The sequence below is a fragment of the Phragmites australis genome, chromosome 21 (assembly GCF_958298935.1).
Source record: "Phragmites australis chromosome 21, lpPhrAust1.1, whole genome shotgun sequence".
In the NCBI taxonomy this organism is placed as follows: Eukaryota; Viridiplantae; Streptophyta; class Magnoliopsida; order Poales; family Poaceae; genus Phragmites; species Phragmites australis.
This window is the reverse complement of record NC_084941.1, coordinates 12,751,232-12,823,320: the sequence shown is the minus strand read 5'-3', so window position 1 is coordinate 12,823,320 and position 72,089 is coordinate 12,751,232. Positions and strand designations below refer to the sequence as shown.

Here is a 72,089-nt window from a genome sequence, read left to right as displayed (position 1 = left end):
GCGGCGGCCTAGTCGGTCCGGAACAAGAGCGAAAATCTCACAATCTGTGTGTAGATCAATATCTAAGCAAAATCCAACCTAATTAGGGTGGCGGCTACTGTATATAAAAGACTAGGGTCGGCCAAGGACCCCTGGACACGTCCCTAATGGACTCCGACACGTTACACGGCCCAACGGCCCAAAAGATGGTGGCGCAACACCTTAACAGATTCTGGACGTCTACTTGTTTCGATGATTCCTGTTGACTCAGAAAGAATTTGGACATGGGACCAGTCCTGTTGGAAAGCTTATCTCCTTAGCTTTCCAACCATGTGTAGAACGTCAAAAACGAAGTCCGTATGCGTCCTGGGCGATGATTTTAGTGCATGCTGGTTCTGGACTCCGAAACGGACTCGAACTTGATTGGACCTCCACCTTGGCTTGGGCGCTCTTGCTGTTCTTCTCCCGTGTTTCTAAGTAACAATACATCACAATTATTCAGTAGCATCCCATCCTTATCAAAATATAAAGGAACACTAAGGAACGAGCTCACCTCATGATTTAGTTGACGTGCACGAGCTCGTGTCAATGGACCTATTGTTGGAGGAATACTCGGTGTGTGTATCCGAAAGAGTGATGTCCTCATCAATCATAGTAGTTGAGCTTTGACTTGTATGTCTATTTTTGTTGCATTTACATTGTACCTCATCTTGTAAGATAATCATAGTAGTTGAGCTTTGACTTGTATGTATTTTACCATTTTCAGTTGTTAGATTTGAATTTAGACTAAGTTGAGTAGTTGTGCGAAGCCATTCTTTAAACTTAGGCTCCTCTTGATGTATTGACATGAATCATTCTAAGCAAGTTAGCTTTCCTAAAGATGAAACTTGAAAATTTTATAAATCATGTAGACTATGAAATGCCACTGTTGGTAACTAGGGTAACCGAACATAGGGATGGGCCTTCGGCTTCTCAGTGGGAATCGAAGGCTTTTTCATGTGACACACGATTACGGGAAATTGTACAATATTGTTAATGTCATATGTGCTTTCAGTTATAGTGCAGGCCTATTTATAACCTGTACTTAACCACTCCCAGTTATAATTTACAGCATTACCCCTCTAATTGTCACATTCACAGCATATTCGAGGGTATTTTGGTACAATCCTAAGTATATTAGCATATTTACAACTGTACCCATCACCATGACACAGATTCCAGCGAACGTCGCGCCTTCGCTCGAGCCCCCGAAGGTCTATCGCAAACGTGGCCTTTGGTGTACTTTCGGTTGGCTTCATCATGGTGTCGTGAGTTGGCCTTCGATTCACCTCCGAAGGGCCACCAGAGGCTTTGACTGCGATGATACTAGGCGTCGTGAGTTGGCCTTCGATTGATCTCCGAAGGCCTGCTAGAGGCTTCACATGCAATGGTACTGGGCGTCGCGAGTTGGCCTTCGGTTGACCTCTGAAGAATTGAGTCGCTTGTACGAAGGGTCCATTTGTCATCCAGCATTTCCTGAAATAACACAACTATATTTTTTGTTAGTAAATAAAGTTCACCAGAGGTTTTCAACTCACCATCCGAAGGACATGTGTGAGACCATTCCCCAACAGTAGCGCCCCATAGGTAAGGTTCATCTTTGATGGGCCGAACCTGTGAATCAAATGGTATGACTGAATGCCATCCCCTTTGGCCCGTCAAAGACTCCTGGTGACTCATTTTATCTTTTAGCACATAGCCCCCTCTGGTCATTTGACTATTTTTATTTTACCGTGTGACGATTTTGTCCCCGTGCAATGTTTAGGATTCAAAAATGCTAGTTGCTATCGGTTCGTACCTAACCGTCTTTTACTGCAACTATTCAATTTCCAATGCGCATAGTTTCAACTATCGTTAACCTTGTTTGTTACCGCTATATATATACTACACCCGATGACTCACTTTTCACTACGTGCCCTCGTATGAACACTCCCACACCTCATTCCAAAGCGGCTCCGAGAAGCAAATTCTGCCGCCCGAAGACTTACTGGATCAGGCGATCAAAGGTTGATGAAGAAGTCCTGGTTGGACTAATCAAAGAGGGCCTGATTAGCAACGTTTTGAAGGTCAGACTCTCGAAGGACCAGGAGACTCCGGCGCCTGGAGAAGACGAAGCCATCATTTTCGTGGACTATTTTCGAGCAGGGCTTCGCCTTCACCTCCACCAGCTGACGCCAAATGCCATCTCTCGGACACTCTTTGGCCTTTTGCGTGTAAGCTTCCCTGCCAAAAGTCCTCCTCTAACGCTCGGGATAGCAGCATCAACGATATTATCTTTGCTCAAATGCTTCGCCTGGCAGCGAATGTGCACAAAGCGACACATATAGTTTTGTAGCGTCTTTGCCAGCTATTGATTGACTGCGAAGAGGTCACCGGCGGTGACCTTCTCTGCCTGGTTGCCCTGGAAATTACTATGAAGGGCATTACACAATTTCTCCGATGAGTATACGGATCCTGAAGGCAAAGCGGAGTACCACAACCTTGCTATTCCCTTGACCGCCAACACAAAAGCCTTCACCAGCATTGTGTCATCTCCCCCAGCGGAGTCAACTACTGCCTCGAAACTCATAACGAATTCCTTTGGATCTAACTCCCTGTCACATCACCACCCTCGGGCATCTTGAAGCCCGAAGGCCATGGCTGGTTTTGTAAAGCAATAAAGAGTGGTGATTCTTTATCGCCAACACTTGACCTATGTTGAAGGTCTCGCACTGGCCGTATTGTAAATGTTGACCAAGGAGTGATCATGTGGGTCTGCTCGCCCCCCCCCCCCCTCCCCCCCACCCCGCGGCAACATTTTGATTTCTTATTATATTTTTTTCTAGAGTTCTTCTGCCTTCATCAGATCGACAGCGATACTCAGTGGCCTTCTAACTCACTGCTAAGGTATCCTGTGTACGCTTTTTAGCCTCAAAACCGTGGAAGGATGGAGTGGACATGGCATCAGGGGTAGTTTTGTCTGAATTTTTCTATATCCATCAGGGGTAGTTGTATATATACAATAATATTGAGGTGAAGTTAAGTCATGAAGGCGCCATGGTAGGTGGGAGTGCATTGTTAGGGAATGACAATTTAGAGATAGGATTGCTTAAGAGTTAAGTAAGCCCCATTGACCTATAAATAGAGAGGTAAGGCTGGTGGTTGGTAGTGAGCCGAGAACTTTTCACTTGTGTTGTGTGTAGAGAGATGAGTGCTTAGCCTATGTTTAGGTGAGAGTTTTTTTGAGAAAAACACTTTCTAATTTGCCAAAAGATGGCATTCCTCTAAGCTTAGTATAGAGAGTGTTTTTCATATGCTTAAGTTCAACTTTTTCTAACCTCCTGATTTGGACTCCCATGTTTTGGTATAATTTTTTGGTGTTTTCTTGTTGATTTTCTTTTGGGTTACTCCTTTTAGGTTATGTAAGAGGTGTTCTTCGTGTTACTAAAAGGTTAATTTTCTCATATGAATTAGTCTTGAACCAATCTAACCCTCTAGATCCATCTACTTGAAGAATCTCTTTTTTCTGGTGACTAAGTTCTGTTGAGTTTAGAAGCTTTTCTTCTAGTTGATTATTTTCTTACGCTATGAATCTTGATACGGTCTTAAATGGAATTTAGAGTTCTCATTCATTAGAGAGGAGTGTTAGTTTTGAAAGTCTTGAAATCTGTTCTGATCTTTCTTGCTTCCGTATGTGATTTTGAGGTACGTTGGTGTGGGAACCGAGGTCCTGAACAAGGAAAGCCTTCGCTTCGAGGGAAAACCGAAGGCTCCTGGGTGTGATACGTATTTAAAGGTGAATAATCTTAATTCCTCTATCATCTTAGGTACATTATGGCCCTATTTATAGCTCGTACTCAACCACTCCACGCTAGGATTTACAGTTTCACCCCCTCAATTACCACATTCTTAGCATATTCGGGGGCATTATGGTACAATCAAATATATTGGTATAATTACAACTGTACCCTGAGCGGTTATGTGGGCTTCGACGTCCATTGAGCGCCTTCGGCCAGTCTCATGACTGCGCCGCGAGTCTCTCTCCAGCCTCCAACAGAAGATTTGCCACGACCTTCGCTCCTGCTCTCCGAAGGCACGCCCACAGGCGAACGCCCAGAGCCTTCGTCTGTATTTCCTGAAAAACAATTGCAACATCCATTAGTGCTCAGCCACAGGTAGACTTTAACTTGCCATCCGAAGGGGTGCGGGAGATCATCCCTAACAGTTGGATTAAAGAATAGGAGAAGATCATTAATTTCGTAAAAAATTTATTTAGCCGCATATTCACTCTGATCACCGTTCACGATCCTACGTTATCAAACAATTTAAATCAGTGCCAACTTTATGCAGACATCGCCTATGTTTTGTACGTACGCATGTCGTGATTTTGCGACCTGCTTGCATTTTTCATGTACGTCGTGATTATGTATATATTTCGTATGTATACTTGTGCTGGAGAAATCAATGGAGGAGGCAAACAATCCAAAATGGTAGATCCAAAGAGGTTAAGAAATTGAATTGGAGCTGAATTCCAACAAGCAAATTTAGGTTCCAACCAAACAACAGAATTAAAATCATAGTTTAATTCTAATTTTACAAGAAATAGAAATGATTCTCTAATTTCATAAAACCAATTCAATTCCATGTACGAAACAAAGCCAGAATACCAAATTTTCATTCACCAGAAAAATGTGCGCGAAGTTTCGAATCCCAAGGAGCTCTGTTGCGAAAAAATGATTCACGAGAAAATGTGTACAAAGATTTGAATCCCAATAAGCTCTGCACATATTTTAGAGTTTGGTTTATTTTGTTTCGTCTCAACCGCAAAGAAAGTGTACCGGCACAAATCACGAGGAACAAATGGAAGAAGCAGAGAACTACACCTCAGCTGCTCCGGCGTTACCGGAAAGAGGACGTCTTCTCCGTTTCCACGGCGCTGACGGCATCTTCCTTCCCCGTCCGCCCAAATTCCATCCCGTTGCTTCATTTTTCTGCGTTTAGTCATCCCTGTCGCCATCCATACAAGCATCCATCCATCCCAGACAAGAGCAACACTGCAGAGAACACTCCCACGGTCCCACGCCACTCACCCCGCCGCTCGCCCTGCTGCTGCATAACTCGGTACTCCACCGGTGCGGCGGCTCGCCCGGCTCGGTTCTCTCTCTCTCTCTCTCTCTCTCTCTCTCTCTCTCTCTCTCTCTCTCTCTCTCTCTTCCCGTGCCCAAGCGAAGCTTGCGGGTTATCTATTTATCTCTTCTTTATTCCTGTCCTGCGTGCGGTTGCCTTGCTATCGATCGGCAACTGATTAAGTTTGGAGAGAGAGAGAGAGAGAGTGAGAGTTCAAGGTCACGTTTTCTTCAGGAGAGAGAGGGAGAGTTCAAGGTCACGTTTTCTTCAGGAGACGACCACCTCTGGTTCTTCTTGTGACTCATTGCGTCATGGCGTGTTTGGTTCTGTGATGAGCCAAATTTTGGCTGTTAGATGGAAATTTAGCCTCCATTTTGGTTTTAGTTTAAAATTTGGCTGTTCTCGGAAAAGATTGGTGTCACAAATTCTTATGTTGCAGACTTGAACAAAATTTGGGCGGCCCCAAATTTGGCTGGCCATAATTTTGGCTTTGATCACAACCTTGCCCCAGTTTTGATACTGCCTTAATAACATTAGTTACGGTCAATATAATAGCCTTACACAAACTAGCCAGATTTCTCATTCACTTCCATCCCCACTGCCCGCTGACTGACAAATTAGTGGTAGGTCACAGAAATGACTGGCACTGAAACTCATATTTGATAGCCATCCAGCATGCATATTCATTGCACAGCGGTCATCATCAGTCAGTATACTGGGTGCCAGCAGGCTGTAAAAAGACTGCCTCTTGCTTGAAGGAACATATATAATGCTCTAAATTGTTGTACAACTCTGAACTGAATTGCGTACCGCCACATTATAAGTGTAGGTTCATTGCTGTATGCTCCATCTTCAACCTGCTGAGACATGCTTCAGGGGCTATTTTGAACTTTCAATTCTTGATATACATGTCATATTTCTTACGGTTGCGGATATTGCATATAAATACTACTGTGAGGTGGAAACCTGGAACTAAGTCGACCCGATCGATCAAATTGTTACTAATTACTCGACAGAATTGAAGTCTATGATACGGGATTTTCTATATCACACATGCCTTTCACTTTGCTAAACCGGCAGGTGCTACTGATTGCCATGGAAACATACACCACGGATGATGCACTGACAGCCATGGGGTTTGGGAGGTTCCAAGCGCTTGTTCTTGTGTACGCGGGGACGGGTTGGCTCACGGATGCCATGGAGCTCATGCTGTTGTCGTTCCTTGGACCATTGGTGCGGCAACAGTGGAATGTTTCTCCTCAGCATGAGAGCCTGCTCTCAAGTGTTGTCTTTGCTGGCATGCTGATAGGAGCCTGTGCCTGGGGCTTCCTCTCCGACAAATATGGAAGAAGGTAAGGAGGATCTGCTCCTGCAATCACTTTCTTGTTTCTGTTTTCAACTACAAGCCTTTAGGAATTAGGATTAACAAGATATTAGTTTATTTTTTCCAACAATCCGAAGGGCCCCATGATTACATTGTGACCTCAAATCGTAATAGTTCTGTTGTTAAACATTTGACTGCCATATTTTTCTTGATGTCCGGTTGTCAAGTTTGATTTGAAGGTTAAGTGCTATAAGCTTTATATGCAAATTATTAGCAGCTGTATGTGTAACTTACTTGAGATATATGCGTCTCTAAATTAAACAATATGTGTCTCATTTTGCTAAGCTCGTCATATAGAACATAGTATGCAAACAAAACTGAAAACGCACATCTGATGAAAAATTTGTGATCATCAAAAGTGCCTAGACTTAACTACAAATGTTAAGAAAATCAAACAGGCCAACTGTTGTTGATGTCATAGAGCGATATGTTTTGTCTCCTTATGAGTTAGGGTTTCCTCTCATAGTGGATCTCTTTGTACGTCCTATAATTTCACAATGTTCAGATTGGACCCTCTGCTACAAAATTGGTTAGTTAACCCCCCCCCCCCCCCACAATGTATTAAATTGATGCAATTTTGATCCTGGCGGTGGAACATGTAGTGGATTTGCTTATGTGGCAATGTGGCATCCGATTGGGCTCTGTTCTCTGAGTCAACAAACCATTGATAAGGAGTTATTTGCCGGTATTCAAGTTTTGTAGTACAAGATCTAATTTGGACTAGCTTGAAAGTATAAAGGTGTATATATTGACCTAGGGAACTTTTTCAATACCATTATTTACTATGTTTTGGCTTCCTATATGTCAAGCATAAGTGAGATAAACCTTGCATTTTTTTTATTGCAGGACTGCTTTATTGTTTTCAATTCTTCTTACTACAGGAGCAGGACTTTTAAGTGCTTTATCTCCTAACTACATATCCCTGCTGGCTCTTCGGTTTCTCGTCGGCGTAGGAGTGGGTGGCGCACATGTGTTTTCATCTTGGTTTTTGGAGTTTGTTCCTGCAAAAAATCGTGGAGCTTGGATGATTGTTTTTTCCTTCTTTTGGACTATCGGCACAATCTTGGAGGCTTCACTTGCATGGGTATGACATTTTTTCTTCCTTTATTGCAACTCATAGCTTGCCCTTTTCATGCTAAATTTGTTTCCCTATTGCACTCATCGTATGTAGAAAATTTGAAACATAACGAGGAGTAAATTTCAGAGATATTGCATTTACATATCCATGGGGATGCTTGTGTTCTTTAATTCTGTAGAGGAATATGTTGGAGCAGGCTTCTGAAACAACAAATTTTTTAAATACTCCATGTCACTGTCATGCAGGGCATTAATGTTTCTTGGGGCGTTGTGCTGCGACTTCTTTCACACAATCATAGTTATCATTTGCATGCTAAGTGTGATATATTATTATTTCTGTACCAATTCTTACGATATCCTAATGTGTGCCATCTGAAAATAAAATCTTCTTTGTTTCGGGCGCCTTTTGGGATATCGCTATCAGCAACGTCATCCTTGACAATCAGGAGCCAGGAGGTGTAGCCATAGTGCTTGGCACATGGCCAAACCGCACCTTAGTGCATAAGTAGGTCAGATAGCTTCCTTTTGGCCTAAGTTAGCTAATTTACGTAGTTATGGATTTGATAACATTTTATTGGATTTGGTTGTTTCTTTTCTTATCTTTAGTATCCTTTGTTAAAGAGGCTCTATAAAAGGGAGACCTTCGTCATTACTTAAGGAGTCGATCAAGAGAGACTGAAAAATGGTTGCAATATACTATATACGTACCATATCCATGCCTTCTAGGCACGTGGCAAGGGATAATCCTGGCCAGCATCCTGGAGGGTGAGTCAAGTTCATCTAGAGCTCGCTACCCCATCCGATCACATCACATTGAAGTATCAATTTATTGCTCACTTTCCTAATCAGATTAAGTTTTTGGGTGAATTGGTTGGTGAATAAAACAAAATACAGTATCAAATCCAAGAAGTACTAAGTTCTTAAACTAAATATTGCTCACATTTACTTGGCCTAAGCTTTTAGGTGAACCAATTGGCGCATTAAGCTCAATACATCCAACGCCCCATTATCTCCTATGCAGTTGGCTGCAATTCCACAAAGCCCATAACGTCTTTTCTTTCCGATCCAGGCCTTACCCCATTTCCAATAGCGAAACAGAAACAAACCTTCCTACATCAACTCAAAATAACTGAATTCAGTTAAACTTTGATCTAATATGCTTTTGTTTCTGATATATATTTTATACTGGCATGTTTTCTTATAACTTTGTTCATTTGTATTTTTAATGCAGGTTGTCATAGAGAAGTTGAGTTGGAGATGGTTGCTGGCATTCACCGCCCTTCCATGCTTTCTTTTGCTTCTTTTCTTTGCCATTACACCTGAGTCACCACGCTATCTTTGTGTACAAAATAGAATGTCCAAGGCGACGCTTGTTCTGGAAAGAATGGCCAAAGCAAATAAAGTAGCTCTTCCTCCGGGAGTTCTCACATACCATAGAGATACACAAACTGACCACATCATGCTTACTTCTGAGGATGACCACCTTCATGTCAGAGAGAATGAATGTACAGTTGGCAATGCCATGAGCTCCAAACCTGGTGGTATTCCTGCACTGCGAATGCTATTATCGCGTAAATTGGTCAGATCAACTCTTCTTATTTGGTTTGTTTGGTTCGCAAATTCCTTCGCTTATTACGGGCTAGTATTGTTAACATCGCAGCTGAGTGATGCAAACAGAAGATGCGCATCTGGTAAAAAAATTGAGGCTCACCAAAAAGATGTCAATCTTTACAAAGATGTTTTTATCACTAGTTTAGCAGGTATAATACAGTAGGTTCCACAAATTTGTTCTCCCATTATGGCTCGCTGTGGAATATCCCATAACTCATGGCATCCCTATCTTTGTACCAGAGTTTCCAGGCTTAATTATTTCTGCTGTTATTGTTGATTGGTTTGGCCGGAAAGCTACAATGTGGATCATGATGTTTGCATGCTGTTCTTTCCTTGGACCACTCGTGGTTCATCAGAATGAGTCGTTGACAACGGCTCTTCTATTCGGTGCTCGCGCCTGTGGCATGGGTAGCTCTACAGTTTTATGTTTATATGCTCCAGAGGTTCGTATCAGCTTCTTATTACATAGAGTAGTTTTGCTTTCAGGGTGATTTGGTTGTTAAACGATGCATAATTAGTCTGCCAAAATACCATCTATCAAGTATTGAATTTGAATATTATATCCACACAACTAATTAATCTGCCAAAACACCATCTATTAAGTATTGAATTTGGCACACAGCTAGTGTGTTCAACTTATAGTTTTGAATGTACATTGCTCAAGGTTCCACAATTTTTGGCAAGGTTGAAAACGAACAAGTTCTAGGAGTAGTTAGATCTTCATTATGTCAAAAGAAAATGAAGAACCTACCAATAAGACATACCATTGGATATCTTTTATGAAATTGATAGTAGTTTTATTTCTTGTTGCTTCATCGACTATATATGCATGATTAAGCTTTTTTGAGGAAACTACGGTAGGCTTACGCCGACCTGAATGATCTTTATTACTCAAAAGCTTAGGAGTACAAAGATACAACAGCACGCCCAAGCACAACGGGCTAAAAAAGTTATATGAGAAAAGGAGAAACAGACACATGCATGATTAATCTACAGCTAATGGATTGGATTCATGCACAAATACGAAGAAAACCAACACATTAACATAAGCATATGGTCAAGAATATTTTCCTAGCTACATCATCTACTCTTCAAAATAATGGAATCATGAGTTGTTTGAGCTTTCTCGTGTCGGATTCAAGGCTTAGCACAGAGTTAATTCTGATCTTGTAAATTTCCTGAGAGCACTAGCATAGTTGCAAATGGCCGGAGAGGATTGTTGAATTCACACGGTTCAGTGTCCTAACTCTTGCTGCGACAATAATCCGAATCCCTGAAGGAAGAAGTATTCCAAATCCATTCACTCCTCCTAAACATTCTCATCTTTTTCATCAGCATATTCGCTAACCATCTCAGTTGTGTTTGCCTGTGCGTATACAGGTCTTTAAACTCTGAACATGTTTAACAGTCCTATATAAAAGTTCCGGATACTTTTTCATTGCAGCAGAGTATTATTGATTTATCGCAAGCTAATCCCTATATAAACACCTCCTCTTTGCAGGTGTACCCAACATCAGCGCGTTCAACGGGTGTTGGAATTGCTACCGCCATTGGTAAAATTGGTGGGATCGTTTGCCCTCTTATCGCAGTCGGCATGCTGCGGAGCTGCCACCAGATGGAAGCCGTTGTGGTCTTTGAGCTGGTGCTAGGCCTCGCCGGAGTTGCCTGCATTCTCTTCCCTGTGGAGACCAAGGGCCGCGAAATGAAGTGATAGTGTCAAATCAAAACACGTTTGGTTGCCTGTGTAAGGAAAAAACTGCATTGTTGTGTGCATTGGTTGCTTATGTTTGGCTGGCCAAACCCATGGTGCTGTGTTGTCACCTTAGGGTGCCCAGGCAACCAATCACACTCTATGTACATAGAATTTAATTGGATATCTATCGGGACAGAACTACCAAATCCACACCGTTTGTGTATTGTACGTTAGTGATTGTATATAATCACTAGTTGGTGTGCATGTGTAACTAGGGATGCAAGTTCATCTTTTTTCCGATCCCAAACCCATTGCATTGAACTAAAATGCAATTCCATCTAATTGCCATTTTATTTTATATTTCTTGGATTTAGAGGCTATAAGTTTGTGGACGGGCTGGTAGCTCAGTGGCAAAACTCTATGGATGGAGGGGACTGGCGAGAGTTTGATTCTCATTTCGCACCTCAAAAGGTTTTCAAAGTAGATCGTGCAGTGAGAAGACGTCTATAAAAAAAAAGTAGTGACCCAACCACCATTGATTGACCCACTCGCATCCCTGTGCGTAACAAAGTCTATCAAATTTGTGTCTTGGAAATTCAGTTGTGAAATTCCCTTCAGTCATAAATCATCTATAACACAAGTGAAATTAAAATTAATAATATCTCTACAAAATATTCATGAAGAAATGTGTTGGCATCACCCCAAAATCCTGGTGGCATCAAACAATAAAGATAGTTGCCATCCCTAACATCAAACAAACAAGACTTGGAAGATCTCTAATGCGTAAGGCCGTTATGATGGATTGATGGGTCATGGGCACGGCCACAGCAAACAAGAATTTTCGGACGAAGGGTAGCTGTCGCCTTTTCAACGGGATATAAGCTTATAGAGTTGCAAATTTTGAAAATAGATGTAAAGATTTATAATTTTCGGATTAAAGAATATAAAATAAAAAACCAACAAACTATGGGTGAGAAAGCTGTGAAGCCCATTGGGCCATACATTTGCGCACAATAGTAATATATAGGATATTGACGGTCCAGATCTTGAGGCTTGGATTTGCCGTTCAACTTGTTTCCCAAGAATGCACCAGAATAGAAAAAGAGATGTCGCTTTCTGCATGGAATTGTCCACGGGCGACGTGTAGCTCCCGGGTTCTATTATTTCTGCGTGACTAGTGCAATAATGCTACGGCCACATGATACTGGACCAAAGCTAGCGTCACACGGCGTTTGGGTCCTAGGGGTTCTATTTTGGCTCGGTTTTTGTGCGAAGGAGTTGGAGCTGCAGCCTATCCCTAAGTTTGGGATGCGATTTTGGGCCAGCGACAATGTTCCCGGCAGTGAAATGGTCTTCTGAGCAGTTTTGTGCTGTCGCAAAGCTTCTTTCTGTCCGACGAGGTGACGGCCGATGCGTAGTCAAAGTTTTAGATGTGTCCTAATGGAGCTAGAGAGTTGGATATTCCAAAACTGTCTCCAGTACCAGTAGTCATCTCCAGTGACGGGGATCGAAGTTTCAAAGCTCGTTGTTGAAGAAGACCCACATGGACTTCAATGTTTTTTTAATTTCTCTTGATCTTTGTTTCAATATGAGGATGTATTTTACTTCTTTATTAATATAAAGCGATCCCTTCTCAGAAAAACAAGCTAGCCTCACACGCAAAGTGTCCAATGGATAACGTCCCTATGTCCTTTTGTAAAATGCACTGAGATCTATAACAGCTCACCTGTGTAGGTTATCGTAGTTAATATTAGGATTTGTTTGGTAGAGTTTTTGAAGCTAGATATTTTTAACTTCAAGAATCCGTGGAGCTAGAGTTGAGGGACAATAGGACTGTTTAGGTGAGACATCTTATTCACATTTCAAAGTAAAAAGGATATTTAAATCACTTTAATTTAGTCTACAAACTTCAAATCCTTAAAGATGAAGCTGAGATCTTGAGCTCTAACAAATAGGACCTTAGTACATGTCTGTTTTCATGTAAACAAGGTGTTTGTGCTTTATAAACCCATTTTATGTTATAAGTGAAACATTAAGCTAGTTATTCTACGAAAATTGTTGTCTTTTATCTATTCTACAAAAACTACTGTTGTTTATCCTTTTTAAAAATACCAATGCAACTCGTAACCCCACTCACACAAACGCAGTACACACTCACACTACTACACTCACGCAACCACGACATTTACTGAAAACCAGAGATGTAGAGTTTGAAAATTGACGAAGTCATGACAATCATTTCGCTACTGACAGGTACGTCATCAACCATTGAAAGAAAATTCTGCTTTGAAGAAACAACACCAAAAGCAAACCTGAAGTTTGATCTCTGATGGTCAAATGGTACAACTAACTCTACTAACCATCCAAGCCAAAGATTGGATCTCAAGCTGGTGTTTATCACGGTGGGCCTTCCCAAGGCTTAGCAGCAAGGACTAAAGAGACCAAATTAATAAATTAGACAAATCACAAGAATAAACACCCTAAAAGTGAATTTGGAGAATAGGAATATACAGTTACAAGTGAGCTACTGTAATACTGCACGATTTTTGGTGTTCATCTTGGTGGGCCTTCCCAAGGCTTAGCAACAAGGACTAAAGAGACCAAATTAATAAATTAGACAAATCACAAGAATAAACACCCTAAAAGTGAATTTGGAGAATTGGAATATACAGTTACAAGTGATCTACTGTAATACTGCACGATTTTTCAACACGCACTTCACTCCATTTGGATTTTTGGACTTTCTCCATCTGATGTGACCAAAGCAATTTGCAGCTCTTCTCAGCCTCTCAAAAAGCAAAAGAAGAAATTGGAAGAGAACCTGACAAAGAAAAAAGAAGGCAAAATTGGTATCCACCTCCTGTGAATAGTTCACGTTCTCACATGCTACTCTATGGTCAGGGGCGGATCTAAGCCTCCCGCCGGCTGAAACTTTGGACTTTTTTTTATATTATTTTTTATGGATATTACAGAAATAATATCAAAAATAAGGAAATTCTAAAATTAATACCTATTCCTCTAACGGTTTAGCGAAATAAGTTTCCACCTACCGTTTGGCGAAAACATTATTTTCCTCAAATCGAATGGCGAAAACTGGTGACGTGGCACCAGCGGAAGGTTTGGGGTGGCTGGCGGCAGTTTCAAGGCAATTTTTACCAAACGGTTTGACAAAAATTAGTTGTCGCCAAACCGTACGGCGACCGAAAAATCCGGACCCTGTATCCCCTCACCCCTACGCTCGCATGGTTGCACCCACCTGTCTCGCATTTCAGTCGCGAGCAGAGAGGGAACGCGCTAACAGAAGAGAGGAGAAGAGAGAAGAGAAAAAAAGAAAGGGAGGAGGAGGAAGGGAGGAGGGGAGGAGGAAGGGGAAGGGGACGAGAAATAAGAATATTAAGGTAAATTTTTTAGCTTTATATTTGTGTTTTTGATGGATGTTTATCGCTCTATATGTTTTTAGATGAAATTAGGGATTAAAAAATCATTTTTGCTTTGTAAATATTAATTTTAGTATAAATCTTTGTATTAGATTATTTTTAGTATTATATTAAGAAAATAAAATATATATGCGTGCAAATATTAGATCTCGATACTCTAGTTATTTTGGACTTAGGACTAGTGATTTGCAACAGAAAACAATAAAGCAAAGAGATGATTAGAAAACAATGCAGCACCAAAGTATTTATGTTAAAATTTTAATATCAAATGGTATTAATTAATAAGTTCTTGAGAATTAAATGTATTTAATTTGTTGGTGCTAGTAATATGTTTATTTAATAATGATATCCCCGATGTAGATTTTAGGTAACAAAAACTATAGTACTTTTTATTGTAGGACCAGAAACGATGGGTCGGCATGGCTATTGCGTTAGTCAATTTTAAGTTAGTTGTATTGTATGAATGTAATTTAATTTTATTTCTCATTGATATATTTTTAGTGACAGTTATGTCAAACTCTATAAATGTTAGAGTATTCTATGAAAATGATCAAATCTGTAATGGTCCATCAGGTGTTGATTTGAGCAATTTTCTATTTACCATCCTTGAGCATCAAAACCCTTAGGGTACAAGGATGAAGGAGATGAAAATGTGGTTCACCCAATACTTTCAGCTTGACCCTCATATTTATTTTGTTATGATGCAATTCATGTGGACTCGTACGTTAAATTCAGTTTGTCAGGAGTTAAAGTCAGTGTATCGAACGGACAAGTGGTTGAAATGTTGGAGTGGTGCAGGCGGCGTCGAGTTGAGTTCAATATCCTGGTGCAACCATATCCAAGAGAAGCGGATGATAGCAGCAGTGCAGTAACACCAGTAGAAGAAGAGGACACACACGGGCATGCAGTGTCGACAGGAGAAATTGAACAAAGGCAGATGACCAAGACAGAGGTTGTTGTGCATAGGCGGGCGGTAGAGGTTGAGGAGGGTCAGGCTGATACAGTGGAGGAAATTGAAGAAATCATTGTTGAGCTCGAGAACATAGACCGTAACGCATTTCATGAGGAAGAAGCTTTATTGAAATCTGTAAATGTAGATGAAGATAATGGTGATGATGAGGATGATGCAGACGAGGACTGCTCTAATACTGTCATCCCAGAAGAATGGAACTTGCCTGACAAAACGAGGATGCAAGTTATAGAGAACCATGACTCCCCTTGGGAATATGGTTCTAGTATGGTTCACCTAAATCAGGTATTCCCCAATCGATCTAAAATAAAGGATGTAGTGGTCGGTGGGCAGTGACATCACACAGAGAGGTATTTATTGCTGTCTCAAGCACAGGAAAGTACAGTGTCAAGTGCAGAACTTCTGGATGTAGCTTTTATGTACATGCATACAAGCCGAAGCATTCGACCCACTGGGTAGCCTCAAGAGTGGTTCAGCACAATTGTATGCCGATGGACCGATGGAGGCCAGAGACACACACGTTCCACATGCCGTTTGGAGAGATGACAGTCACATTGCAAGACTTCTCCACGCTGACTGGGTTACTGATTTCTGGTTAACCAATCGGTCCCTCGATCACTCCAGCTGGTTGGCAGCTGGACTTGTTTGAGAGGTTTCAGGGAGTTCTACCTGAGCTACTAAATGTGTGGCCCATTGAGAGCATCAGAAGCATTGGCCTAAGAAGCAGTGGTTGAAGTAGTTCATAATTTTCTTTATTGCTTCTCTAATTTCATATTGCGCGTGCTTTGTCCATTTAGTATCGGTAATAACAATCAATCGAATTATGTAGGTGGATAGGATGGCCGAGGATCCCACGGAGTACTAGGTTACTCGACACCTGGAGGCTTACCTGCTTTGGTTGTTTGGTTGGGTGATGTTCAACTTCAACCACGGAAACATTGTGGACACACGTTGGATAGCCTATGCACGAGCTATTGCTAAAGAAGCAGTCGGCGACATGGCTCAGGTGTCTTGGGGTTCAGTGGTTCTTTGTGCCTCCTACCACACCCCGTGTGACGCCTGCGTGAGGACACGCAACGCGTCCAACTTGACGAGTATGCCTCTTATTCTTCAGCTCTGGTCCTTTGAGCGCTTTCAGGTTGGACGACCCCCTCGTGGTGCCTATGTATTACACCTCAGAGATGTGCGCTGGCGACAACATCAACAAGCCTACGATGGGATCACTTTGGACACACTGACGGGTATGCCCATCATAGTACTATTCAAATTTTACTGTTGTAACATTGATAACCTAACTTAGATGAACTATAATTTTGCAGCCGCAATGGGCAAGAGTTCAGGTTCATTCAGCGTATGAGGCTTTCACTGAGCAGTTCGACCACCTGAGGGCTGAATGGTCGTTTGGGAGACGTACACCACCGACTTTGTGCTGCGATGATCTGCTGGCCGTGGAATCTCTGAATTGTGCTTCAGGGACTCAACATTTTGGATGACGAGGAAAAAACTATTGTTCGACGTATTTGTCAAAGACTATGTCGTCCACCGCGTGATTCGCTAGTTTGGATGGTGCCAGGAGGTCCCGGTCCCGCTGGGAGACCGTGTTCCTGCTTTCGTACACACGTGAGTTCTAATATCACATACCTCATTTTATTATCTGTATTACTTTCTCTAATTGACACTCCATTGTAGGTTGTCGACAAAGGGGCTACCAAGGAGCATGGCTGACATGACCATCAGGATGCAACCCTGGGTGCAACAGTGGGGCGATGCTCTTGCAGACTTGATCGAGTTTGGTGCGTCTTACTACGACTACAGTTACCAGCAATACCTGCAGTGGTACAGTACATGGACTCGCACATGTCTCGTTTGTGTCGTGGACCCCTATGTCGTTTCTCTGCTAGCACTGCTGCCCTGTACCAGGACACGCAAGAGTGGCGCTACACGTTACGGTACGTGAAATGTTCAAAGTCTTAAGGATTTCAACATTCACATTACTACTATTGCTAATGATTAGTCATGTACCGCAGTTCGACGTAGCGAGAGAGATTCACAAGAAGGCGATGAGTTCAGCTACGAGACTGCGCGAGTAAGGCACATGTGGTATGGTGATCGACGATATCATTGAAGTGTTCTCTCACTTTTCCGCCAAGGCCCGACGTATCGTGAAGTGCACATTGTACCGGCATCCCGACGTTGTTGTATGGGAGCCTTCGGCTGCGCATTCCACTCAGAAGCCCCCACGACCTTCCTCCGCCTTCTGCCACTAGCAATACGCTAGTCCTCAGCCTCCGCTCCCTGATCAGGTAATTTTATTACTATAAGATTTTTTATTTAGTCTAAGAATTTTTATTTTGTTGATAAATAAATATTTTGTACGTAATTATTTCTTTGTAATATTGTTGTACATTTACATACTCTTAGCAATCTGTTGTTTTAGTTGTATGTAAGGTTAATTAACTTGTTATTTTGTTTGATACATTTATTTTCTACCGCAATTATGTCAAACGCTAGAAATCTTATAGTTTTCTATGCAAATGGTCAAATGCATAACTGCCCATATAGTATCAATTTGACCAATTGTGCAGGCAGGAGATTCTAAATGGGCCACCCACAGTTCCCAAGAGGCTCTGAATGGGCCACCCCCCGGTTCATAGGAGGATCTGGATGGGCCGGCCCCCACTTCACAGGAGGCTCTTGATGGGCCGCCCCCTAGTTCACAGGAGGCCCTAGATGGATCGAGCATGGCTACGAAACTCCTCAGTCTCTGCATCATGTGCATGCAGGAGGCTTTGGTTTTGCCACGCATGTGTGTCTTCCTACGCCAGGTATGTCACGACTCTTTATTTCGCAATGTTTGTGTTATTACACATTAGTTGCCAATACTCAGTTGTTTATACACGATATAAATATAGGTTTGATCCGCATCGATACAACCACATAGGTTTCCGGGGATACATCGCACTCTAGCGGGAACCCATTCTTTGACTATGTAGGGGCATTAGAAGTGATGTGGTCATCATAGTTGTATGGTGCACCACCGCCCACTCAAACTACGCAGCAGGAGCTAGAAGGCATCTATGGTCCCCAGTTGCTAAGACGTGAGCGCCACACATCTGATTAGTACACACCTTCCGCCTATGAGCATCCTCAGGAGGAGGAGGAGATGGACATTCCAACGTCAGCATGTAGGCGCAAGCGTGCCAAAGGCAGGGCACAGGGAAGGGGTCGGGGTAGGGGTCAGGAGTAGTCTGTTTTACTTTTATGATTAATAAATGTCATTTGTTCAGCTTTCCATTTTATTAGTTCAGACTGCTGGTTTACGGAGTAGTTTAGTTACTCTGGTGATACTATCTTATGATGCTAGTACCTTATTATGTATCGTATTCTACTATGTTAGTATGGTGGAAAAAGCCGGCGGCAACGGAGAAGAATCACTAGGTGGATCCAATGCATCCAATGCATTCACTATACGCATTACTGCATACACACTAATTACTTCATCTCCCTTCATATCCCCTTTCAAATCGTTCACTTCAAACTTTCGAAATAAAAAAAAATGTCGCATAAAAAAACCTACAACTATAACACTTTCAACTACAATAACTAATTGCTGAACTTTTACAGAATGAAATGACCACACCAAGCAATAGCTACCACAGGGAATCTCTGCCAAATATTAATGCCACAACTTTTTCAGCTTTCACAGGGCATCCAATGCTTCAGCCCCCAGCCAAGCCCGTGCACTCAGTCTCTGCACCAGCCCCCCATCTATTATAAATAATACCATCATCATCCATAGATAGACCACTCCTTCCTCAGTTCCCTCAACTAAAATATCTTCCTCAGCTCCTGTAAGAAATATTGGGGGATTTTTATCTCCTAGGGGGTCGAACCACCGATGTACTTATGTGGTGACCATTGTAAGTTTCGTGAGTCCTAGGATATATCCTATATCTATGGTATACGTTTCTTCATGTGTGCCAACTACCAGTATGATAAGCCTCGATATGGGCCATACGAGTAACCGCCGGTATAGCGACATAGATCACTCATACAAACCTTTTCATACGATTTTATGCACTCTCTTACTAATCTCTCCTCTTGTTTCTTTTGTCGAGTCTCCTCACCTATTTGCGATTTTAGGCAATGGCTCGACATGGAGCAAAATGAGGACTAGAAGCAGTGGGTGGATATTGAGATACGATGGAGGAGGAAAGCTTACCAACGCCGCGAGTACGAGCGACACCAGGAGGAACTACGGATGAAGTGACAGGAGGAGGAGCGTATTAGGAACACCGGGAAGGAGCGCGCCGCGGCTCAAGCACACGAAGCAGAGAGGGAAAGGAAGTGGAAGAGGGTCCCTTGCGCTAAGACGGGGGACCTGATGCCTAAAGAAAGGGCAAATATACTAGGTGCACTCAGTAGATAGCATCTATTGTACCCTGATCTATTTCTATTCTCTAAGACATGTTTGGTTTAGTAACGATATGCTATTAGGTTACTCTTTAGGCGTATCGTACATGCCAATGTTTATTGTCGGTAGCTCTTTATGGTTAGGGTCTACTCGCGCTATGACAAAAATCCCCATGTCACATGTAATGTTCATCAGCGTATGTAACCTCTGTACCTATTTCTATGCTATTTATGCTTTACAACTACTATTGTAGCCTCCCATGCCAATTCTATGCTCCGTCCCATTGTTAGACAAGCGATTTTACGATTTATTTTATATCTTTCTATTCCATATCAGAAATAAGTTCAATTGCAAAATAAAAAAGTGATATAATATTTTTTTCGATGAAAGAAATAATTTCAGCCATTCGGACGCGGGAGATATAGTTCACAATGAGCTCCTGGGCCAGGAGATATGGCCCACTGACCTCACGCGTTTTTTTTTCAACGGTTTGGCGAGATTTAATTTTTGCCGAACGGTTTGGCGACAATTAATTTTCGCTGAACGGTTTGGTAAAAATTACCTCGATGCTGCATCCGGGCACACCTAACGTGCCACCGGTGCCACGTCATCTATTTTCGCCATACGGTTTGGTGAAATTAGGGCGAAAAATGTTTTCGCCCTACCGTTGGGCGAATATATATTATTTTTACAGTTTTCTCATTTTGGATATTATTTCTGTAATATCCGTAAAAATTGTAATATTAAAAAAAAATCTGAAACTTTTACTGAAGATTAGATCTGTGGAGGAGGAATAAAAAGGAAAAGAAAAAGATAAGTAGAGGAGGAAAAAAAGGTCTTCTACCTATCGGATACAGAATAAAAAGAAAAAGAGAAATATAAGATAGAGGAGGAAAAAAAAAGTCTTCTACCTATCGGATCTGTATCCGCCACTGTCTACGGTGATATACCTAAAGCTTTTGAAACACAATCTAATGGCATCTTTCGTCATAGTTAATGGTAAGACTCTAATACAACATGCCAACCCAGAGAGTATCGTTGGGTTTACAAAAAAGTCAACAGAGTCTCACCTTCAGGCTTCTACTCCATCAACATTTCACGCCTTGTCAGCATGATGCTCCGCGTCAGCATAGACAGAAACAAACGGAGAACTAGCAACTTGCACCTCAAGATTTTGGACTCTCTCCCCATTTGAGCCAAGCAATAATTAAAACCATTTCCAAGAAGCAAATATAACTTTTGATATATATATATATATATACACTATAGTACTATTCTACACCTGCCTCATGCCCCGCCCCGCCACATGTCCCTCGTGCACCCTAGCCCCTCTCGCCCTACCACACGCCCCGCGCACCCATCTCCGTGCTCACCTCCGCGCACCCGCCATGCGTCCCTAACCCTGCATGCCTATGCTCCCGTCCCACGCTAGTGCTAGCATGTGCGCCCTGGATCACATGGTTGCACTAGCGCGTGGCCCACGTCACATGGTATGCGTTGATTTTTTAAGAAACTAACTCATCCACATCAGTAGCAGCCTCCCCTCATCCCATAATTATAAGTAGTTCTAATGGTGTTGGTAAGTTTAGTAGTTATTAGTTGTGAAAAAAAGTTCAGTAGTTTAAAGTAGTTATAGGTTAATCGGTTGTCATCAGGTATTCAATAGTTCTAAGTTAGTCAGTGGTTAGGTTTTTAGTAGTTCTAGGTCAGTCAGTAGTTAGGTATTCAGTAGTTCAGTAGTTTTTGGTTAGTTAGTTATGAAAAACTATTCGATAGTTTTCGCGTGTTCAATAGTTTTTGGTTTAGTCGGTAGTTAGATATTTAGTAATTTTAGTAGTTATAGGTTAGTTAGTAGTTAGATATATAATAGTTTCAAAAGTTCTAAGATAATTAGTAATCCTCAGATATTAAGTAGTTTCGCCGACCGACCAACTACACGAGCCAATTGCAGCCCATGGCCGACTTCCAACCTGCAGTCTAGGCCATTAACTCGCATGCATGCATGCAAGAGCTCAACTACTTGCTTGCTTCGCCATGCAAAAAATAACTATGCATCACGCCCAGCTTGGTTGCTTCTGCCATTCAAAAAAGCACCCATGCATGCGCACGCGTGGGCTAGGCGGGCGCTGCGCGTGGCTAATATCGTGCGCGCGGCTGAGCTGACCCAGAGTGTAGAGTAAAATAGCACTTTTATTTATATATATATATAAACCAAATAAAAAGAACTGAAGACGCTGACACTCAACTTTTTTATGGTTTGCTTTAGGCCCCGTTTGGCACGTAGAATTTGTAGACTGAGACGACGACTATAGGAGGTGAATAGGCGTTTCAACAAAAATTTTTCGAAATAAATGACTTTCTCCTATTTTATCATCAATGCAGTTTAAAAACAAAGCGTAATACAAAACACAGAAACACAGTGAAGACATAGAGTTCAACCCGAAAGACCCGACTAGAACATAACAGAAACTTAAAGAATTCAAAAATCAAACTTGAAGATCCAATCAAAGGTGGATCTCATGGTTAAAATCGAACACTAGGTTCTATAGTAAACTAATCCATAACTCAACTCTACACAAGGTTTAGAACTTGAGAAGAAAGATTCAAAAATCAAAGATAAAATCACCAGTTCAAGAAATTCTCCAAGTTAATGATCTAGAGGCAAGGAAGTTCAAGACCTATGAGTATACACTCGTATGTGATTTTTATGCCTCTAGCAACAAGAAGAATGACTTCACAAGGTGCTAAAAATTCAGCCTAAAAATCAAAACGAAAATCACAACAAAACACCGAAAACTTGTAAACTTGCAAGCAAACCAATAGAGGGAAATTAGAAGGAGGAGAATTCAAGCATATGAAAAAACATAAACTTCATTACTCAATGATGTCAGCCCTATTTTAGCGGATTACAAATATTTTTCACTCAAAACTCTCACATAATGCATAGGCTAAATACTCATCCTTCCTCTCCTCTAAAACCCTAGCACTAGACTCTCAAATGAGTGGCATAATAGGCTCAAGTGGCTGATTCCACATCTTCCATAGCCCTACCCCTCTATTTATAGGCCTAAAAACTTGACCCTTAAATTATCTAGCTTTCTCCTAAAATACCCATCTCTTGTAGTATACTCCTACCTACAACCGAGCGCATTTTGATCTATTTTCTTTTTCATTCATCAGACGTCGCGGTGCCTTTACGACTTAGATTCGCCTTGACACAAGCTTTACGATGGTGTTACGTACTCCTCTAGTCCACCCATGGTTTTGAGGCTAAACTGTGAAACTCTCTGCACGTTTCTCAAAATGTGACTCGTCACTTGCTTACACCTTAAGCAAGCGCCATGATGTCGACACATGTACTCCGTCTTTTGATTCTGACCACTGGCAAGTCTCTCCCACTCCCGATCCCTCGGGCCGCCTTGTCACTTGCATCGGCATCCCTTTAGCTTGACTTTGTCTACATGCCGTCTTCATCCTTTATTTTATGCTTTGCTTGACTTTCACGTGTATAGCTAGGATCACCCTTACTCCACCCGATCTCCTTGATCACTCGACACCAAGCACCCATTTAGTCTTGATCACTCGCCGTTGACCACCAACTTGCATCCGTTACCTACACACCATGAGACAAGTAAACAGATTTCTCCAACTCTAACTTCAGTTAGTTCATAATCAAAATGCTCAAATCAAGCTCAAACAATCCAAAACTCAACAAATCAAATTGACAACCTTATCAATCACTCATCACATATAAACGAATGCATATTTCAACTTGGTTTCTCAGAATTAGTTCCGATTCTCCTCCAATTCAGAAGAATCGGTTGCCAAACGGGGCAACACGAAACGTTTGTAGCCAAAATGTTTCAAAGAATCTCGGTAAATCACCGAAATAGGTTGAGAGGTGTTTCACCTATTTCTTGCCTACCTTGCCCTAGTTGCTCGACCGGCCACCGCCCATCACTTGTCGCTTGCTTGGGCTGTCGCGCTCGCCCGCCTGCCACTTGCTTGGGAGAGAGATGAATGGATAAGGGAGAGAGATGAGGGAGGAAGATAAGATATTATTTGTGTTAAAAGAAAAATGAAATAAATATTATTTATATTAAAATAAAAGTTAAATAAAAATAAAAAAACTAGTATATCAGCAAAAGGTAAAATAGTATATTAGACTACTATTCTCTTTGAAACCAGACAACTAGCTAACTAAACGGTTTCCTTCGGTGATTCTGATTCACTATAAACTTTCTAAAGAGAATCTAGAACCTAAATATTTCTGTGAAAATTTAAATCCCTACCAAACACACCATTAATTGCTAGATGCCATTTCCTCCTATTTTTCCAATACCTGACCTATTTATCATCTTCCCCAATTTTCATGTACAAAACGGGAGAATTCACATATTTTTTTTGAACCAGAATTCACGAATACTTGATGATAGAAATATTACATTGTACAAATATAGTGAGCACTTACAATACATCATTTTCATACTTTGCAAAATTCTGCACAACTATCTCAACAAGTGACCAACATTGTCCTCAAAGAAAACAAAAGAAATACACTTGACCGACAAATATATCAGAAGCCGGCAATACGAAGGTGTTTCTATTAGGTCTAGTTGCTCTTATATAAGATAATTTACTCCCAACTAAACCAAAAGGGGCATTGGCATTCTTGGTAGATAACCCAAAAAAAAAGATGGAGAAAAGAAATAGATAACAAACGGGACAATTTAACTATAAAAAACTATTTATCAAGACACCCAGGATATCTTTCTACAGATGGGTCATATAGGAAACCGCTTGAGCGATTTTCAGAGGTGGATGACATAAGAAGTCGTCTGTGTAAAGGTCATTTCACAGACAGTTCTTGTAAAGAACCGTCTGTGGTAATCGTATCATTATCTAGATGGTTTACATAAGAAATCTATCATCTATTATGTGAACCGTCTTTAAAAATAGAATAATTAACACAAGCGATTTACATAAAGAACTACCTATGATAATGATTATTTTTAGAGATGATTTCTTATGTGAACCTCATGTAGAAATGGAGGGTCATTTTTAGGACAGTTTATATGTGAACTACCTCTGAAAATAAAAGATATGTTATCTTAAAAACTTCATAACTTTTTTATACAAATTTAGATGGGGACAAACTTTATATGAAAATTATACTCATCGATGAGGTCTAAATTTATAGTTGATTTTTTTTATTTTAAGTCATTTAAGTATCTAAATAATCAGTTAAAGTTTCACACATAAGGTTCACATGCTATTGTTACCATAAGTCATATTAATACAAGCAAACTCAAAATAAGTAGAAAAAAATAATACTACCAACTCCAACATCTCTAACAAGATCAACAAGAAAAAGATCAAAAATTTCCACTATCAACAACAAGATTTAGCTTACAGAAGTACTTAGTGATAGAAATAGTACATGCACTCCTTTTAATCGATTTCTTATATCTAAAATTTCAAACAATTATTCTAATATATAAATGACTTTGTATGAAAAAAATTCAACAACAAATTATAGATGTTGTCGAGAGCTATAATTTTCATATAAAGTTTGTCCCCATTCGAATTTGTATAAAAAATTATGAATTTTTTAAGATAAGTTATCATCTATTTTCAGAGACGATTCTTTATGTGAATTGCCTTTGAAAATGATACTCTATTTTCACAGACGGTTTCTTATATGAACCGCCTCTAATATTGGATGACAACATATCTTAAAAATTCATAACTTTTTTATACGAAGGCGATGAGGATAAACTTTATATAAAAATTATAGCCTTTGACAGGATCTACAACTTTGTAGTGAAAATATTTTCATTTAAAGTTATTAAATACTCAAATAATCGTTTAAAGTTTTAGATAGACGATATCAAAATGAATGTTTATGCTATTATGGTTAGTAGTAGTTCTGTGATGGGATGGTGATGAGTGTATCTTGTCTTAAAAAAATTGTTTTTTCGAAAAAATATCGATTCGGGGACCGATTAGCATAGACGATCCGCTTAAGTGAACCACATATGGTAATAGGTTTTTATTCGTGGTCTCTTTTGCGTTGGTGAAAATTGTTCATTTTTACAGGTCTTCAATCATATATGGGTGCGCTAAATGCTTGTGAAAACGGGTTACCGTCTACCTCTGAAAATAGTTTTTATAGTAGTAATTAGGATAAACAACATTTAGTGACACAATAAAAAATTGAGTGACATTCTCTCAACTCCCAGAAAAAAATAAATTCCCGTGCAACTTATGGAGCGGCCCAACTTGAGAAGTCCTAGGATCGATAAATAAAACAATGCAAAAAAGAGCCAAAATTGCAATCTTCTTTCGAAGTGATTAACATATTCTAATCCATCCAGGTAAGATCTCAAAAGCCCACAGTGTACCCCCAGCCTTTCATCAGAGAAGACAACACTAATCAATTCTTCCGCCATGGTTAAGACTTCTTTTAATGGCGAAACCAGAACCGCAGCTTTGGTGGTCGGCGGCTCTCTTCCTTCCACTAGCTTTCCTGCGGGCGCTTGCGCGTCTTGTTTTCTTCCTCGTCCTCTTTATAAGCACCAACCATTCTTTCTTGCCGGCCCTGCTTCGCCACGAAACCGCAGGGAGAGGGACCCGTCCGTCGTCTTGGCTGACAAGCAATCCAGCCCAGTCCTTGCGTTGAGGCGAAGCAGATCTTTCCTGTTCGCCATGGCCGCCAACATCGCCGTGGAGAACCTGAACCCCAAGGTGAGGGCGCTGCCCGCTTTATTTCCCGCATGTTTCTGTCCGGTGGCGGCCTAGTATTTTTAGTTTAGGTGTACATATCGATCGCTCTCGTGCTCGCGTGCGTAGCCATGTACGCCTCCCTTGCTTATATCTGCGCCATCATCCCACCCGCCTAGCTCGAGCCCGTGTTACCACCGCCACTACCATCCAGACTTGAGCCCGTGCCTACGTCATGCCCCGCCATCGTGACCTCTGTCTCGCTTGTGCCCATGCCACCACTACCCTTAATCTCAGGTACGTGTTCGTCACGTAATCACACATACAGTTTCAACCTCTCAAGAATTGATATATTCACGCACGTAGTCATCACTCGTGTCTCGAGGGTGCCTGAGCTACTATATGTGGCCATGTAGGCAATGGATCCTGAGCTGTAGCCGTGTCAACGCCGGTCAGGTCGTGACGATAAGGGTTTGAGCCGTTGTGGACCACGGTCACTAGGTACACCTATAAATTATAACACTAAGTGTCCGTACATTGCAACAAAAATAAATATTGTACACGGTAACATTAAGTATAAACTTAAGGTATGGAGATGTGGATACATCATAGGAGTACCATCGAATAATACGTCAAGAGTGATGTTGTAGTTTAATTTTATATGAGAACCAAAAATACGTAGATTATCCGCTAATTTCTATCCTAATTTCTCCCGTTATTTTTATTAATAAAATGAGTCATATATTCATACTTAATAATAAGATGGAGAAGTTAGAGGACGAGAGTGAACAGCAAAAGTAAGTAAATTATTTGAATTTTAGAAATTTTTATTAAGATAGAAGTAGAGTAGAGGGAAGAAGGTGACACGGGAATAAACTCGTGTTTTACATAGTTGTTATATAGAAAAAATATATACAAAAGTTTAAGTGTACATGTATACACCGTTGTCCCTTAATAGGCCCGTCAATTTTTCAGTCCCTTGAATCTTGAGGGTACTTTGTTGGTTAGGTTTCGGATGAAAGATTAGTTTTTTGGTAGGGTGGTGATGAGGTGCGCCGAGGTGTTGAATGTATTAGGTCTTCCGCGTTCTTGATTTGGCGCGCCGTGGGTTCGGACCGCCCATTCGGGTACCAGTTCAATTCGAGATCGCTTGTCTCCGGCGAGATTCGAGTGAAAAAAATCTGAGCTTGATTCGATGGAGTGGCGGTTGCCTTACTTTGTTCCTGTTCTTGTGCTCTGATTGCCGGAATCTGTTGATTCAAACTTCAGAAATGAGGATTTTTTTTTTCTAAGAGAATCGCAGCAACTACAGATGTGTCATGTGTCCCTTTTTAAGGTGGTCTTGAGTCTTTAATTAATTCTTAGTGTACAAACTGTTGTCATTTAAATTTTGATTAGAACTGTAGTTTTCCCCCAACTCAGATGCTGTCAGTTATCTTAACCCTGCTAGAAATGTCAGCTTATATTCTCTAGAGATTCTATGTCAATATATATACACACATATATATATATGTGTGATAATATGTAAAGATCTTCTTATAATATGAGAAAATTACACAGAATAATATATATCTAACACCTCGCTCAAACTTATAAGGGATCAATCATACTGAGTTTGGAAAGATAGAATCTGTGTTGAACTGTATTATGTACCTTTGTGAAGAAATTAATCAACTGAAACTCGAAAGGAACATACTAAAGAGTAATCATTTCATCATGCACCTGTGTCTGTGTGTAAGAAGTATTAATACCAATATGCTTGATGAGCTTATACTTTACTGAATCTCGAGCAATACTGATAGCATATGTAATGTACGAGTACATGCAGGACAAGAAACACAAAAATCTTCAGTAACCACTGTAATCAACTAAGCTCCGCTATCAACAATGTTATGGCTTGCAATTCAGCCTCTGCACTAGAACGAGAAACTACGGTTAGTGATTCTTCGAAGCAATGGGAAAACTATCAAGAAAAACACAGTAAGTAGAAATAGACTGACGATTAGAAGAATCACTAACCTAAGTAGCATTAGAATAAGTACAAAGCTATAAAGAGCTAGAGCGTGAAAAGAAGAGACAACAAGAGATAGTCCCATGAAGATAGCGCAAAACACATATGAGATGACTACAGTGGAACTGAGTGGGAGCAGAAATAAATTGATTGAAAATGTGCACTACATGTGGGATCTGCAAGAGGCTCACCATCAGTAGATCGAAGCTGAAAGTTAAGGTCCATGAGAGTCTCAACAATACGCTCATCAGTGAGAGAAGAATAATAAAGGATATCCTGAATATACTTCTCTTGGACAGAAAGAAACCTTTAGAAGTAGAAGAAATCTCAATCCCAAGAAAATAGCGAAGAGAACCAAGACCGGGCATAAGAAACTGTTAATTAAGATGAGCCTTCACGAAAGTAATATACTCATAATTATCTCCTATAATGATCATATGATCAACATACAAAAGAAAAAGAGTACAATCACGAGAGGAAAAGCACTCAAACCATGCTCGAGGGTCTTGCTTAAGGCCATAGGGAGAGCGACGGAGATGACAAATAATGTCCTCAGGAATAGAACGCCCTGGCTATGGGTGCATGTAGACCTACTCACGTAACTCACTATTAAGTAAGGTATTCTTTACATCAAGCTAGGAGATAGACTACTGATGCACAGATGCAGCATCAAGAAGAGTGCGTACTGTGGTCATGTGGGTCACTGGAGCAAAAGTCTCATCATAATCACGACCATGCTCCTGTTGAAAACCACGAGTGACAAGACGGGCCTTATAGCGTTTAATAGAACTATCAGAGCGGGTTTTAACCTTATAGACTCACTTGCACGTGATATGATGAATATGTAAAGGAAGAGGAAGAAGATCCCACATGCTAATATGCTTAAGAGCAGTAAGTTCCTCTACCATTGCATGCTATCATTCATGATAAACAACAAAACACAGTAAGAAGACGGCTTGATAGGAATAGCACCAGTAAAGCCAAAACGATCAGGTGGTCGAATCGAATGGCGATTATGAGCGAGGAAAAGAACGAGGAACTGAACAACCAAAAGGAGATGGCTCATCAGAAAGTAGCACAACATGAGGTGAGGTAGTATGAGAACGATAAGTGTAGTGAAAAGAAAAAGGTTCAACAAGATCAGGAGGAGGAGCATGTGAGGTGGGAGCTAAAGATGTGGAAAGCATCGAAGAAGGAACAACATGAGAAGGCGCCGAGGGTGCTCGGGGAAGAGAAGAAGAGGCAGTGATGCGTGTAGCAGGAAAAGTTAGAAAAGACAGTGGATCGACCAAGGAAACTAAAGAAGTGGAAGGAGAGGTCCGAGGATAAAAGGGACAAGACTCATCAAAAGTAACATCCCAAGAAATATGCATCCAATGCGCAACAGGGTCCTAACACCGATAATCCTTATGCTCAACATTGTAGCCAAGAAAAACACATTCAACAGATTAAGAGGCCAATTTGGTACATTCACCAGGGGGGGGGGGCAAGAAGAACGTAACAAACATAGCAAAAAAGACAAAGAGAAGAGTAGTCAGAAAGACATCCACATAGATGCTCAAAAGGAATTCCACTCTTGAGAGCAAAAAAGGGTTAGATGTGTTGACTAAGTATGTGTCAATGGAGACTGCCTTAGCCAAAATATAAGGTGAGACAAAAGAGACAAGCATAAGCGCACGGCTGTCTTAAGGAGATAACGATGTTTGCGCTCAGCAATGCAATTATGAGCATGAGCTCTAGGATAGGAGAACTGAGACAACGTACAAAGTTCAGTAAGAAAGGAACGGAGATGCCCAGAAAAAATTCACTAGCAGAGTTAGCATGAAAAACATGAATATGATTGTCAAACTAAGTGCAAATCATAGTGGTAAAGCACTTATATAGATAACACCTCGCTATGAGAAGACATGAAACGAATCTAAGTGTGGCGAGAGAAATTATCTATAAAGATAATATAGTAGCTATGACCTCTTTCGAAATGAAAGGAGTCGGATCCCATACATCTAAGTGAACAATATCAAAAGGACATTGAAACACTAACTCACTATGAAAATAAGGAAGATAAATTTGTTTATCATACTTACAAACCTGATAATCTAAGAATGTATCTTACGAGACAGACCCTAAAAGATCACAATAAACTAATGATGATAGACGCAACCCATAAACATGACCAAGACAATGATGCCACTGCTAGAAGGAACTAGTAGTCAAGGAAGCAGAGAGATCGACAACGGCAACTAAAGGAAGACGAAGCCAGTTAAGCTCTCATAGAAGATGAGAATTACGATGTTGGGGGCCAGTATCAGCCAGAGCAACCATGGTCAGTAAGCTGACCAGCTGACATGAGCTGCATGGTGAATTAGGGAACATGAGCAATAGAAGAAACGCTAATAGAAGAAATGCTAAGGGTGCCTCGACCAACAATAGAAAGAGAAGTACCATATGTGATAACAACAAAAATAGGAGAAATAAGAGGATGAAGCGAAGACAGATTGGAAGAATCAGAAGTCATATGAAAAGATGCTCTTGAGTCAAGAATCCAACGAGAAGTACCTAACTATGTAGAATCTGGTGTCTCAGTGATATAATAGAGAGTAGCAGAACTAGCAGAACTTATCGATGCAGAGTCAGAGGTAGCAACCAAGCGACAAAGCAGCATAATAATCTCCTGCTGAGGGTTAGTCGAAGAGGTAGACGATGAGATAACCGAGGTAAAAGCACCAGAGGAATGTAGAAGATGTTCCTTCTTCTAGTAGCAGTTCACCTCAACATGGCACTCCTTGTTGTAGTAGGCGCAGTGAGGGCGACCACCACCATTTGAAGAGGCTGCAAATGGTGAAGGAGTCACACAAGGGGTAGACGGCGGTGTAGACGAAGAAGGCATAGCAGGAGAAGGCGTAGCAGGTGGATGAGCAACCAACATTGAAGGAAGTGGCAGCAATCCAGAACCACACAAATAAGTCTCCTCCGAGTGTAGCTCCATAAGAGCCAAGTGTGACATGAGGGTGTCGTGCAAGCAGCTGTGCTCGACGCTGCTCAAACTCCGGACGAAGGCGAGTCATAAACTCATAGAGGCGTAAAAAATCAGGTTCAACACATAGATCCAAGCAGCCCTGAGAATAGTAGCAACCCGGAACACAAAGAGAGTCCAACTGACGTCACACAACCAACATCTGAGCATAGAACACATCAACTATAGCATCACCCTGCTGAAGAGACTACTCCTGACGAACAATAGACATATAGAGAGCATCCCCATATGGCTCATAGGTCTGACGAAGATGAGTCAACATCTGAAATGCAGTAGAAAAATCAACAATCTCAGAAGAATATATGTACTCCAACTAGCAATCAGAATAGACGTTGCACGAGCATCATCATCCATACACTAAGCATAGTCAGACAACTAGTCACGGTACAGCTCCAAAGCTTCCTGATACGCAAAGAAAACTTTCTCATAAGCAGTGGTGGCAGATTCAGTAGCCGCTTTGTCTCTGTTGTCGATAGATGGCTGCACGGGTTGTTGTCGATAGATGGCTGAATGGGCTGCGTCATAAGCTCAGGGGAAGATGCATAAAGAACATCGCCACATAGAACACCCAAAGATGAAACCATGCATGTGAATGCGCATATGCTACGTAAAATCCTGGTAGTTGGTACTATAAAAAATAACAGAGCACTGAGGAACTAAAACAATATTTGACAACATATTGAAGAAGTGACGAACGATGACAAAAACGTAAAGAGAAGCATTGGTCAATAGCAAGAGTGTAAAAGAAACGGCGAGCAATAGTGAATGCACAAACAAGTAGCGGTAAGAATCGATGAGAGGGCAAAAGAGAAGCAAAGGTCGACAACGATATCACAAATAAAACGGGGCTGCAGCAATTTTTTTCTGTTTTCCTTTTTTTTACTCGCTACGAAGGAGTGCCTGTTTTGTTGATACTCGGCACAAAAATGGTCCCTAGGACGGCAGCCGAGTGGATCGACTCAGCAGAAGGACGACTGACGCACGGATCGGTGCGGGCGACTCCATATCGAGCATGACGTGCATGCGCTCTAGGCGGTCGGATCGGGCAGGGTGGGCATCCAGGCAGTCGGGTGGTGGCGCACCGTCAATGGGCATTTGGCCAGATCGAGGCAGGCAAATCGGGCAGGACGTCCAGGCGGCCAGGAAGGTGGTAGCCAGCGGTGCACCGAGGCAGCGCACCATCGGTGGGTGTTCGGCCAGATCGGTGCGGCTAGATCGGGCTGGACATCCAGACGGCGGGCGTCCAGGCAGCAGCCAGAGGCGCACCGAAGCAAATCGCACGGGGTCCGATCTGAGAGGTGACGGCTGGCAGCACACCAAGCAACGAGGGAACAAGGGTAGGCCGGAAGTACATCGACAAGTAGAATTCGACGAGTCGGAACAACACCGACTAGAAGAGACGTGGGTGGATTAGATCGGGATCACATGAGTTGCTACTTCCTAATAAAAAATCTAATTTTAATATCATATTAAAAATAGTAATTTATATTCTCGAGAGGTCCTGAATCGTTATATATATTAGAAATAGTAACTTCTATTTAATAGTAGAGCTTGAGAGTAATATATAGATCGTATTTGGTAGAACTCTGACTTTTATATTTACTCTAGATCTAGTGTTTGTAGGTGAATATAAAGTGATTTCAGTATACATTATTAGTCTATAGTGTAAACAAGATGACTCATCCAAACATCCACAGCGTACACTCAGTTTTAGCTTTATGAATTTCTAGAGCTACATATACCTATCAAGAGTTAATCCTTGACAATGATTTTGAAATATACTCGACAGCGGGTGCATGAACAGTATTTCAGGAACTAGATGTGTATGCCAATGGTGAATTCAGGGTCATAGGGAGTTATACAGGTTTGTGCATCCTGAAGGATAATAGCTTTACGTCCTGTGTGTTATAGCGGATCTCAGTTGATTACCGATGATGTTCTATCTAGTTACCAGACTTGATCTCCCCTCCTACAAACGGGATTCTTATCCCATTATATAGTACGGAGGAGAAGAATTTATATATGGGTTTAAACAGAAAACATCTGTTCATCCTAATATCTAACTCAAACCATTATTACGGAGAACAAGGTGTGCCCACTTACTCTGAAGGCTCCATATATCCTGTCACCATACGCCGCCGTGCTAGCCTGCAAAGTCCCACTCATAGCATTCAATGCTATGAGACAGGACAGTGCCCTTTTGTGTCATCCCCGTCCACTTGCTTTGTCGGGCTGCTGATGATGTCCCATCCGTCTTGCTCTGCTGTGCCGATCTGCAACGTCCCGCCCCGCGGTATTTAATGCTACGGGATGGGATAATGCCCCTCTGCGTCGTCCATGATTTCGTCCACTGGAGTTAGCGCCTAGGGAAGGAAAACACTTGAGTGGATGTCAATAAATATGCTTTGGACATGTTGTGTCAAATCTGGCCCTGCAATCAGTGGAGCTGGTCACGGGTTTATGTGATGGTGTAGGGAGACTAGTCGTGTAGGCGTTATACTAGTCACTGGAGCTATATCCTAGTCGCACGATTGACGAGTTTTTGGGAAATACACACCTCTAGTCATCAAGTCCTCGGTGGGGCCCGTTAGTCAGGGTACCTCTTTCCTCAATACACCAATAGTAGCCCCAAGCCTCCCCATGATTGTGGTCTAGCCTGGTCATGCCACTTGGGTCCCTGGTAAACATAGTTCGCCCAGGGAGTGGTCGTTGACGCCGATAGTCCTCAAAATTAAACTCTGAACTTTGCGTCACGTGGGGAGGTTTAAGTGTCCTGAGAGAGAATAGAGGGTACGAGAGAGACATTGATTGCCACTGGACCTGAAGGACTCTTGGTTCTTCTGGACGCCCCCTCGGGTTTCAAGCGGTTTTAATGCCATGCTAGTTGGGACGCCGTTGAGGTCTTTTAAAGGATGAGTGTTTGATGGCCTTTCTATCCACCCCTCGCCTTCCTTCTTACCTTTAGGCCTTTAGTGCCTAGAGTCCATTCGTCTCTATCCTGTTTTGCGTTCTACTCCGTAGCGTAGGCAGGTCCTAAGGCCATGGCATACTACCCTCCTTCATCGCTGGAGGGGTCGATGATCTTGGATGACTCAACGAAGGTGGGGTCGCCTCTGGCTCTGGATCCGCTTGCCGTGGTGCTTTTAGAGTCAGCATTTGTCGTGGGTGCACTTATGAGGTCGAAGCTGGTGCTCGGAAGATTGGAGCCAGTGACCATCAAGCTTACGCCCTTCCAAATAACGCCGCCTTCTACTGGTCCATCTCGCTCTCCCGCCCAGGCTGATCCCTTGGCAGAGGTCATCGATATTTTTGATGACAAGGAGGGGATCGACTAGGACCTTCTGGAGAAGGAGATCGATGAAGAGGAAGAGTCGGAGATGAAGCGGAAGGGAGGTATTCAGGGTGCGCTGGGGCCGATCATCTACTCTAGCAAGGCCTTTGCGTCGGCCACCTTCCCTGGCCCTTATACAGGTCGTCGTGCGATCCCTGGAGTTGTGAGCTGCCGTTCTAGGTATGAGTATAAGCAGTTTCTGGACTCATTCAGAGGCAGATAGAGGCGAGAGTCCGGTGGACTCTTTCTTTCAACTTCGTGCTAGTCACTTGAGTCAGGGAGGATAGGGCAGGCATGTATCAGGATAGTTAGGCCGATCGAATGTAACTAGTTGGCTTGTAACCTATCCTCTTTATGAATGGAAAATGCTAGGGCTTTACAATGCCCTTCTTTGTTCCAGCCCCCTCCTAGGTTCTCGCCGATGGCTGGAGGACCAAATAGGAGTCCCACGGTTTTTCGTACCGATTGGCTTGGACCACTGTTTGGAGTATTCAAAAAACCTTCCCAGAGTTGATGTGACGAGTTGGCTTTGATTGTCCATCGCACTCGCTAGTCCGGTTCTTGGGGCATAGAACGGATCATGGCTCAATAAGTCCATCGGTGGCGACTAGCGCTTGACCCGATTGAGGACTTGTGGCCTTGTGGTCGTTATTTTCGACCGCTCATACCCCGGTCATCGTGTGCATACAGTATGGGGCTTTGCACTATTTTGGGGTCTCTGGCCGCCTTGTTGTTTAGCGCTCTGGTTGCCAGGTTCCGTATTGGCTGTCAAGTGTGGTCGCATGTTTGGTTGAAGAACCAATCTGTCGGGAGCTCGTTGCTGGTGGGGAAGTCCTGCAAAATAGGGAGTCTGGTTTTTTTGAATTTGATAACTTACAGGTCGTATTCCACGCTCGTTCGGAAGGTCCTACAAAACATAGAGACATACCTATTTTTGAGCGATCTTACACATAGAACATGTGCAACAAGATGATGTTCTAGGAGTTGTGTAATTCACGACAGTCCTCCATGGCTAACTTGATCATGCCAGGTCGAGTGACATTGACCACTTTGTAGGGCCCCTCCTATTTGGGCCTTATTCTAATTTTGCCTAAGGATGAGGTCGCCTACGACCAGTGTTCATTCTTGGACCTTTCGATCATGGTAGCGTCTGAGGCTCTGTTGTTATCGGGCGGCTCGAATCAGAGCACAATCGCAAAACTCTTTGATCAGGTTTATATCATCCTCTCGTCGTGCCACCTAGTCGTCATCTAAGTAGTTTTCGACTCGAGGCGGCTGGAGGGCGATTTTTGAGGGGAGCATTGCTTCAACGCAAAAAACCAAGAAGAAAGGGGTTTCAGCCATGGGGTGTTCATCCACCCAATGTCTTGAATAGCTTTTAAGCCGATCAAAGACTCGGGTTTTGATCCCTTACAGTATCATCCCATTCGCCCTTTCGACATGTCCATTGCTTTTGGGGTGAGCCATAGACGCATAGCAAAACTTGGTCCTAATTTCTTGGCAGTAGTCTTGGAAAGCACTACTGGCAAACTGAGTTTTGTTGTCCGTGATTATACAGTTTGAACTGCTAAATCGTACTACCAACCCTCGTATGAACTTAATCGCTGCCGTGGCGGTGATCTTCGTGATGGGTTCATCCTCGGTCCACTTAGTGAACTTGTCGATGGCCATGGACAGGAATTCAAAACCGCCTGGGGCTTTAGGGAATAGGCCCATGGTGTCAAGCCCCTAGACAATGAAAGACCAAGAGAGTGGTATGGTTTGCAGTGTCTGGGATGGTAGGTTGGTATTTCGGCCGTGGTACTGATACGACTCGCATCGTTTCAAGTTCACGAAGTGGACCGAGGATGAACCCATCACGAAAGTAGAATTGAAAGAAACTAAAAGTGCAGTCATTTCGGCCGTGGTAGCTTAGCTCCAGTAGAATTGAAAGAAACTGAAAGTGCAGTCATTATGTCATCCATGGCAGCATATGCTTTGTAAGTGCACCGAAGCTCCCCAGTGGTGGCATCCAAAAGGTGTATCGGATGATCACGACTTGAGGTATGCGCCATAAGAAACTTCACCTCAGACGACATCATCGGCAATGTGCTTTGCCGCACCGTATGCGCCCTCTCGTAGGTAGAACAAGAGAAGGGAGTTGTCGGAGGCAGTGAGGAAGGCGCCATTGGGCGACCACTTGACTCCCTTGAGGAGAAACCTGGTGGAGGAGCGGGAACACGACAAGTTTGGTCAGAGAAGGGCGACGAATCCAGGTTAGGACAACTCATCCAGATGAGATCCAATATGGGCCTGACCTAGGATAGGTAGCTGCAGCCATTGCGGTGTGCGAGGAGATCGGGCAGCCGCCTGGTCAGATCCAACGGCTATGCGGTCGGAGCAGCGGCGGGGCGGGTGGAGGAATTGGGCAACGGTGGCTGTCGGATTCGACGTGCGGCCAGAAGGAGGAATCGGGTGAATGAGATGAGGAGGCGGCGGCCAGAAGGAGGCCTCGGTGAACACTGGAGGCGGCGGCCGATAGCCCGGCTTGGGATCCGGAGTGGAATCAGCGTGGGAAGGCAGCGAGCCGGTCGGGAGGCAGCACGACCAGCGTGGGAAGGCATCATTCGGGTGGGCGGGGCGTGCAGTCAGGAGATAGTAGCACGTCTGGCGAGCGGAAAATGAGTGCATCAATCGGCCTAGAAGAGCAAAGAGAGAACCGACGGAGGAGGAAGGCGGCGGGTGAGGAATAAATCTAGATCGGGAGGAGTTGTGACACCTATGAACACTAGATGTAATATCAATTAGGAATAACATTTTATTTTTAATAATAATTTTAAGTAATATATACAATATATAATAAGTAAATGATAAGGGCTCTAATAATCTAGCACATACGTAATAAATAATGACTCTATATTTCTATTACTGTATATATGACAATATGCAAAGAACATTTTACAGTCTGAATATATTACACCGAATTTTATATATATAACAAATCCAAAGTTAGATTCTGTACTATTTGAGCTGCTGGCATGATATATATTTTTTGCTTGTGATTGAACTGTTTAATGGCATCTGCGTCAGTATCCTTTTTCTCCCCCATTGACCAAGGGGATATGACAATTTTTTTGGACTGCTGCCCCACTGCTGGTGCGAAATGAGGACATGTTGATGCTTTAGCACCATGTTATTGTTTTTGCTGAGATCAGAGTTGATGCTTAGTTGGCAACTTGTTCTTTTTGAAGATTCTTTTAGTTGATAACATGGGCAATTTAGAACATGAGAATATTAAAACATCGATCACCTATTTTCTCCGGAACTAAACCACTATTTACTCATAATGTAATCCTTGTTCCTTGCTTAAAATTGATGTAGAATTTGCAAGCTTCTGAGCCTTATAAAATAAAAACAACCTCACCACGTTAATCTAGGAAAACAAGCTACTTTACTAAATATATTTAACGTTTTTGAACTTGGTGGAATTTCCTGTTTTAGGTGCTAGATAATGGGGATGAATGGCTGCCAGGCTTCTCTTGATGTCGTGTAATCTTGATTTCTACATTTTTTGTTGACATCAGTTTTGGTGCTTTTTTTATGTGGGAAAGGAGAATGTACTTTTGTCTAGTTCATTTGATGTTTATTTTTTTTTACCTTTTCTGTACCTCCTTTTCCTTATTTGTGTATTCTGCTTTTGTTTGCCTACTAGATTACATCAGTTTCCATTAATTTTCATTTTCCAAAGTTACCTATATGTTGTGCATTGCTTCTGCTTGCTGCATTCAGTAATTCATTAGTTCTATGCCTTTGTCAGATGTGCAGCATTTGATGATGCAAAATTATATTATACCATATATCACAACCACTTGTCTATATGGATATTTTTCTTGCCTTAGGAATTTTTGTGCTGTCATGTAACAGCATAGGACATCATCCACTTTTGTGCCACAGGTTTCTAAATGGAAGCCCTTATTAGGTTCATTGTGGTATATTTTTTTGGGATATAAATGTCATTTCATTCCCAACATTTTGTATTCTGTTTATTGGAATGGCTAATTATTTTCTGCCCATTACCTGATTAGCCATGTGCATTTCTAATGCCTAGCTAATAAAATTATGACTATTGCAGGTCTTAAAATGTGAGTATGCGGTTCGTGGAGAGACTGCCATCCATGCTCAGGTATATTGAGTGACCACAAAGCATCAATCTAGTAATGCGTGAAATCCACTTTAGCACAGTTTAGTATGTTCATGTTCCCAAATAATTAGTTAATCACCTATCCTAAAAAACCATAAAGTTGGATATGTTTCATACGTAGTTTTTTTAATGTTATTAGAGTAATGGAATTACTTTCATGCCCTTTTTTCATTTCGAGTGAACTAACAAAGAACAACACATTGAGCTACCTGGACTTTCTTCAGATTTTTTTTAACTCTACATTTAGTTCAGGAAAGAATCTAGTATACAGTCAATGTGATGATTAGAGCCTCTGTATACAGTCAATATAATTAAGTATATCTTTTTTTTCCTTTTCCAGCGCTTGCAGGAACAGCTACAAACTCAACCGGGGTCTCTTCCTTTTGATGAGGTACTTAACTATTGATTTGACAGATGCTAATAAGTAATAAGTAGCTTATCTTTTTTTCGACAATTTCATAGCTCATTCTTTTTTTTTTACCCTTCCAGATCCTCTATTGCAACATTGGGAATCCTCAATCTCTTAGTCAGCTACCAGTGACATTCTTCAGGGAGGTACGTGGTTATTTTACCTGCAGACCTCAGATTTTATTTCCATGGATATTACATGGTATGTTGCAGGTTCTTGCACTTTGTGATCATCCATGCTTGTTGGAAAAAGAGGAAACTAAATCACTGTTCAGGTGAATATTGTCATCTTTGTTCATTAACAATTAAAATTCTGTCATCTTTTATTCCATGAATCAATTTACAGAAAACTTAAATGGGAAGACATCTAGTGCAAACACTTAACTAGGCGGGTGTCAAATCACCTTGAAAAATCTGCAAACTACTGCGGATATACTTTTGTGTTGTATAATAGTAAATTTTCCTGAGTTTTGTCAGATCTTAATTTTTTTTATTGACCTTCAACATTTGATTTCGGGCTTAAAACTTGTCGAAGATTTGTTCTTGACAATATGTATGTAATTAAACTGAGCTATCTTCGAGATCAGGGATTGAGCACAAATTAGAACACACGATGTAGACAGGTTTGCGTCCCCGATTGGAATAATACCCTACGTCCTGTATGAAAGTTGATGTATATATATTCTCTTGAGTACAAATAATGTGGCTAGACCTATTACAAGGAGTAGATCAAATTTAATCTAATTTAGAGCTAAAGTCATTGAGTACCTCCTATGCTAGGGTCTTAGTGCTTGCGTTGAGTCGCTGATGCGAGTTAGGTTCTGTGTTGTCCAAGCTCTCATTCTTGGAGTCTGGATCCCTATCTTATATAGTGTTCCTAGCGTTGCCCTGGATCCAGCGTAGTCGATAGAGAGTCCTTTATCTTGTCTAACATGGTAAGGCAACCGAATCCACTCTGGATACTAGTCGTACTCGAGTCGGTTAACCCGATCGAGACCTTCCTAGTATAGGTTTTGGAAATCCTCGAGTATTCCGGGTCCCGCAGATTCGAGTAAGCAATATCCATAGTTGTTGAGGATATATATGATATATCTTGTCTACATGTGGTGTACTCGTCATGTGTATATACCCTATAATTAGATATTCGATAGTAGCCCTCTTAACTCTGCTCGGTAGGGAAGATTTCCACAAGCGCCTACTTGAGCACCGCCAAGTCCGAGTTTGGTCGAGTACGGTAGATCAATTCTGTAGTAGAAAGAATCGAACAAGAACAGCTATGTTCTAAGAATCGAGTGGAAACACCATTAGGTCAAGCATCCTGCCATTGTCCGCACTCGGGACTTGAGAAAGGCTTAAAAACTTGACCTCCCAACATCCATCTCTGAGTAGAGTTAAAAGAGAACTCTAAAATATGAAACGTGGGTTATATGAACATTTAATGTGTCGAGATGGGCGTGCAAAAATTTGCACAACGCTATCATCCCGTCTTTCATGCCGAACAAGGCACCACAATTTGCATCCGAAGAGGAAGCGATCTCTGAGTCTTACCTTGAGGTAAGGCCCTTTTATTTACTTGAGGACATAACTTCATTGTCCTATCCCCTCGGCTTCCGCTGCACACTTGCCCTTCGAATTGATCCGTCATGACTTTTCTCCAAAAAACTTCATCTTTACCTCGAACCTCGTGGTGGAATCTTCGAACTGGGTGGCCTTGCCGTTAGGGGTGCTCGACATCAGCTCCAACAAGGTACCACATCTAGAGGATTTTGCTTTCTTCCGCTGTCTATGCTCCTCATGGCGTGAAGTGCATAGGATGGCGGAATTTGCACCTTGGATCCTAAAGGTGGAGGTGCATCGCTCTTCATGCACGAGGATGGTATGGTGGAGGTGCATCGCTTGGGGAGTGAAGAAATTTTTGACCTTTGCATTCGAGCTTTAGTCAGAGACAGCTAGAGATGATTGGGCCCTCGAACGGGCTCTTGATCATCATCGAAAGAGGGCATCAGATTAAGGCTAGAGTAATCAACCCAATCACAGGATGCTTCTCTAACCTTCCCCCGCTTTCTTATGACGTGATTTCCTACCATGATGAGATTCCCAGAACAATAAAATCCCTTGAGGGAAATTTTAAGTGGCATTCCTATAAATGGATATCACCGAAGCTTTCCTCTTAGAGAAACAGGCTTCTTGGTAGGCTTTTGTTTGATGGTTGTAATGGAAGTGTTATTGATATTTTTCTAGTCTAATATGCTATTGTCACTATTCTCTTACTGATGAAATAGAGTTAGCATAAGTAGATGCAATATTTACTAGCACATGTTATGACCATCCTCAAGACTTGCTGATTAAATATCTATTAATGCCTGAAAACTCAATTAGACAGATGATTAGATGTGTTGGCCTTCGAGTAACCACTTGAAGCAACCTTAATAATAAGGAAAAGACTAGTATAAAACTAGACACAGGTAGGACTGGATAACGAGTCAGCTCGTCTCATTTGGGCTTTCCTCATTTGAGCTCGGTTAATTTAGGATCGGCTCATTTGGCTTGTTTAATATAACGAGCAGAAAAGCCAGCTCGGCTTCGCTCAGTTGTCTCGCGAGCAACTCGTTACTTTTTTTTTTAAGGGAACAACTCATTACTAAGATGAAAAGAATATAAACATCCACTAAAAAATGCATCGATAAAATCATACAATAATAGCAATGACATCTACAAGTATAGTACTTCTTTGTAGAGTTAAATCAGAGGTATAATTGCTGTAAGCTGAATCTCTTTTGAATGTTTTTCAAATTTTCAAATCCACATGCAGCACAACCGCAGACAGATCCATATATATATATATATTATGCTACATAAACAAAACATTCCTCCAAAAATGTATATAAAACAATGTTCCCTACATATCCGTCTATATATGCAAAGCCTGAAGGAATGGTCGATGGGAGAAGAATAAAGATAAGAGTTGACCAATACAAAGTCAAGTAGGCTGGCGAGGAGCCTCTCCAGTGAAGATGAAGATGACCAATTAGCAAACTAATGACTATAGTGAAAGGGAGCGATATGATGTAGATGATGGCTCTGGTCGTTTGGCTCGCAAGCTGGCTCATTATCTAAATGAGCTAAAATTTTGACTCGGCTCGTTAGATTTTGGAACGAGTTGAGCCGAGCTGAGCCGAGCCGAGCCAGACATGAGCTGAGCTTGCTCGTGAGCTTTGAGATTTTTGTCCAGCCCTAGACACAGGAATAACATGATAATCTTTTGCATATTTTCACGAGCTTGCGCTTTGACCAGCGTGAGAACATAAAATCAATATAGAACACACATAGAATCAACTAGAACTTTAGAACCTTGTTAGCCGTTAGGCACGAGATGTCTGATAATCTCTTATGCTATTATGCCTTATTAGGTATAGTTGTCCATTATCAACTTAACACATGTCTCTACTGGTTCCGTCCAAAGTAGTCAACTAAAAGCCATATAAACTTTTACAAATGTTACGTCCTTACAAAATAAATATGGTATTACTATGTAGCCCCCGACTATCTAGTCGAGGAGGAAAATATACTCGATCAGAGAATAAGAAAGAATATACATGTACCATCAAAAATATATGATGTATCACTCGACTCTCTGCTTGATGATTGAATCGAGTGGAGAGTAAAGTCATAGCATCAAAAGTATGCGATGTACCCCTGACTCTCAGTTTAATGTGATAATCAAGACAAAGAGTAGAGCTGTAGCACCATAAGATACCTGGAATGGCCTCTAACTCTTTGATCAATAATTAAATTCAAATAGAGAGTGGAGCATAAGCACCGCCATTAAACAATGTAACTCCCGGTTCTCTGGTTAACATGATAGTTAAATAGAGAGTGAAGTATGAGCAAAAAATATATGATGTAGTCCTCGACTCTATGCTCGATGACCGGATCGAGTAGAGAGTAGAGAATAAGCATCGACTCATTCTTCTCATCCACATGCTCGAGGGTATAAGCCCCCAGACGTACAACAGTAATTATGTTATGGTCATTGAGTGGAAATCAAACAATCAGGTAGGTGAGCATTAAAAACCCAGTCCCGCTCGTGCTCATTTTCACTGCAACTCTGGATTCAATGTTTCATAATGACACAACATCCCTCTATACTAGATTGGACATGCCATAATGTTTTGGTGATGTTTTGGCTCTCCACCTAACGCGTTGTGTAACCGAAGCAACCTCGTCATCATGCCTGATGCTATCAGATCTTGACAGCACCATTTCCATAGTATGACCCATTTCCATAGTTATAAATAGATATATCTGGGGCCATTTGTTTCCCACTATCACCTTCCCTTCTCCTTGCACATTGCCTAGTAGACACTTGTAGAGCTTGAGATCACGACCTCCACTCCACTGTCGTCTCCGAAGCCATGTTCAGAAATAGGAGGAGCAGGACCTCTCGTCCCCAGGCCTCTCACCATGGTTCCACCTAGTGGCATCATCGTTTCCTCCTACGAGGAGGAATTGAGAGAAAATCCTAGGAGGATAGGGAACACAATGTCCGTCGGAGGTCATCAACACTTCACTCGCCACCTTTGGTGTTTCCTAGATGTCAATGCCACGAAATGAGTGATGTAGGAGTCGGTAATGTGGGTGACGTCGGAGGGAGATGATGGTGGTGGTGATCTTTACTAGATCATCAACAAAGTCACCGATGAGGTCTTCGGCAATGGAGCCCTCGAGCCTCTGGTGTTGAAGAAAGTGTGGTCGCTTTCTCCGTTGACAACCACCAAATCGCCTTCATATCTTGTGGAGGGCCACTAATCATTGTCAGCTCCGATAAGCATCTCTAACAGGGTCTTTGCCTCGGCCACCTTCCTTGGCCCTTATGTTGGTCGATGGTTGATCCCTAGGCGATCAACTATCACCCTAGGAAGGAACATAATAGATTCCTCAACTTGTTTGAGGGCAAGTAGGGGTCCACATACTTCTGAACTCTTGGAGGTGGTGGATCTTCACTATTTGCAAGATCTAAGTGAATTCTTTCTATTAACAATATATAATAGGATAACCAGTCTGATCAAAATTTAATCGACTTACCTTATCGATTAATAAAACTATCAGAGTCGGTCAATATTCCAAGAGTGCTCGAGTATCTCACAATCTGTAGTATATAACTATACTGATCTAGGTCGAGTAACTTTGACTACCATTTAGGGTCCTTTCCACTTAGGTGATAACTTATGGAGCCTAGCTTGTTTCTATACCTTTCGTAGAACAAGATCCCCAGTAGTGGGTTTTCTATGCTGGATTTTCTAACTGTGATATCTACGTAACGTTTATTGATACTTAGTCACTCAAATGGATGCTCGATCATGATACTCCTCAAGTAAATTGATGTCGTTTGCTCGTAACTTCTCTTGCCCTTCTTTCGAGTAACCCTCCACTCGCGGTGACCCAAACTACAATTTAGTCGAAAGCACTGCCTAGACTCCATAGACTAAAAAGAAAGGAGTTTCATCGGTGGCCTTGTTAGTTGAGGTACGGACCGCCCATAGTACCGAGGGAAGCTCTTTCACACACCATTTCGAGTAAGCTTTTATCCTATCGAAAACTCGAGTTTTGATACCCTACAAGACTATACCATTGGCACGCTACCTCACCATTACTTTGAGGGTGATCTACTGAGGAGAAACAAGTTATGCTCCTCATGAACTTCTTAGCCGCTTCTGTGATTATCTTTCTCCCAGTTTTGACCTCGATCCACTTGGTGAATGTGTCGATAGCCATGAATAAGAATTTGAAACCACCTTGGGTCCTTGGGAATGGTCTAATGATATCAAAGCCCTAGATGGAGAAAAGTCAGGAAAGAGGAATTGTTTGCAAATCTTAGGTTGGTCGAGTGGTTTGACTTTCAAAAAATTGGCAGCTTTTGCACTTTTTGACCAATTCGGAAGCATCCTACAAGGTAGTCGGCAAATAGAATCCTTGATGGAAAACTTCCCTCACCAATGTGCGATAAGACGCATGATTACCACACGTGCCTCCATAGATATTGAGCAATATTTTACTGCCCTCTTCCTGAGTGATGCACTTCATCAAGATTTCATTACTCCGCTTTCGGTAGAGTTGCTGTCTACCAAAGTGTAGAGTTTGGACTTACGAGCAATTTTCTCGGTAGACGCATCATCATCAGGAATGTCTCGACCTTCGAGATAGGCTTAGTATGGGGTCATCCAAGTCGGTTCATGTTTGAGTAGTGCATCATCCATGTCTTTGGGTTCCGCCTCGCTAGCTTGACCAGACTGCTAGTCGAGTTGGGTAGTATCCGTTCGCTAAACTGTTAGGACAGATGGTTTGAGGAGTTTCTCAATGAAGACTCCTGTGGGTGTCGGTGAACAAGAAGAAGCGAGTCTAGCAAGTTCATCCGCAATTGAGTTATCACTCCTTCTAATGTGCGTGACTTCTAGCCCTTCAAACTTTTCCTTGAGCTTGCACACCTCGTTCAAATAAGCTACCATGTTGTCATCTAAGCATTGGTACTCCTTTCGCACTTGGTTTATGACTAGCTGTGAGTCCCATTTCATGAGTAGTCTCCTAATTCCAATCAATATAGCTATGCGGAGCTCGTTTACCAGTCCTTCATACTCTGCAACATTATTATAAGCTTTAAATTCTAATTGAATGACGTACCTGAGTTCATCGTCCATTGGAGATTTGAGCACAATGGCAGCCCCCGATCCTTGAAGTGTGAGAGATCCATCGAAGAAGAGCATCTAGTAGTTCTTGGTCATATTTGGCTTGGTTTCCTCGATGTTTGTCCACTCGACGATGAATTTTTATTGTATTCTTGACTTAACGCTTGTGCGTGGTGCATAGTTCATGTGGAACTCGTTGAACTTGACTGTCCATTGCGCGATTTATCCACTAGCCTCCCTATTGCGTATAACATCCTTCAGCGGATACGTCACCACTATTGTGATCTTATGCGCTTGGAAATAGTGTCAGAGCTTTCGGAAAGTCATCAGGACGGCGTATAGCAACTTCTGCACTTGCAGGTATCATAGCATAGCATCATGTAGAACTTCGCTCACATAGTCAACTGGCTTCTGGATCTTTGCCTTCCTCTCGAGAAATTCCCGTTCGACCGCTAGAACCGTGCTTACAACTTGCGGGGTAGCTGCAATGTACAAAAAGAGCTCATCTTTTTCGTTAGGTGAGGTTAGAATTAATGGAGATAATAAAATACCTTTTTAAGGCTTGAAATGCATTCTCAACCTCTTCTGTCCACTCGAATCGGTCATTCTTCTTTAGAAGACTAAAGAAAGGCATCCCCCTCTCACCCATCTTGGATATAAACTGACTAAGGGCTGCTATGAGAAAGATGTCACCACCGACTGCTCGAATAGTACTGGTATAGATCTGTAACCACTCTTTGAGGTTGATCTTTTCATGGTATTTCTAGATCAGGCCTGCTTTGAACTTCTTAGGCCATTGAATCTACCGAAGCTCATGTACAAAGGCTTCACAGCCTCTGTTAAACTTCTTAGGATGAGGTGGAGAAGGACTGTCACGCCTGTTCCTTCGAGCAGGGGAATCATGTCAAGCATCTAGTCTTGGAGATCTATGATCGTAATACCGATGATCATCCTCACGATGCTCCTCACGGTGGTTGTCTATCACTTTACGTAGGTTGTGCGGGTCATGAGGGATGTGGTTCCTCATGTCCATCTGGTTCCTACGCCTATGAATAGGGCAGTTGCAATTTGGCCCACAAGGTTGTGCTCGAGCTCAACCTCTTGAGCTTTCTGTTTGCAATGCCTCGACTCGGGGATGTCCACGTCCGTGGCTCCTCAAACTAGTGCCTTGCCGATTGGGGTGCCTAGAATCACCGGGATTATTCACTCGAGCAATCTGGACTGAGCCGCATCGAGCAGAGTATTGAGTTCATTAACCATGGGAGTTAAATAGTTCACCGGATCCAACTCTAGGAAGGATCTTAGGTTCATATGGGAACCCTGGATATTGACTTCCAGATTACTGAAAATGTCACTACCGAGGCTTGATTGCGGTCGAGCCGATGTCGCTCCACAATTGCTATCCTGAGGGAGTTCGATCTCTAATCTTTGGGGTGTTGCCGGTGGAGGCATGCCCACTGAAAGTCATCGTTGAAGATCAGGAGGCACCTAACCTCCTATAATACATCAATGAAGATTTGTGTCAGGGGCGATGAGCGGTGGTAACCCTCCCCCCTGCATCTCCAGTGCCGACGGTAGTGGTTACCGCTGCTGGATCTTTAGGGATTTTTGCATCATCGTTCTCCACTACAATTGGAATCTCTCGCGCTTTGCTCATTGGGGGTGTCATTGGCTCTAGCCATAAACACAAATCGATCTATTCGATTGCTCTAGCTGTCGATGGAGCCGTCATTGCTAGTTTCCTGACTCTCCCCATCGCTATCACTGTCCATGAACTAAAGAATACTAGATTCTTTAGGATCCCACTCGAGGTGTCCCACCTCGCGGTATGCATCCAATGGGCTGGACTCGAGAATACCAATATGGATCAGTCCACCCTGGATTGCTTCAATGGTAAATCATAGTTCCAAATGTGATCTTGGAGCCGGCAGGAGGTGATTCGAAGATAACTGTCGTTGACTCAAAGTGGTTGTAGAAGCCAGTGTCGGAAAATCCAACGTGGATGTGAAGTTGAGACATGATTGATCCTGAAAAACAGAAGAAGACCCCTATTTGGCGCGCCAACTGTCAAAGATTTGTTCTCAACAATATATCCGTAATTGAACTTGGTACCTTCGAGATCAGGGATTGAGCATGAAGTAAGACACATGATGTAGGTAGGTTCGGGCCCCCGACTGGAGTAATACCCTACATTCTGTATGAAAGTTGATGTATATGTATTCTCTTGAGTACAAGCAATACAGCTAGACCTATTACAAGGATTAGATCAGACATAATCTAATCTAGAACTGAAGTCGCTGAGTACCTCCTATGCTAGGGTCTTAGTGCTTGCGTCGAGTTGCTGGTTTGCGAGTTGACTTCTCTGCTGTCCAAGTTCTCGTTCTGGAGGTTTGGGAGCTCGCCTAATAAAGAGGTCCTGGCGCTGCTCTGGATCTAGCTGTAGCCGATAGGGGGTCTTGTGTCTTGTTGGCTAAGGCAAGACAATTGAATCCACCCTAAATACTAGTCGTACTTGAGCTGGTTAACCCGATCAAGGTCTTCCTAGTATAGGTTTTGAAAATCCCCGAGTATACTGGGTCCTGCAGATTGGGGTCCGCAATATTTAGAGTCATTGAAGATGTATACGACGTATCATGTTCATATGTAGTATACTTCTTATACGTATATACCCATAGTTAGATATTTGACAAAAATTTTGTACAGTAGCTAAGTTTACTATTTTTTTTTTTGTTTTGCTCAACATGCTTTCACTTTCACATTTATTTGTTTATCTCAGAAAGCTTCCCAAACTAGTTTGGTGCCCCATTGAAATTTGAAATACTTATGTGTATCTGATGTCTCATCACACTGCAGCGCTGATGCTATTTTTCGAGCAGAGCAAATTCTTGCCATTATTCCTGGAAGAGCAACTGGTGCATACAGCCACAGCCAGGTAAGCATCTCACCCTGATACATTTACTAAGCACAGTGAGAAAGGAATCTGGGCTTCATTTTATTTGTTTATTTTCCCTAGGGTATCGAAGGACTGCGTGATTCAATTGCTGCTGGGATCGCCTCACGTGATGGGTACCCTGCAAATGCATATGACATTTTCCTTACAAACGGAGCTAGTCCTGGGGTGTGAACTTTAACTTCTGTATCAATTGCCAAGATAATTTTTTAAATAAACATGACATAACTTGAATCCTCATCATCGTATAATTCTTTCCTTTTTAAGGTGCACATGATGATGCAGTTATTGATAAGGAATGAGAAAGATGGAATTCTGTGCCCAATTCCTCAGTACCCCTTGTACTCAGCCTCCATAGCTCTTCACGGTGGATCTCTTGTATGTACTTTGATTTCTTGGCAAAAGAATTCAGTATGGTAGCATATCTTGTAGCACTAACACCTAAATCGAGGGCATTTTCTTTCAGGTCCCATATTACCTTGATGAATCAACAGGGTGGGGTCTGGAGATCTCTGACCTTAAGAAGCAACTAGAAGATGCTCGGTCAAGAGGCATTGATGTTAGGGCTTTGGTGGTTATCAACCCCGGAAATCCAACTGGGCAGGTTTGGACCCATCATTTCTGTTCTCATTTAAATAACATCTTTGGTTGCTTTGATTTTCAATTTTTTCTGTTCTCCATATTCTTGATAATTCATATAAAAACATAAGGCATGTATTTCTTCTATAGTTAAGTTAGGGAATGTGTTTAAGTTTTAGAAAAAAGCTTTTGTTTGAGGAAAAAAGTTGTTGTCCTTGTTCTGCGATGTGAACAAACCTTTTGGACTCGATGCTGATGAGCAAAAGAGATATCTGTATGAAGTGGTTGATTTATTTATAGATTTTTGCTAAGGACAACCAATGCGATATAGTGAAGTTCTGCAAAAATGAGGGCCTTGTCCTTCTAGCTGATGAGGTGAGTGATAATCACTCAAAACACCCAACGAAAAACTTTGCGCTGCTTAGTTGTATTTCTTTGTCTCATCTGTGACACCAATGCCGTTTGCATCGGTAGGTGTATCAAGAGAACATCTATATTGGCAACAAGACGTTTAACTCTTTCAAGAAGATAGCAAGATCCATGGGATACGGCGAGGATGATCTCCCTCTAGTATCATTTCAGTCTGTTTCTAAAGGTAGATACGATAATGCGCTGCTTTATGTTCTATTGACAGTTCCACCGGCTAACGAAAAAGGATATTGTTGCTGCAACCAGGATATTATGGAGAGTGTGGTAAAAGAGGAGGTTACATGGAAATTACTGGCTTCAGTGCTCCAATAAGAGAGCAGATCTACAAAATAGCATCGGTGAACCTGTGCTCCAATATCACTGGTCAGATCCTTGCCAGCCTCATCATGAATCCACCAAAGGTCCATGATATGACATTCTCTAAAATCTGACTTGAAAGGAAATGCCAAATTATCCAGTTAAAAAATAATTATTTGAATATGTCAGGCTGGGGATGAATCATACGCTTCGTACAAGGCAGAGAAAGATGGAATCCTTCAATCTTTGGCTCGTCGTGCAAAGGTGCCTCTAACTACAATTCTACTATAATTTTCTAAGATTCTACTATAATTTGAGTGGTTACTAATAGCAATTTGTATTCAATATTAGCTCATAGAGATAATATATATAGTATATAAAGAAGTACAGAATAAGAACTCTAGTAACTTAACTTATACTTAATGGATAAATACTCTATATTCCTTTCCTAACACTCCCTTAAATAGAAGGCGTATGCAATAGTGTTGTATTTGAAAGAGGTGATACTAAGTAATAAACTTAGATTAATACATAAAAAAAATTCTCTTCAAAGCTATCATAGAGTGAGTCTTGTAATCCTGTCAAATCAAACGGAAGATTTGAAAATGAAGCACAGAAGTAGAGCCGTGATGATGAAAACAAAACAATGCTCTTGGTCAATGAAAGAAGATGTATTTAGAGAATGCTCTTTGCTTAATCAATTCTCATACAGCCGTAAGGCTTAAGTAGGTATACAATGGATTAAGTTGGGTAAGTGATATCTAAACTAGGCAAGGTATATCCTTACAAGAAAAGCCTAAACTAGGTAATGGATATCCTAAGTAATGCAAGTAATATCCTATACAAGGTAAGTTATCAACTGCTTCTTATACACATTCCATACATACAAGGGTGGGTCAGCTGGGCTGGCCATGCTAGCTGGCAGGACATGTATTCCAACACCCTTCCGTAGTGTCAACTTGGAGCTTCGCGAATGTTGAGACTAGAGCGAAAATCCTAGAACATCGCGGTTGGCAAACCTTTGGTGAAGATGTTCGCATACTGAAGCGTCGTCAGGACATGTAGGACACAGATGTCGCCGAGGGCCACCTGTTCGCGCATGAAGTGCAGGTCGATCTCCACATGTTTAGTCTGCTGATCCTGGACTGGGTTTGTGGAGAGATAAACGGCGCTGACGTTGTCGTAGTAGATGACAGTGGCTTTGGTCAACGGGTGACGAATCTCGGTGAGAAGTTGGCATAGCCAGTAAGCTTCGATGATGACGTTGGTGATAGCTCAGTACCCGCCTCAGCACTAGACCGGGATACGGTGTGTTGTCGTTTGGAGGACCATGAGATCAAGTTGTCATCGAGGAAGACGCAGTAGCCCGAAGTAGACTTACGAGTTTTGAAGCAGTCTGCCCAGTTTGCGTCAGAGTAGACGATGCGGTCATCTGGTCATGGGAGGAGCTATGGGAGAGTTGCATGCCGTGGCTAATTGTTCCCTTGAGATACCGCATGATACGCTTGATCAACGAGAAGTGTTATTCCCGCGGATCGTGTATGTGGAGACAGACCTGCTGGACACATTGCGTGGTATCAGGACGAGTGAAGGTGAGATACTAGAGAGCACCTACAAGGCTACGATACAGGGTCGGATTGGAGACCGGGGCACTAGCTGCAGCGGCTATCTTAGAGCGTGCTTCAATTAGTGTGGCACACGGGTTGCATGTAGACATGTTGGCCCATTGAAGAATTTCTGTAGCATATTTTCTCGTGAGAGAAAAATGTTGTAGGAGTCCCGATGTGCCGAGATGTCGAGAATGTAGTGGAGGTCACCCAAGTCGGTCATCGCGAATTTGTTGCGAAGGTCGGTGATGAACCACTGAAGTAGGGTCATGCTCGATGCTATCAGGATGATGTCATCAACGTACAATAGGAGGTAGGCGATGTCGATCCCGCTGTGGTAGACGAAGAGGGAGGAGTCCGTCTTGCAGCCGCAGAAGCCGATGGAGACTGTAAAAGTTTGGAAGTGGCTATACCACGCACGAGGGGCTTGCTTTAGACTATAGAGTGATCTGTTGAGCCAACAAACATGATTCAGCTTGCCAGAGTTGACGAAGTCAAAGGGCTGTTGATAGAAGACTGTCTCCTCGAACTTGCCGTTGACGAAGGCGTTCTTGATGTTGAGCTGGTGGATGGGCTAGTTGTTGTAGACAGCAAGGGAGAGCACCACACATATGGTGGTTGGCTTGAGACGTGGTTGAAGGTCTTGTTGTAGTCGATGTCGTGCTGTTGGGAGAAGCCACGTAAGACCCAACGTGCCTTGTAGCATGCAAGAGTGTCGTTGGAGTTGTACTTGTGGTGGAATATCCACTTGCCGGAGACTATATTGGCATGCAGTGGAGGAGGAACGAGGTCCCAAGTTGTGTTGGTAGAGAGGGCGGTGAACTCGTCCCACCAATTGCGGTCATTAAGAGTGTTGCGGTACATTTTCAGGATAGAGGAGATGGTGGTGGTGGTGATGGTGAGATCGAAGGTGTGGCTAGCCTTTGATCTGGTGATCATCGGATGCCCATCCTACTGTGCCATCTAGTGGCAGGTGCTACTGTTGCGCTCGGTTGGGCCGGGTGCTTCGTGCCGGGCGGTTGACTGGTTGCCGTCATGCTGGGCGTCGAGGAGCTGTGCACTGCTATGCCTAATGGCACGGATGCTCCAGCTGTGCTGGGCAGCCAGTTGGCCGTCGGTGCTCTAGGCAGAGAGGTGGTTGCTGTAGCTGTGTGGGGTAGCTAGTTGGTCGCCAATGCTTCGGGCAGAGAGGGGGTGGCCGCCGCTGTGCCATGTGCCGTCTGTGTGCAAGAGCAGACAGGCGCATGAGTGGCGGTGCATGGGGGCCCAGGAGTAGCCAAGTCGATTTCGTTGTTGATTGAGTCGTTGATCACTGCAACACATGGCTGGCGCAAGTAGATGAAGGGTGGTGCCGAGTCGGGGCAGCGGATCCGGGAGGTGGACAGACGGAGGAGCCGCTGTGCATGGGAGCCCGGGCACAATCGGGCTTGTTCCGACGTCAAGGGAGCAGCTGGCCGCCGCTGTGCATGGCTGGTGGGAGTAGACGAGGGGTGGTGCCGCTGCCATGGTGTCTGCCACTGTCGCGCTGAAGCGGGGAAACACAATGCTGAGTGGTAGCACAGCAGCACCAGAGGAGTTGTTGTTCTTCGCGCCCGACGCCGACGTGCTGGATGGGGGAAGCGCTATGGTGGTATCGTGTTGCCGTCTGGAGGACCTGGGAGGCCCCCTAGCGCCTATGGAGGCGTCTACAGAGTCGACAGAGACACCAGTAGCTCCGATTAGCGTCGCAGAGGCACCTACAGCAAAATCATATGGTGCATCGAACTTTGTATATGTGTTGGATGAGGTGGGTGTCCGCGAGGCGAAAGGAAAAGAGGCTTTGTCGAACACCACATGCCGAGATATAACGATTTGATTGGTAGCCAAATCGAGACAACGATAGCCTTTATGATTCTTCGGGTAACAAGAAAGGCACAGGTAGAAGAGCAATGGGCTAATTTGTGTGTCATGGTGGCATAGAGGTTGGGATAACAAAGGCAACAAAGACACGAAGATGATTATATGAGGGTGGATGACCGAATAGAGTTTGTTATGGTGTAGAGGAGTTAAGAGCTTTTGTAGGTCGTCTGTTTAGGACGTAGGTGGCAGTGTGAAGTGCCTCGATCCAGTAGGGAGGAGGCATGGAGGCTTGGAAGAGCAGGGAGCGGAGAACATCATTGATGGTGCGAATGGCACGTTCTGCTTTTCCCTTTTTTTTGATGTGTAAGGACACGAGAGTCACAGGTGGATGCTGCAAGTGAGGAAGAAGGAGCGTGGACGGCATGGTTGTTGAACTCTCACCATTATCACATTGGATGTTCTAAATGGAGTTGTGGAATTGGTTAGTAACATAAGCATGAAAATTGCGTATGGCAGGCAAAATATCAGATTTAAACTTGAGAGGAAAAGTCCAACAATAATACGTAAAATCATCAACCATTACTACATAGCATTTGTAACCAAAGATGCTGGATACAGGTGATGTCCACAAATCACAATGAATAAGCTCAAAGGGTTTATTTATGTGAGAGATTGAAGTAGCAAATGGGAGACGAACATGTCATCCAAGTTGGCACGCATGACAAAGAGATGGTGCCAAATTATTTGTGGTGATGGCGTTGCTGGTGTGAAGTTTGGAGAGAAGCTGGCTGCCGGGGTGACCCAGTTGTTGGTGCCAGTTGATGGTAGATGGTGTGATAAATGCATGATGGCGACAGATGGGTGGCGTAAAAAATAGGTACAGGTTGCGGAGCTATTGCACCTGAGAACCACATTCCTGGTGTGAAGATCCTTCATAGAGAGACCAAAATGGTCAAACTCGACGAAACATAAATTATCAGTGGTGAATTTGCGAATAGAAATAAGATTTGTAATGAGATTAGGGGAACCAAAACGTTAGATAGAGTATTCGAGGGAGTACAGGATAAGAACTCTAGTAATCTAATATGTACGTAATGGATAAAGACTATACTCCTAACATGAGCGACTTCTTATAAATATTATTGATTTTGTTTATCTGTTTTACAGGCATTGGAGGATGCGTTCAACAATCTTGAGGGATTTACATGTAACAAGGCTGAAGGAGCAATGTACCTTTTCCCTCAGATTAAGTTGCCACAGAAGGCAATTGAGGCTGCTAAAGCTGCTAAGAAAGCACCTGATGCATTTTATGCTCTCCGTCTCCTTGAATCTACTGGAATTGTTGTTGTCCCTGGATCTGGATTTGGCCAAGTAAGTCAACTCAATCTTGATATATTGTAATATACTTTTGTGTCTGTAGTTGCTGATATTATTTGGTCCAAACATATGGATATTAGCAGTAATACATAACATTCATAACATACATGCATGCATGCACTGAAATATTTTTGCCAATGTTACTTTACTGGACTTACTATTAATACGTCATTTTTCTACCTACAAGTTTCCTGGGACATCTCACAACAATTTTTTACTGTTAAGTACAGTACAGGTCGCCTTTGTATTGTTGATTTCCGATGGGGAAGATACTTCACATAGATGCAACTAATTTAGGTTTTCTATAATAATATTGAATTTCGGAGTCTGGTGAAAGTTTAGGAACAATAGACACGGAAGTTGTTCCGAAGGCTACGATCAGTGTGTAGGATGGTGCATCAGTGCATTGTGCTCGCATATGTATATATGTGGAGAAGCATTTTTCATATACATTACATCTATCTACTTGTATTCATGTTAATCTCTTCGTTCCTTTCTTCCACTGAAAAGGTTCCCGGAACATGGCACCTCAGATGCACAATCCTGCCACAGGAAGCCAAAATCCCTGCAGTGATCAGCCGCTTCAAGGCGTTCCATGAGGCGTTCATGGCAGAATACCACGACTAAGTTGTCATACCATGCGAAGATGGGGTTATGTAAAAGCGCCTTCCTTTCCCCCCTTAATAGCATCACCTCGTAGTCCAAATAAAATAAAACATGCTACACACTCCCCCTCGTGTGAGCTAATCTCTGAATGGATAAACAGAGTAGTCCGGTGCCTTTAATGTCAATTGAGCAAAATTTTGTTTTAATTTTCGGTCGCTCGCTGTTGTATAAAAATGAAATGCGAAGTTTTACTACCGAGTCGAATCTGATTTCCAGGTACCATATGTTGGAGCTGCCGCCCGAGGATTCACCTTGGACTAACACAGAGCAACGAACTCACGCGCTTTGATAAGGAAAACACACTCTCTTGCGGTGACAAACACCATTTTCTGTTTTCTGTGATCCACGCCGCACGGACGTGCCCAACTAACTGCATGCAACTGACAGCCTTACTCTACTTATTCTAATGACTCAATCAACTCCCTAACCATACGGTAGCAGCACTAATTACATGGCTCCATACAACTAACTCATAGCTTACATGTGCGCACCACATCATGATGCCGAGCTGCAACACACACCGCTGCTAAAATCATCGTGAACATATCATGTTCCTATATGCAACAAACAAGAACTTGACAGACATGAACCGCTAACCCATGCAAAAAACTAAAATCACGTACAAGTCGTGATTAGTGCTAGCAAATATTGTTGGAATTAAATCTTGTTGTTTAGGATAATTCATGTTTAATTAGACTTGGTTTTGTTAATCACATCATGTGTTAGATGTGTTGCATGAATATTCATGCGGCTGGAAACTTGATACGTGCAAGTTGAGGACGTAGCTAGTGCATAGGTCAATTAGTTAGTTACTCAGTGTGGGTGCCACTATATGAAAAAAGTCATTAGTGATAGACGATAAACGGAATTAGTGACGGGTCTCATACTGTCATTTTTATCACGTCACTAATGAGATCAATAGTGATAGGTCATAACCATTAGTGACGGGTCGTAGCCATGACCCATCACTTAACATTAGTGATGGGTCGTAATCGTGGTTTATCACTATTGACTGAACATTAGTGACGGATTGTAATTTTGATTCGTCATTAATGACCGATGAACATTTTTCATACTTATTAGGTAAAAAAATCAAAAAAATATTTTTTCACCCGAGCTATCCCAATGCAAGCACATCCCATATGTCTCACAAGCCACACCTTTTTCACATCATTTTCAAGTTTATGTTCTATGGGAATCGAACCCGTGACCTCCTCCTCACGTGTGTAGCCACCTTACCATCTTTGTTATAACGTAGTTCTGATAGAAACTAGATATTTTATCCTTTTAACCTTCTTTACCGAAAGTCATTAGTGACGCGTGATAACTATGAGTCATCCCTAATAACTAATTTTACCAAATTTCGTCGAGGGTTATGATTTGATAAGTGACTCGGAGTGTATTCGGTAAAACGAGCATAACTTTTGCATACAAACTCCGATTTTGATGTTTTTTGACTCTACGGACATCTAAAAAAAAGTTATATCTGTTTCTCCTCGATTTTGTTGGGTTCAGAGAATTTTTTGAGGCCAAAAACATCTTAGAAGATTAAGTTCTCATCCTCTGGAAGTTTTTGCATCGTTTTTGGAATGCGTATTTGTGTCCATAGCTGCCACACCATACATCAAACTTGAGAAAAATATACAATGGTTCCTATTCTAGTATTCCTAAGGTGAAAAAATAAGAGAAAAATAAAATAAAAATAAAAAATATTTATAAATACCGTCATTAGTGACTGAAGTTGGTCATTAGTGACGGATTACAAGTTGATCCGTTATTAATAACTGGTATAGGACGTGGTCACTAATTAGTGAATTATTAGTGACGGATTAAATTGTGACCCATTACTAATAACTGGCTTAGGATGACCCATCACTGATAACTTTATCATTAGTGATGGGTCATAATTTGATCTGTCACTAATGACTGATCTAGGACGATCCGTCATAAATGACTGGCCTAAGATGACCTATCACTGATGACCTAGTCATTAGGGATGGGTCACAATTTGATCTGTTATTATTATCATCAGTGACAGGTCATGTTACAACCCGTCACTAACTAATGATTAGTCTATATCTGGTTCTAATCAGAAGGGACATTACTGACGTGTTCTTATTGGACCCGTCATTAATAAGACATTAGTGACGCTTGTTGAATAACCTTCACTAATGTGATGTCTCCTTTGCTAGTTTCTTATGTAGTGTGTGTTGCATGTGTTAGTAGGCTAGCTAGTTAGTTAGGACGTGCATGTGTTGCATGGGTTAATGGAGCAAAGTAATAGCTGTTACCTTGGTGCGTACCAGTAGGCTGTGGAGTCCGAGTAGTATGGATCATGCGTGCGTGGTGTGAGACTCGGGCAGATTGTTACTCAAAAGTGTGTGCATGAGGCTTTATAAGGCATGTAATCATCCGTTGATTAATTACCGAGTGATCAATAGAGAAAACAAAAATGGGCATACGTCGACGCAAAAGGCTGTGTTTTCCTTGTGTTTGTTCCAAGTGCTCCCGCTTGTGTTGTGTTCATTGTTCGTGTGAGTTCGATCCTTGGTCTGGGCCAACATTGAGATCAGCAGAATTGCAGGAGTGGGAAGGGCAGCAGCTGACAGTAGAGTCTCAATTGCTTATACACCATGCAGGAAAAAAAAGAAAACATTACTCGGACTGAGTGTTGCTGAAGCAAATAAATCACTAATTAATGCCCCTACTATACTTAACTAGTGAGTGCCCACTTATGCTCTGCAGTCTTCTGTAAAATACAGAATTTTGGAGATATTCCATGCTTTTAGAACTGTTTGAAATGCGAGGCATTCAGGCACAGTTTATCGTTGAATTCCCACGCTACAAGCATCAATTATTTGTACGCTTCTTACCTATTCCTGCAACACAGAAGGCTGATTGTGCCGTGTCGAGTGAACACCAGTGTCAAATATCTAACTATAGCATATATGCGTATAATGATTACACCGTATACAAACAGGATATACTGTACACATGTTTAACAACTTCGGAAGATATATACTAGGAAGGTCTTAATCTGATTAATCGACTCGACTACGACTAGTATCTAGGTTGGATTTTGCTACCATGTTTTGGCCAATAAGATGAAGGACTACCTATTGATTACGGCTGGGACTAAGGCGGTGCCTCGATCCCCATATAAGGTAGGGTCCCTGAACCATAGAGGGGAAGGAAGGAGAAAATAATCTACATATACGAAACTCGATGTAAGCGACATCAAGACCTTAGCAACCGGAGATACTCGATGAATTCAATCTTAGACTAGTATAAATCCAATCCCCTCCATTGTTGTAGGTCTAGTCTTGTTGCTTATACTTGAGATGATCAATATACAACAACATCCACATAGGACGTGGGGTATTACTTCAATCGAGGGCCCGAACCTGTATAAATCATGTGTCTTGTTTCCTGCTCGAAGGTACCTCTATTTAATTATGAATATATTGTCGGATACTAATCTTCGATAGTTGGCGCGCCAGTTAGAAGCCTTCATCTATTTTTTAGGATCGATCATGTCTCATGTGTGCGTCCGCCTTGGATTCTCCGACGTCAGCTTCTACAACCACTTCGAGTCGGCAGCATTCATCTTCGCATCACCTCTTGCTGGATCTGAAATCACCTTCAAAACTATGGCGTACCACTGGGACGATCAAGGTGAACTGATCCATATCGATATTATCAAGTCCAGCCCATTGGACGCATACCGCAAAGTGGGACACCTTGATTGGGATCCCAAGGAGCCTAACGTTCTTTGGTTCATAGACACCGATAGTGATGATGATGATCATGAGGGTAGCAATGACAACTCCATTGACGGCCAGAGCAGTCGAACATATCGATTCGTGTTTATGGCTGGAGGAGTTGATGGCTTACCCACTGACTAGAACGTGGGAGATCCGAACGCCGTGGTAAACAATGGTGATCGCTGAGGATCCAGTAGCAGTGGTCCTCACCCAAGGTATAGGTAGGGACGTCTACAACCAGAGTCTTGAGGTCCCTGACACCACCCATCATCGACGGACTGCAGAGAGTCAGATGAACCCTGATATTCGATGTCAACTTGTTACGGAGATGCCTCTTAATCATGTTATGCTTCCACCAACAATGGCTCCAAGATTGAGGAATGAACTCCCTCAGAACAAAAATCACGGGGTGATGTCGGCTTGACCACAATCGAGCTTTGGCAGTGGTGTCTTTAGCACTCCAGAGGCCAACGTCCAGGGTGCCCATATGATTTTAAGATCCTTCCTCGAGTTGGATCCGACAAATCCCTTAACCCCGATGGTCAACCAGCTGAAGTCTCTGCTCAATATGGATCAGACTGCTCAAGTAAATAGCCCTAGCGACTCTAGGCACCCCAATCGGCAAGACGCTAACGGGAAGCTCAGGTGGTCAAGCTCGAGCACAACCCTACAGGTCAAACTGCAACTGCTCCATCCATAGGCACAGGAATCAGGAAGACCTAAGGAACCGCATCCCTGACGACAGGCACAACTTACGGGAAGTGCTCAATAACCGTCATGAGGAGTACCGTGAAGACGATCATCGTCGTAACAACCGCAAATCTCCAGGAAGGGACGATCGACGTGAGTCCCCTATCTGAAGGAACAAGCATGATAGTCCTCCTCCATCACCTCTTGAAGACTTCGATGGAGGTTGTGAAGCCTTCGCACCCAAGCTTCGGTTGATATGATGGCCAAAGAAGTTCAAAGCAGGTCTGATCCAAAAGTACGACAGGAAGCTCAACTCCAACGAGTGGTTATAGATTTATACTACTGTTATTTGAGTAGCTGGTGGCAATAACAAGGTGATGGCCAATTACTTCCTAACTGCCCTTGATGGGTCTGGAAAGTCCTGGTTGTTGAACCTACTATCCAACTTGATCCGATCATGGGCCGAGTTGAAGGCTCAGTTCATCGCCAACTTTGAGGGTACGTTCTAGCTCTTGGGAATGGAAGACGATCTCCATCAGCTGAACCAAGGCAAGGATGAATCTCTTCGGGACTTCATCCGGAGGTTTAGTGACAGGCGTAATACGATCTTAGATATCTCTGATGGGTTAGTCATCATCGACTTCAAGAGAGGCATCAAAGATAGAGATCTGGCTAGGAAGCTAGCTACCGGAAAAATCCAGACGGTCAAAGAACTCTTTGAGCTGGCTGACAAGTTTGCAAAGCATGCTGAAGCCCAAGGACACGCCAAGAATCCTCAGTCTGGCAAAGACAAGTCCGAGTGCTCAAAGAACGGGTGAAGAAGAGCAAGTCTGGTTCCAAGTGTAAGGATCCGAACATGACTATAGCCACGATCAAGAGGAGAAAGTCACGCAACACCAGATACAAGAAGGGCCAAAGCCATGGTGGCGAGAAGTGGTGTCCCATTCACCGCTCCAACCAAACGACTTCGAACAGTGTCAAGTTATCAACAAGAAGCTTGAAGAGAAGCTCAGTGATGCTATTTCTGACTACCATAGCAAAAAGGCCAAGCTAGACATTGTCGATGACAAGCCCGAATTCCGCGGGGTCGATCAGAACTTGGCACACATCTTTAGAGGATCTGCCACATACGAGTCTAAGAGGCAGTACAAGGTGGTCAAAAGGGAAGTTAACTTGGCTCTATCTGGGCCTCCCCGGTACCTCATGTGGTTAGAGGTTCTGATTACCTTCGAGCAAGCTGACCACCCAGCCGTGGTTCCACACCTGGGTTAGTATTCGGTTGTGGTCTAGCCTACTATCCTCAACATCAAGGTTTTTTTTAACCTTCATCGACAGAGGTAGCTCGCTCAACCTCATCTTAGTTAAGACATTAGATAGGATGGGAATCCCAAGGTTAGAGCTCAAGGCAGGAGCTAAGGCTTTCCATGGTATACCTTTAAACTCATTGACTATGCCCCTTGGTCAGATTGAGTTACCAATCACATTAGGTGCACCTAACAACTTTTGCATAGAAAAGCTAACCTTCGATGTTGCGAACTTCAAGATGGTGTAAAATGTGATCCTAGGCCACCCAATGCTGGGCAAGTTCATAGCCATGGTGCATTATGTGTACCAGGCACTCAAAATTCCAGGTCCCAAAGGGGTGATAACTATCAAGGGGGATCAACATGCAGCGCTAAAGTGCGACAATCAGAGCCTGGACTACCTCAAGAGACATAAAGGCTAAGTGTTAGAAGTATCATGCTACCACAAAGAGCAAGGACGGTGCCGAGGACTCCAAGCTCGTGAGTGCCACCGATGCTTCCAAGTTCAACGACACCACCAAGGGTGAGACTAACGATGATGCCCAGGGAAAGAAGATGGATGATGGAATCAAGGCAGTGCCCCTCGACCCATCTGAGTCATTCAAGATGGTCAAGATAGGGGCTGGCCTTGATCCTAAATAGGAACTCGAGCTCATCACTTTCCTCTGGGAAAACAAAGATGTGTTTGCATGGCAACCGTTTGATATGCCTGGAGTTCCTAGGGAGGTGATCGAGAATCGACTAGCTGTGGAACCTGGCGCCAAACCTATGGTGCAGAAATAACGAAGATTTGCATAGGATAGGAAGCAAGCCATCCAGAAGGAGGTCAAAGAATTCCTAAAGGAGGGATTAATTCCAGATGTTCATCATCCCACATGGCTCGTGAATCCTGTCCTCGTGAAAAAGATCAATGGCAAGTGGAGGATGTGTGTCTACTTTACTGATCTTAACAAAAACTGTCCTAAGTATCTCTTTCCTCTTCCTCGCATTGACTAGATTGTCGACTCTACAGCGGGTTGCGCATTACTGTGTTTTTCGGATGCCTATTCGGAGTATCACCAAATTAACATGGGTAAGGAGGATGAGGAAAAAACTGCTTTTATTACTCCCTTTGGTCTATTTTGCTATGTAAAGATGCCCTTTCGTTTGAATAATGCTGGTGCTACTTATCAACGGTGTATTCAAAGTTATTTACAGCCCCAGATTGGGCATAATGTTGAAGCTTACATCAATGATATTGTGGTTACGTTTATAACCAAAGATGCATTGATTGACGACCTCAAGGAAATATTCGACAACCACAGGAAGTATCGTATGATGCTTAACCCTGAGAAATGCATGTTCGATGTTTCATCCAGCAAGCTCCTCGGTTTCCTAGTGTCAAGTTGAGGAATTGAGGCCAATACGTGCAAAATCGAGGCTCTCGATCAGATGCGGTCACCTCAAACACTGAAGGAGGTTCAAAAGTTGACAGGATGCATAGCAGCCCTTTGTTGATTCGTCTGAAAGATGGGTGAGTGAGTGATGCCTTCCTTCAAGTTGCTGAAGAAACACGATCGGTTCGAGTAGATGGAAGAGGCAGAGAAGGCTTTTTAAGACTTGAAAAGGTATTTATCGTCTCCATTAATCCTAACCCCACCTAACGACAAAAAGGAGCTCTTTTTGTTCATTGCAGCTACCCCACAAGTTGTAAGCATGATCCTAGTGGTCTAACAGGAATGTCACAAGAAAAAGGCCAAGATCCGGAAACTGGTTTACTACATGAGTGAAGTTCTACATGAAGACAAGCTATGATACCCACAAGTGCATAAGTTGCTCTACGCAATCCTGATGACTTCCCGGAAGCTATGACAATATTTTCAAGCACACAATGTCACTATCGTGACGACGTATCCACTAAACATGTTATACACAATAGGGAGGCTAATGGGCGAATCTTGCAATGGGCGGTTGAACTCAATGAGTTCGACATGGACTATGCATCACGTACAAGTGTTAAGTTAGGAGTATTAGTAAAATTCATCATCGAGTGGACAAACGTTGAAGAAACAAAACCAAATGTGGTCAAGAATATTGTACATTATTCTTCGATGGGTTGCTCATGCTCGAAGGCTTGGGGGCTGGCATCGTACTCAAATCTCCAATGGGTGACGAACTCAGGTACATCATTCAATTAGATTTTAAAGCTTCCAACAATATTGTAGAATACGAGGGACTGGTAAACAGGCTCCGCATAGCTGCGTCACTTGAAATCAGATGAATATTTGTGAACGGGGACTCACAGCAAGTTGTAAACTAAGTGGAAAAGGAATTCCTGTGCTTGGATGATAACATGGTGACTTATCTGAACGAGGTACGAAAGCTCAAACAAAAATTCAAAGGGCTGGTGGTCACGTACATCCGGAGGAGCGATAACTCCACCCCGATGAACTCGCTAGGTTCGCTTCCTCTTGTTCGCCAACACCTATGGGAGTCTTCATTGAGAAACTCCTCAAACCATCTATCTCGACAGCCTTGAGCACAGATGCTGCCAACTTGACCAGTAGTCTGGTCTGGTCAGCGAGGCAGAATCCGCAGACATGGAAGCTGCACTACTCAAACACGAGCCAACTTGGATGATGCCATTCCGAGCCTATCGCGAAGGTCGAGAGATCCCTAGTGATGACACGTCTGTAGAGAGAATTGTTCGTAAGTTCAAGCTATAAGCTTTGGTAGATGGCAAGCTCTACCGAAAGGGTAGTAACAGAATTTTGATGAAGTGTATCACTCAGGAAGAGGGCAATAAAATATTGCTCGATATCCATGGAGGCATGTGTGGTAATCATGCATCACATCGCACTTTGGTCGGAAAGGTTTTCCACCAAGGAGTCTATTGACCCACTACCCTCCAGGATGTTTGCGAGTTGGTCAAAAAGTGTGAAAGCTGTAAATTTTTTAGAAGGTAGACCACTCAAGCAGCCCAAACACTGCAAATAATTTCCTTATCTTGGCCTTTCTTCGTCTAGGGCTTGGATATCCTGGGACTTTTCCCAAGGGCCCAAGGTGATTATAAGTTCCTATTCATGTCTATCGACACGTTCACTAAGTGGATCGAGGCTGAACCCGTAGGAAAGATAATTGCAGAAGTGGCCAAGAAGTTCATGAGGAGCATAATTACTCAATATGACATCCTACGTCGAATAATTATAGAAAATGGTAATCAGTTCAGGAGCAGGACCTTTACTGCGTTTTGTGAGGAATTTAGCATCATAACTTGCTTTGCTTCAGTAGCTCACCCTTAGAGTAATGGTCAGGTTGAGCATGCCAATGGTATAGTCTTGTGGGGTATCAAAACTCAGGTCTTTGATAGGTTGAAAGCCTACTCAAAATGCTGGGTGAAGGAATTTCCCTCGGTATTATGGATTGTTCGTTCCTGGACTAACAGAGCCAGCAGTGAAACTCCTTTTTTCTTAGTCTACGGAGCAGAGGCAGTGCTCCATACTGAGCTATAGTTTGGGTCGACATAAGGCAAAAGTTATTTGGAAGGAGGGAAAGAGTAATTGTGGGAAGATGATATCAACCTCCTCGAGAAGTATCGTGATCAAGCATTCATACGAGTGGCTAAGTATCAACAAAAGTTGCATAGTTATCATAGTCAGTAGATCAAGCCTAGGAAACTCACTACTGGGGAGCTTGATCTATGTAAGGTCTAGAAATAGGTTAGGCGCCACAAGTTATTACCTAAGTGGGAAGGGCCCTACATAGTAGTCGAAGTCACTCAACCTGGATCAGTGCGAGTATCTACTACAAACGGTGAGACACTCGAAAACTCATGGAATATCAAACAACTCTGACATTTTCATTCATAGGTAAGAGAAATTTAAGATAAGTCGATTACATTTAATTAGACTAACTATTTTATTACATACTTTTCCTTTTCCTACCTTACTTGCCCTCGAACGAGTTGAGAAATCTCTTCTACTCCTCCTTGGGACAACAGCTAATCGCCCTGGGGACTAGCCGCCGACCAGCGAAAGGGCCAGGGAAAGAGGCCGAGGTGAAGTCCTTGCCTGTGTTGGAGCTGCTGATTGGCACCGATGATGCCAAAGGAACCGCAACGGGACATGGAGATGGTCTAGTGGTTGTCGACAAAGCTGACGACCATTGTCGGAGGATGAACTCCTGTCGCAGGGATCCCGAGAGACCCCTTTTTAAAGATTCGGCCGAGGGGATGATCCTGAACGAGCTCGTCGGGGAAATAAATGGAAACTGAAAGAAATGCAACGGCCGGTGGTGGGGGGATGATCGTCCTAGTGCAAAAAAGAGTTAAATGCACCGGGGTTTAGACAGGTTCGGGCCGCACGGGGGCGTAATACCCTACTCCTGTGTGAGTGCAATATCTTTCCTTGAAGGGAATTCTTCGAGGATGTGTCTGGTTACAAGGGTGTATTGTCTGCAGAGAGCTTGAGGCTCCCGTGCTCTAGCTCTGCTCGAGCTTGCTAGTGATGTTCTTCGTCTCTTGTGGTCTTTTTCTCTTGATCTTGTCTCGTCTGGTTTAGTTGTTTCTTGGCTTAGCCGCCTTCATGTGTTCTCCATCCTTTCCTTTTATACACACGCCGACCTCGGCTTACCCCAAATGGGAAAGAGGGGGCGCGAGTGCCAAGGAGCCACGGAGAAAGGCGTCATCATTCCGTCTCGGCGAAGTGACAGGGGCGGTGGAAAAATGCGGCGTGCATCCGACCACCCGCCACTGTGGACGTCCTCCGGCGCCGTTAAGAGGGCCCACCAGGCGGCCACAAAGGCGCCCGATGCGCCCATCCTGTCTTGTTCTTCTGTCAGGGCAGGGTGGCAGGCGGAACGCTTTGATCCTGACAACGTTATCCTGAGGTACCCCGGATGATACGGGACGGGACCCGTGCAATTAATGGACCCATGCCCCCCTGCCAAAGCATGGCAGGGACTGACACCATGGCATGGGCAGCTGAGAATGTCAGGATGTCAAGATGTCAGGCCGTGCGTGCCCATTAAATGCGGCATTGGACCTTTGACTGGCTGACACCCCGCCGACGGGTTCCTTCGGGTTGTCGGGGTGTCAGGCGATCTTGCGCGAACCTTCGGGGAACCGAGTGCTCGGGGGCTGCCACGTGCATCCCCGAGCACTCTCTCCCGAGCACTCCTGTAGGACCCTTCGGGGAACCGAGTGCTCGGGGGCTGCCACGTGCAGCCCCGAGCACTCTCTCCCGAGCACTTCTGTAGGACCTTTGGGGAACCGAGTCCTCGGGGGCTGCCACGTGCAGCCCCGAGCACTCTCTCCCGAGCACTTCTGTAGGACCTCTCAGGGAACCGAGTCCTCGGGGGCTGGCACGTGCAGCCCCGAGTACTCTCTCCCGAGCACTTCTGTAGGACCTCTCGGGGAACCGAGTCCTCGGGGGCTGCCACGTGCAGCCCCGAGCACTCTCTCCCGAGCACTCCTTTAGACCCTTCGAGGAACCGAGTCCTCGGGGACTGCCACGTGCAGCCCCGAGCACTCTCTCTCGAGCACTTGGTTGTTCGGCCCATCGGGGGACTATGGTACTTGGGGGCGAGGGGGAACCCTTCTGAGCACTTTCTTCCTGGTACTTGGACTCTGTGGGTCATCAGGGAACTGGGGTGCTCGGGAACCAGAGGCTGTGGCCCCGAGCACCTTCTCCCGGAACTTAGATTTTCCTCATCCTGCAGGGGGGACCTCACGGGATGGTGACACGTGGCGGACGGCCGGCCCGGTCTCGGGACTCAGGGACCCCTGGTTCCCGATACACCGACAGTAGCCCCCGGGCCCATTGGTAGGCGATGGCACGGAGACTGCGGATGGGCCCTTCGTCGCGGCCGAGGCCGAGGCTGGCGTGGACGCCACATGGCAGGCTTTCGAGAGGTGGCCTTTCTAGACCCGGGCCTCGGGTACGACCCAGTGGGGAAACGAGTAGACGCGTGTCCACACAACTCCCGAAGGGTATGACGACTGTACGGGCGGCACGCGCGGCCGCCGCGCAGATCGAGGAAAATACGCCTGGCAGCCGCTGACGCCGCACGATCGGCGGGAGATTCGCCTGGCGGTTGCGTCAATCGAGGCGGTGCTTCGCCGAGCGAACCATTGGGCAGCAATATTTGAACTTTGAGATATAAAAGGGGGAGGGGATCGGTCCGTCCCCCTCTTTACGCCTTCTTGCACTCCTGCTCTTTGTCTTTTTCGTGCTCCGAAGCCCTTAGGAAATTTTTAGGCGACCGGAGCACTTTTCCTTCCCTTTCACCACCACCAAAACACCTTCACTTTTGCCGAGATGCCGAGGTTCGGAGGAGGCCATCGGGACAAGGCTCCGGACAGCATTCTGCCGGAGTCTCGTCTGAGGAACGAAGAGGCGGCGGCCAAGATCAGGAAGTTGCTGGTGCCCGAGGGGCAAGAGGGAGCTGTGGTGGTGACGCCGGCGAGCCTGACGCCGGCGACGACCGTTCCCGGGCGGATCATTCTCTTCACGTCTTTCGTGGCGGCGGGGTTGGTGCCGCCGTTCTCCACTTTCTTCCTTCAAGTGCTCGAGACCTACGGCATCCAACTGGTGCACCTGAGCCCCAACTCCGTCGTGGTGTTGGCGATCTTCGCGCACCTCTGCGAGATGTTCGTGGGGGTGGTGCCTTCGGCGATGTTGCTTTGGCACTTCTTCGTCCTTCGGCCGGTGGGGAAGAAGAGAGGGCACTCCACGGCGGATGTCGCGGGGTGCTGCAACCTTCGGCTACGGGACGGCTTGGGGGAGCACTACATCCCCCAGGTACTACGCAGCAAGTGGGAGGAATGGCGACGGGACTGGTTCTTCATCGACGTCGACCCCCACGAGCGCCTCGAACTACCAGAAGCGGCGGCGGAACCTCGGAGATCGATGTGGGAGGCGCCGCCGCCAGAAGACGCGAGGTTGGAGCCGGTGTTAGAGCGCATCCGGCTCCTACGCGACTCCGGGCTGACTTCTGTCATGGTGGTGGTGGACTTCCTGCGCCATCGTCTGGCGCCTCTGCAGGAGCGGGCCCGGCCGTGTTGGTTCTACACCGGGTCGGAGGACATCACCCGGACCCAAATCGGCGCAAGCTGGGACCTCAGCCCGGCGGAGCTGAGGGGCATGACGCGGGTGATCACTGGAGTAGAAGACATGGGCCGAGCAGAACTCCCGTGGTCGGAGATGGCGCTCTGCGCCAATCCCGATCGGGTGGCGATCATGGCGCGGCTTCCCGAGTTCGACGCCCAGGGGCCCGTGGACCGGCCGAGGAGCCGTAGCCCCGAGGCCTCCGAGCTCCCTGGTTTGGACGAGCTGCTCGACGAGGAGGCTACCAACAGCTCGGCGCGGGCTGGCGACGGGGCCGCCGCAGGCAGCAGCCGCCGCGCCAGGGAGGAGGGCGCCTCCGATACCGCCGTGGTGGTGGAGCCAGGGGATCGGGGAAAGCGTCCCTGAGTCCTCATCTCGGTGCCGGATTCTCCGCTGTCGCCGTCGGCAGCGGCGGCATTCCCGGTGCTGGAGCCGCGGCTTGTGCGGATGGGGCCTGCGCCGGCGCCTGAGAGTCACGCGGCAGCCCCGCCGAGGCCCCAGCGGAAGAGGCGGCGGGAGGACTCCGGGCCGGCGCCGCCGGATCCGGACTTCAGGCTCCCGGCAGCCAAATGGCAGTACCGGTAAGTTTCTTTCTTTGTTCTTTCTTGGGCGCTTCTTGCCCGAACTAAGCTTTGATTTTGATCTTCACCTATCTCCCGCAGGCCGACCGCAGGCGCCACCAGTCGTGGTGGCCACTGGGAGAGCGGCGGAGGTGGCGGCCGAGAGATGGACAGAGCAGCCGTCCGAGTCCTCGGCGCCGGCGGAACCTACCCCAGGCGTGCAGAGCCCGGGACGGATGATGGTGGAGGCAGCAGCCTTGCCGGGGCCGGCGGACGCGGCGGCCGACATGGGGATGCGGCCACCGTCTGAGTCTTCGGCACCGGCATAACCTACCCCGGGCAGACAGAGCCCGGGGCGGATGGTGGTGTGGTGTCCCGTGGAGACTTCGGACCCCGCGGAGGCAATCTGCGGGGAGGCCGACGCCCCACCGGCGCCCGGCCAGCCCGCCGACCCCTTCCTGGCCGCGATCGAAGGCGTCCAGGTGGCGGTCGGGCGGCTGGGCGTGGTAGTGGGCCCAAAGGAGGAGCAGCTCGAAGCTGAGTGCGCCCGCCTGGCTTCGGAGAGGGCGCAGCTCGCGAGCGCCCAGGAGGAGGCCCGCGCGGCGGCCGCGCGGGAACAAGAAATTTTGAAGGCCGCGCGGGCGGAAGCCGCGCGGGAGCGAGAAGACGCCGCCTGCCTGGCTGAGGCGTCAAGGCAGCAGGCTGCCGAGGCCCTTGCCAGGATGGGGCAGGCGCAGGAGAAGGAGGCGGCGGTCGCAGTTCGCGAGAAGGCGGCGGAGGAGCTGCGGGCCGAGCTGACCCGCCGGGAGGGTATGGCCGAGCAGACGCGCGCCGACCTCCAACATTGGGAAGACGACCTCCGGAAGATCAGAGATGACATCCGCCACTGGGAGGAGGACATCTCCCTTCGGGAGGTGGACAATGAGATCTCAGCGGCGGATCTTGGTGCCCGGGAGGATTCGGTGACCCAACAGGAGGACGCGCTGGCCCGGCGGGAGGGCGAGCTGAGTCATCGAGAGGGCGAGGCTGCCGCGGCGGCCGCGGCCGCTGCTACCAGGGCGGAGGAGAACGCAAAGCACGAGGCAGAATTAACCGCCCATGAGCGCGCCTTGTCCGAGCTGGTGGCGAAGTCAAAGCAGGCTGCCAGTTCCGCAACCGTCGGCAGTTCTTCTGGCCCAGCCGGGGACCAGGGACTTGAGGCTCAGCTGCGGGCTGCCAAGGAGAAGCTCGAGATCGCGTTCATCTCACGGGTCAACCTGCAGCATATGTTGGAGGATATACTCTGGCGGATGCGGTGGGTCGTGGAGAAGGGCGGCCTCGGACGGCTCGTTGAAGACCAGAAGAGCGACAGCCCCGCACGACAAGTGTTAGGGCTTCAGCAAGTCTGTGAGCGCCTTGAGGCCCTGCCCTGGGCTGTCCAAGAACTCGCCGCCCGGGAGGGACGCGGCTTGGCCCACGCGGTGGCCGAGCACGTCCTGGCCTGCTACCGAAGTAGAGACCCGAACTTCCCGCTGGAGCCGGCGCGGGAAGGAGTGATTGAAGCCGAGGGAGAGGCTGCCCGGGAAGCGGTTCGGAGTGCCGCTGCCGAAGTGGCGGCTGTCTTTAGGCGGGAAGTGCCGCCACCGCCAGCCCCCGGGGACGACTCAGAAGACTCAGCTACCACCTCCGTAGCCGACTAGACCTTTTGTAGTCGTTTTTCTTTCTTTTGTTGTTGTCTTGATGGATGTAAATATGGGAGTGATCCCTCAGAAATGCTTGTATGTGCCTTGTGAATATAATGGCAGCTTTTCTTTGGGCTCGCAACTCCAGTGTTCTTGAATCCTTGATGTTCCTTCTGATGTTTTGCCTTGAAGCCCCAGGGAGTACTCAGTCGGACTGTTCCCGACCTTTCCATCCCCGAGAACGAAGTTGTCCCGATTGCTGTTGTTGACGCATTCAGCCCTCGAGCTCTCGCGAGTCCGCATTGTCTAAGTTGAAAGACAAAGACACGAATTTCCTTGCTCGGGAGATAGATCGATTCAGCACGGAACACGCCGTGACCGATGAACACCTTTTCACCTCGCGACCACTCAGTTAGTAGATGGGAGACGCGTGCGGGCGGAAATGTGACCAAGAGTCCCCGTGGTCCGGTGGTGCCCGGACTTAAGACGGACCGGACCGAGCACTGGCAGCCCACCCCTGAGGCCTGAGCTCCAGACTACTCGAGCAGCTCGAGCGATAGGATTACCCAGGGCACCCAAGGACTCGGTAGTGCTCGGGGTCCTTAAAAGCGGACCGAACACCACGACCACCACGAAGGGCTTCGGTCAGACATTACCGTACGCGCGGTACTCCTTTCTACGAACCGCTCTGTCGTTCCAGGAAAAAGTAGACACACGGTAGGGTTTTGTGCGCGAGGAGATCATCTCGCCGAGCAGATTAAAATGCGAGAGCCCACGAGGATGACTCGGGAACATAAAATTATTGAATCAACCTGTGAATCAAGGGTAATACGAATAGCGCGCTGGAAGGAGGATCCAGCGTTGCGCAGGCCAAAAGGCATTGACATATAGCAATAAGTCCCCACCGGAGTGGTAAAAGCAGTTTTTTCCTCATCCCCTACGGCCATGCGGATCTGGTGATACCCAGAGTTTGCATCTAAAAAGCATAAAAGATCGCATCCCGCAGTTGCATCTACAATTTGATCAATGCGAGGTAAGGGGAAGGGATCTTTAGGGCAAGCCTTATTCAGGTCGGTGTAGTTCACGCACATGCGGAGCTTGCCGTTGGCCTTTGGGACGATGACTGGGTTTGCTAGCCAGTCGGGGTGGAGGACTTCTCGGATAAATCCGGCGTCGAGGAGCTTGCTGACCTGCTCGCGGA

The 72,089-nt window shown here is 44.3% G+C and overlaps 2 protein-coding genes across 6 annotated transcripts; both read left to right on the top strand.

The window, feature by feature from the left end:
• The first annotated feature begins 5,006 nt into the window (after positions 1–5,006).
• Positions 5,007–11,153, top strand: LOC133903495 (organic cation/carnitine transporter 7-like). 5 transcript variants are annotated; one of them, XM_062344901.1, is made up of 6 exons: positions 5,007–5,151; positions 6,205–6,476; positions 7,355–7,592; positions 8,817–9,345; positions 9,437–9,639; positions 10,698–11,153. In XM_062344901.1, exons 2-6 carry the CDS (start codon positions 6,220–6,222, stop codon positions 10,905–10,907), a joined length of 1,437 nt encoding a protein of 478 aa, XP_062200885.1. In that variant the 5' UTR covers positions 5,007–5,151; positions 6,205–6,219; the 3' UTR covers positions 10,908–11,153. The 5 variants fall into 5 exon arrangements, with proteins under 5 accessions (XP_062200885.1, XP_062200884.1, XP_062200886.1 ...); XM_062344900.1 differs by lacking the exon at positions 5,007–5,151 and adding an exon at positions 5,159–5,342 and having other exon boundaries at positions 5,380–6,476; XM_062344902.1 differs by lacking the exon at positions 5,007–5,151 and having other exon boundaries at positions 5,159–6,476; positions 8,817–9,164; positions 9,246–9,345.
• Positions 11,154–26,296: 15,143 nt separating this feature from the next.
• LOC133903482 (alanine aminotransferase 2-like) lies at positions 26,297–55,968 on the top strand. The gene is made up of 15 exons (XM_062344882.1): positions 26,297–26,457; positions 38,921–38,971; positions 39,330–39,380; positions 39,479–39,544; positions 39,611–39,672; positions 48,934–49,012; positions 49,094–49,198; positions 49,298–49,408; positions 49,497–49,634; positions 49,910–49,984; positions 50,084–50,204; positions 50,285–50,439; positions 50,525–50,599; positions 54,949–55,152; positions 55,669–55,968. Exons 1-15 carry the CDS (start codon positions 26,419–26,421, stop codon positions 55,783–55,785), a joined length of 1,449 nt encoding a protein of 482 aa, XP_062200866.1. The 5' UTR covers positions 26,297–26,418; the 3' UTR covers positions 55,786–55,968.
• The last annotated feature ends 16,121 nt before the right edge of the window (positions 55,969–72,089 follow it).

Bases quoted from the DNA above. Each gene is read 5' to 3' on its own strand.
- LOC133903482 (XM_062344882.1), top strand. From the start codon at position 26,419: ATGGCCGCCAACATCGCCGTGGAGAACCTGAACCCCAAG. The intron at 49,199-49,297 runs GTGTGAACTTTA...TTCCTTTTTAAG, and splicing joins CAAACGGAGCTAGTCCTGGG to GTGCACATGATGATGCAGTT. The intron at 50,440-50,524 runs GTCCATGATATG...TGAATATGTCAG, and splicing joins TCATCATGAATCCACCAAAG to GCTGGGGATGAATCATACGC.
- LOC133903495 (XM_062344900.1), top strand. From the start codon at position 6,178: ATGCCTTTCACTTTGCTAAACCGGCAGGTGCTACTGATTGCCATGGAA. The intron at 9,346-9,436 runs GTATAATACAGT...TCTTTGTACCAG, and splicing joins TTTTATCACTAGTTTAGCAG to AGTTTCCAGGCTTAATTATT. The intron at 9,640-10,697 runs GTTCGTATCAGC...TCCTCTTTGCAG, and splicing joins TATGTTTATATGCTCCAGAG to GTGTACCCAACATCAGCGCG.